This window comes from Oncorhynchus tshawytscha, linkage group LG13 (assembly GCF_018296145.1).
Source record: "Oncorhynchus tshawytscha isolate Ot180627B linkage group LG13, Otsh_v2.0, whole genome shotgun sequence".
NCBI lineage: Eukaryota > Metazoa > Chordata > Actinopteri > Salmoniformes > Salmonidae > Oncorhynchus > Oncorhynchus tshawytscha.
Window position 1 is genome coordinate 73,386,675 of NC_056441.1, and position 72,089 is coordinate 73,458,763.

The window sequence follows — 72,089 nt, forward strand, 5'->3', positions numbered from 1 at the left end:
AGAAGATGATTAAAGACGCTTCCTCAGTCCTGTCCCAAGCAACGCCTCTGACAACAACTCTGAGGAAGAAAGTTTCCTGGACCGTAAGCCAATCATTACGCACGCCCAAGAGCCGGTCTCCCTCCTCTAAACCAATCACAGTGCCTGGATCACTGATGGGAAAGAAGGGCAGCACAACTAATAACTGTTCCTCTGGGTTTTGACCATCTTCCCTCACTCTGAACGTCTGTCAACAACAGCGACAACAACATCACTTGCATGATTATTGATGACATCGCAGATTCCCTCACGTATCCAAGTGCCTCTCGACTGGTGAAAGATCAACGCATAGGCGCACTCTTCAGAAGTCTACCTCAAGTTTTCCTGGTTTGGTAACTTGGGCTCTTTTCTTCGGGAGGCGGGAGTGTTTTTTTTTATCTCCCTGGATGCTGGTTCCTGTCTAGTCCAGTGGCTACCCTATCAAGACTAACCTTCCACGAATTGGAATACAGGGCATTTTTACTCATAATTTTCCCCAGTGATCAAGCTCCATCGTCGGAAGCTCCCTGTTCTCCTCTCTGGCGGGAGGTTAGTTGAAGGCGTAGGGTTGTGGAGGTATGACTGCGTTGGCAGGGGCAATACCAAGGATGATGCGCCCCATGCTGGCTCAGAACTACCCACACAGTGGCTTCCCACTGGAAGGTAAAATCAAAAGACGAAACAACTTTTTGAGCACTGCTTGTGGGAAGATTTGGGCTTCGATGCGTAATAATTAAGGAGTGATTATTAATATAGGATATTCTGTAGCCTTAACCCCCTCCCCCCTAAACATAAACTTGGTCATATCCAATTGTAAAAACATTGTTTATAAAACTTTGGGATTGACGCGCAAAATTGAGAAGTAACACAATTACAATGTAAGGTTCTTTTCATGTTTCATTTTTCAAAGTTATTTTCATTTCGGTTATTGGAAGAAAAGTGGATTGAACGGTAATCGTCATCTTTATCATATGTTTTTTTGTAGTCATTATTGACACCTTTTTATATTTATCTATTTGTTTGCAGTGGACTATTAATTCAAGTATTCATTTAATAATCTCTTAATCTCTGAAAACAAGTAATTTGTTTATTTACAGAAGATTTACAGGGTCATGTAAATAGTCTATACGCCTCGCTATTTTAAATAATAAGATACAGTATCATTACCTAAAGCAACTTTTAAGGACTTTCATTGTTACCAAACCTTTCATTTTAAACTACTTTTATTTTTTATTAGGCTATTATGGAAAACAAATATTTGTTTTAACATTATTTGTAGTAGCCTTGTGGTGTTATTAGTAGCCTATGATGGAAAACAATGTTAGTTGTTGTAGGCCTATAGTTTATAATCATGAAGCCTTCTGGTGACCATTTTGTGTTTTCTTTTACTCAGTCTCAACCCCGTTAGGCCAAGGTAGAATGAACCAGCTCGGGGGAGTTTTCATAAATGGCAGACCTTTGCCCAACCATATCCGCCATAAGATCGTCGAAATGGCCCACCATGGCATCAGGCCATGCGTAATCTCCCGTCAGCTTCGCGTCTCTCACGGTTGCGTTTCCAAAATCCTCTGCCGGTACCAGGAGACCGGCTCCATCCGACCCGGGGCCATCGGGGGAAGCAAACCCAAGGTGAGGGAGCACGAGCAGTTCTATCGCTGGTGAAATTTTTGGGTTTTGTATTGTCATGCATTTTATTATTCTCTTAAAACTGTTTTCTCGAGGTATGACATGTTGGGTTAAAATATAACAAGCTACAGGTTGGGAAAGCATGTAAGAGGCCTATATTGTGTTGCTGAGTGTAAGTAGACAGTGTAAGTAGATATGAGCTGTTTATTATGCTTTAATTAATTAACGATTATATGATTTCTCGTTTCCTTAGCAGGGGACGACACCTGATGTTGAGAAGAGAATAGAGGAGTACAAGCGTGACAACCCGGGTATGTTTAGCTGGGAGATTCGGGATAAATTACTGATGGATGGGATATGTGACCGGAACACCGTTCCATCAGGTAAAAGGAAACATCTGCATTCTGTCATAATTGCTGCCCATTTAAATGGGCGCAATCTTCACCTGCAGCCATAGATTGTTCATCATCATCATGGTCATCATCATCACCGTGTTATTTATGATAATGGTACTAATGTATTTTCTTTCTCAATAACCACATTTTACCACAATAATAAACCGTTTACTCTCTGAAAACAAAAACGTTAACACCTGCTGAAAATTATGGCTGGGGGAAATAATAACTGCTATAATGTAACTGCCAAATTAATTTTAAATTAAGATAAAATCATGAAAAAATATTATAAAGTCAATCGATTTTTTTAATGGTGCATATGTTGATATCAAGTTAGATTTATTTGATGCTTTATCACGGTAGATTAGAAGAACAAATGAAAGCAAGTGAATGCAGATTGTTTAACTTTTATTTAGACATTTCTAGTTTATTATTAATCAGTGCTCTGTAATTTCTTATACCACAGTGAGCTCTATCAGTCGCATCATGAGGAGTAAATTCGGAGGGAAGGGAGATGACGATGATGATGAAGATGAAATCGAGAAAAAGGAATTAGAAGAACACGAACGGCGGGCCAAACACAGCATCGAGGGCATCTTAGGAGACCGATGTGAGTGCAATCATAAATAAATTATACATTTTCTCTCTTCTATAGGCAACTTGCGTTAGGCAGTTACTTGTTGCGTAAGGGGGAGGCCCTTCATACACAGAACTAAATGCTTCTGTGCACTTTCATGTCCTTTGAAACGGTGAGGAAACTTCTCGTTTATTCAAAACTAAACAAAGATGGACAGAAAAAGGTTTTCATCTTGTTTTGTGTATACTTCTTCTTATACTGACTCGGTGTTATAGGCTAGGCCTACATTTCCACAATGGGAGTCACCACTCCTTACGGTTTGCCATTCATTTTTAGACTGTGAGGTAGATAGGCCTAGTCTGTCTTTAACTCTAAAACTGTTGTTGTTTCCGATGAAGTGAAAGCACAAGGAGAGTGTCTTCCTTTGTCAACAGTCATAAAGTGCACTGGATTGTTTTGAATTCTTACAGACCATATCTCTCCTGCTAATGCTTGTCCCATGAGGCGTTACGATAATTCAAACAGCAGGTGATAACTTTTGTGGTAAAGGGAGGATTGCCCCTTTGTTTGTTTGTTTGTTGTGTGTGTGTGTGTGTGTGTGTGTGTGTGTGTGTGTGTGTGTGTGTGTGTGTGTGTGTGTGTGTGTGTGTGTGTGTGTGTGTGTGTGTGTGTGTGTGTGTGTGTGTGTGAGTGAGTGAGTGAGTGAGAGGGAAAGATCATTTAAATTTAAATTAATTGAACGAATGTGTAACCACGGGTGCTTGCACGAAGAGGGCAAACCACCCACACGATATTTGTCTGTGCATATTCTACTTCTGCTACATATTTGTATTTAATTGTTCATGGTAGGAAACTTCGCTTATATATAGGCTAGCCTTTACCTTGTAGGTTTATTGTAGGTATATGCCTACTGTTTTATAACGTCTTTATCAGACTAATAACATTGTTATTAGGCCTATACATGCATTTTAATCGAGATGCACATAGCCCCGTTGTAATGTTTGAGGAAATACCCCTTATCAAAAGTATATCAAAAATAAGCAACAATTTTTCAACCCCTAATTACCAAGATGTATTTTAAACAAAGAAATCTCATAATATCCCATTTTACGTTTCCTACAATTTATTATGAACGAATTCGCAGGCCTATTCCATCTCAACGCAGCTGCTCTTTCTCTACTGTAAATGCAGGCACAGTAAAATAAATTATAGAAAAAGACAGGGAGTTGGAGGAGACAAAACGTCCCAAATGAGTTGATCAAACATTTGTATAACAGTTCCATCCCTCACAAAGCCAGGCCTCGAGCACACAATCGGACATTTGAGGATGAACTTGGGAGACAAAGGCGCGAGAGTCCATTGAGATTTACGCTTCGGTTACGCGTGGACAAAGCCTGGCCTCGCAGCAGCTTGGTCGCCATAAAAGAAGGCAACCTGTTTATAATTCAGTCAGAAAGGGAGAAGGAGCTTTGCAACAAAAGGCAGAGAAAATACATTATGAGACCGCAATGAAGGATGAATTATTCAGGTCCGCCAATAGCCGCTGCTCGGGCTAGGTCTAGAGACTGTTCACCATGGAGAAATGGCCGTTTTCACCTACAAAATGTTTCTTTTGGAGTCTTTTTAGGTCGTCTAAAGAAGCCGACTGCCATTCAGAACCTCTCAAGCCCTCTTTCACACACACACACACACACACACACACACACACACACACACACACACACACACACACACACACACACACACACACACACACACACACACACACACACACACCTATAGTGTATAGGCCTAACTGGTATTTAAACAAAATACTTTGAAATCAGCTTAATACGCTTATTTAATGGCGAGGTGAATTAAACTTCTTGATAATGTGTTACTTTTAATTTTGGACATACAGAACATTGCGGACATAATGGTTTACGAAAATACTAACTTTTTGTGTATTATGTGCACACAGATTATACATTTTGTGCACACACATATTTTACACAATGTTTAAAAGTTATAGTTTTTTTTGTTGATGCTTCGGGTTCATGCTTTCAACACTTTTATATTAGCCTTTTAGTTAATGTCTCTTAATAATTATTTAGGCATGTTACAAATTCCAATGCCACAAGATAAGAAATTATAGTTTCTGTGTAGCAGGCTCATATCAACGGCTTTGACCAAATATTATATCTCATAAAATGACAAATATTTTCCTAAATATATGCATAGGCTACTTTATGGTTATTAATAATTTAATTCATAGGCCTAATATATAAATATTTTTTATTTATTTTACAAGTACAAATTGTGGCACAATATATTTTCTTACCAATATAGGCCTGATGATATACATGTACAATTGGCTAGTTACATGTCCCTCTGCATGGTCTATTATTAAGTCTTTGATGCCCTATTCTTTCCCTTTTAAACATTAATAATGTCTTCTAAATGAGTTGATATTGTGCTATGTCACATTTAATGATCGAGGGAGTGTATTAAGGACTCCTTTGGTGAATGGGGACCAATGTTCTCCCCCGAGAGGCGCTTGGCCTCGAGCGGCGGTCACAATGGAACTCGCCACTCGTCATGCGCACTGCTGCAATACTCACCCATCATGCTCTCACCCCCTTGCGTTCTCAAAATCTCTTCAAGCGGATTAAATTGAGCCTTTTATTTCATTTTACTTTCATCCAGAGAGCGAACCCGCCCCTCTCCCTCGGTTTCCTTCTCTTTCTCTCCATGCCTGCGGCGCACATTCGTTTAATATCTATGGTTCATCTTCAGGAGTGAAACCGCTAACAAAAGGAAGTCAGTTTGTTGTAGAAAGGTCCCTAAAATTAAATTATCCGTTAAATCATTGACCCATCTGATATTTGTCTTTATATGGTTGCCAATACATGTCACATTGTTTTATTAATTCCAAAATGAAGGGTATAAATTAATATTAATTAATTAGCCTAAAATAGTATCCGTTTCCTTAGAAAGGTTGTGCTGTGTCCAAATGCTCATTCGGGCTCGCTTTACCTCAGTCGGTTTACTATCCTATTTCCATTCGTATCGGTCAAGTGTACATTTTACCCTAAGGGCTAACTAAAAATGTAAATGACCTTTGCCACGACAATGCTTTGACTTGAAACGGGCACAGTTGATTTTTGCACTAATATCAGATAACTCAAACTAATGCATGGTTTACGCTATTATGCGTAGGTAATGAGAGTTGAAATGAGCGCACGCTTCAAATTGGTTGGTGTTTGGTCCTGAGGACTAAGCTATTGTGGCGCTCTAGAGATTGCCTTGTATGGGTAGAGTGACGCCAGTAACGTCAAATCTCGACTTTTTTTTAACGATGTGTAGTTTTTTCGAGACCTGTGGCGTCCACTATTTTCGTACGTTTTTTTCTGTCTGGTCTCATTTGCAATTACAATCTGAAAATTACTTTTTTACAGCTAAACGGGTCAAACATTGATGAAGTCGATGTTTGTTGAGACCATTGTTGTGCGAGGGCCGTTCAGAATTCATTGTCGTTTCTCTTAAGCGTCCACATCAACTGCGGCTTGTTTGGATTTATTTGTCTGTGGAAAAAGACAACTTAAATTATTTCGGAAATTTCAAGCTCGCTCAAGTGCAGCCTCGTGCACCACAGTGCCTAAAATGATGCGCAAGTATATCATCACGTGCCAACTGTGTTTGGAATAAGGGCTAGTGCAGTTGGTTAAGTGGACAGTAGGGCAGGCTATCTTTCTCAATTCACGTGTCAGAGAAAATACTTTCAACTTAGAATTACAATAGTTGAACACATTATGCCACTCTTTAGAAAATAGCTTTCCAAATGTCCAGTCAGTGCTCCAGTCTCACTAAATGCCCCCTGTGCATATTTGCTATTTTGGCACAGTTCCTACATAACCATTAGCAGGGGGTTCAATATAGTAGTTTCTCTGCCTTCCAGAATCTAAAAGGCTAACATTGAGTTAATTAACCCTAGAAATGGAGCTAATGATTGATAATGTACAAGAGGCCCTCCCCTCTCTCCTCCTCTCTCATATTTCCAGTGTATCTTCTTAACCTTACTTGGCTAATTAAAATGACCCTGAATAACACTGATGATACATACAGAGGAGCCTTGTTGGCCCAGCACATTTCCATTTCATCTCAGACACACACAAAAATCCCCATCTGAAAGACAAACAGTCAAAGGGGGATAACTTTATTTTGTGAAAGGGACTCCTGGAAAGGGCTAATTGAATAAGTCTGGGATCTTTGAAAACCTGCCATGGTGAGCGCAGTCATCGTGTCATAATTAGGTTTATTGAGGCACATTCCGCCAATCTGCTGCCATTCTCCCAGCCTCATTGTGCCCAGAGCCAGGCCAATAGCTGCAGGACAAAAGGGAATCAAGAGCTGACAATACATGAAAGGGCCAAAAGATTTAGCTGCTTTTGTAACAGAAACTGAGCAGGACTTTTGTTTGTGTAAATAAAGTTGACGAACTGCCCGCTACTCAGGCTGGAGCATCTATACAATTTGATATGTGGGCACACACTGGATTAGTGCCAGGAGGAGAGAGGAGGAGAGGAAGAGAGGAGGAGAGGGAGAGAGGAGGAGAGGGAGAGAGGAGGAGAGGGAGAGAGGATGAGAGGAGGAGAGGGAGAGAGGAAGAGAGGAGGAGAGGGAGAGAGGAGGAGAGGGAGAGAGGAGTAGAGGGAGCAGGGGGGGTGCTGGAAAGAGAGAGTGAATGGGGAAGAGAGAAGGGAGAGGGGGTAAAATAAAATTGTTTGAGAGAGTATTAGGGGCTAGGTTTGTGTATTTAGTGTGTGAGTGTTTGCAGATTTATGTTCTGCATGGCTTCTGATGTTGGATTTGTGATGTTTATCATTGTCTTACAGTGACACTGGAAGAGGATTTGCTAAGAGGCATTGAAGTTGGAAACACAATACACACTATACTGTAGCATAGATCCATGGTCAAGTTCCCATATCACATTCTCATATACATCATAATGTTGCAGGTCTTATGTTTTAAGGTGTTAAAGGTGCTGCCTACTGAAAATCAGTTATCTTCATGGATTCAGTTACACTCCGAAGGCACATTCCAAATAATGGCTGATGCATGCGTTTGTTCCCGAGTGGTGCAGCGGTCTAAGGGACTGCATCTCAGTGCAAGAGGCATCACTACAGTCCCTGGTTCGAATCCAGGCTGTATCACATCCAGCTGTGATTGTGAGTCCCATAGGGCGGTGCACAATTGGCCCAGCGTCATCTGGGTTTGGCCGGGGTAGGCCGTCATTGTAAATAAGAATTTATTCTTAACTGACTTGCATTGTTAAATAAAGGTTCAATGTTACTGCATCTTTCACACAAGTCATGCATTGATATTTTTGAGTGAAAGTTTGAGTTGTATGTGCAGTTAGGGAACAGAACAATTAGACTATAGGGAAACTCAGTAAGATGACTTGATGGATTCCACTCATGGCACATTCCATGTATACTCTTAAATAGACTTCACACTTTAGTTCTTCTCTGTGATTTTCACCTTGTAAACAAGATCTCACAATTAAACTATCCAGCAGCAGATGATTCATACCAAGGGTGCAACTTTGGTTTTAGAAGTGTGTGTGTGTGTGTGTGTGGGGGGGGACATAATATACAGTACCAGTCAAAAGTTTGGACACAACTACTCCTTCTGGGGGTTTTATTAATTTTTAAAAACTATTTTCTACATTGTAGAATAATAGTGAAGACATCAACACTATGAAATAACAAATATGGGATCATTTAGTAGCCGAAAAAGTGTTAAACAAATGTATTTCAATTAACAGGTGTGCCTTGTTAAAAGTTAAATTGTGGAATTTCTTTCCTTCTTAATGCGTTTGAGCCAATCAATTGTGTTGTGACAAGGTAGAGATGGTATACACAAGATAACCCTATTTTGTAAAAGACCAAGTCCATATCATGTCAAGAACAGCTCAAATAAACAAAGAGAAACGACAGTCCATCATTACTTTGATACATGAAGGTCAGTCAATCTGGAAAATTTCAAGAACTTTGAAAGTTTCTTCAAGTGCAGTCGCAAAATCCATCAAGCGCTATGATGAAACTGGCTCTCATGAGGACTGCCACAGGAAAGGAAGACCCAGAGTTTCCTCTGCTGCAGAGGATAAGTTCATTATAGAGTTAACTGCACCTCAGATTGCAGCCCAAATAAATGTTTCACAGAGTTCAAGTAACAGACACATCTCAACATCCACTGTTCAGAGGAGACTGCGTGAATCAGGCCTTCATGGTCAAATTGCTGCAGCAAAACCACTACTAAGGACAATAAGAAGAAGAGACTTGCGTGGGCCAAGAAACATGAGCATTGGACATTAGACCGGTGGAAATCTGACCTTTCTGTCTGATGACTCCAAATTTGAGATTTTTGGTTCCAACTGCAGTGTCTTTGTGAGACTCCAAATAAGTGAACGGATGATTGCGGCATGTATGGTTCACACTGTGAAGCATGGAGGAGGAGGTGTGATGGTGTGGGGATGGTTTGCTGGTGACACTGTCTGTGATTTATTTAGAATTCAAGGTACACTTAACCAGCATGGTTACCACAGCGATATGCCATCCCATCTGGTTTGTGCTTAGTGGGTCTATCATTTGTTTTTCAAGAGGACAATGATATAAAACACACCTCCAGCCTGTGTAAGGGCTATTTGACCAAGAAGGAGAGTGACAATCACCGACCTCAACCCAATTGAGATGGTATGAGATGAGTTGGACAACAAGCGCTCAGCAAGTGCTCAGCATATGTGGGAACTCCTTCAAGACTGCTGGAAAAGCATTCCTTACAAAGCTGGTTGAGAGAATGCCTAGAGTGTGCAAAGCTGTTGTCAAGGCAAAGGGTGGCTACTTTGAGGAATCTAAAATATATTTGATTTGTATAACACTTTTTTGGTTACTACATGATTCCATATGTGTTATTTCATAGTTTTGATGTCCTCACTATTATTCTACAATGTAGAAAATAGTAAAAATAAAGAAAAAACCTTGAATGAGTAGGTGTGTCCAAACTTTTGACTGGTACTGTATATATATATATTTTTTTTATCCAGTCAGATAAACACTCCAAACAGTCTACACGACCTCTCGGAGGCGTCCACATGGTCCTAAAGCACACCATTGCCTCATTTAGTATCACATTCCAATGATAAAACTGGGGGCAGAAAAATGCAATTTCGGAATGTGTGTGGGGTGGGGTGGGGGGGGGTATGTCCCCCCATCCCCAGTGAAAGTTGCACCCCTGATTCATACATTCATGAAGGTGGCTCATTAAAGACAGTTATAGAAAACATGACAACCTTGGCATCTTCGGTTCTTACATCTTGTGTTCTATACGAGAAGCTGTAAATAATAGTAATTTCTGGCACGTTAACGGTTGTTGCTATGCTCTCTAGCAACGATCAAAGTAGGGTGAAGAAACTATATGGAAATGGACAATATGTGAGTGTGTCTGGAACATTAAAATTATTTGAGTGTTGAGTGCTTGTTGATTGTTTGTTGTTATAAAGCTTAGAGCTTCAGAGAAACAGAGTTAGACTGGGTCTATATAGAGCTAGACTGGGTCTATATAGAGCTAGACTGAGGCGATATAGAGTTAGACTGAGGTTGTATAGAGTTAGACTCAGACTATACAAAGCTAGACTGAGGTTATGTAGAGTCACACTCAGACTATACAAAGTTAGACTGAGGCTATATAGAGCAAAATGGCAACTGCCCTAAATAACATGACCATCCGAAGACTGATATTCCCTGTCAGTCTGAGGAATGTGTCACTCAGTGTGTCCCTGGGCACGAGGGCACAGGGGGCAAGGGGGAGCACCAAATCACTCTCACTAACCCTCGCCTCGGGCTCTCTCTGTTCTTCTCCTCCTCTCCTCTCCTCTCCTCCCCTGCTCCTCCGCCTCGCATATTTTTTTTATAATGCCGTGCATGATGACAATCCAAGCATAAAAACATAGTTATCTGCAGATGAATGGGGGCTCTATGCTTCATTAAAGCCTCTTTCTCCTTTCACACCCCTATTGTGACCCTCTGATATCAATTCAAAGGGCAATTAATGAATGCAGGCCAACTTTGAAGTGGGGGTGATTGGAGAAGGGGTTCGGGGCTCGGGGCTTCCTCCTTCAGCCCCTTCAACCTCTCGCACACCCCCTTCACCCGTGATGGACTTGCCACATTCAGCCGAGTGCTCCAAAAGACGGTTTGAAGTGAGTGAAAGAGTGAAAGGCCTGCGAAGGTCAAGGAGAATGGCTGCCATAGAATATGGCCTCTCTTTATCTAATGGAAGTATCCACCAAACACAACAGCTAGAGAAAAAGAGAGAGAGAAGGAAGGGGGTGAGAGATTGTTTTTACAAGTGTGTGTGAGTGTGTGTGCATGTGCAGAGGAGCGATTGGGGGTGTCAAAGCTATGGAATGCAGGGCAAAGGCAACTGAATGCAGTGGTTGAATAAGGAAAGGCAGACAGGGAGTTGTTAATCACTTGACTGAGGTAAGGGTATAAGGCTCTGGACAGGGCAGGGGTAGGGGTATAAGGCTCTGGACAGGGCAGGGGAAGGGATATAAGGCTCTGGACAGGGCAGGGGAAGGGATATAAGGCTCTAGACAGGGCAGGAGAAGGGATATAAGGCTCTGGACAGGGCAGGAGAAGGGATATAAGGCTCTGGACAGGGCAGGAGAAGGGATATAAGGCTCTGGACAGGGCAGGGGAAGGGATATAAGGCTCTGGACAGGGCAGGGGAAGGGATATAAGGCTCTAGACAGGGCAGGGGAAGGGATATAAGGCTCTGGACAGGGCAGGGAAGGGATATAAGGCTCTGGACAGGGCAGGGGAAGGGATATAAGGCTCTGGACAGGGCAGGAGAAGGGATATAAGGCTCTGGACAGGGCAGGGGAAGGGGATATAAGGCTCTGGACAGGGCAGGGGAAGGGATATAAGGCTCTGGACAGGGCAGGAGAAGGGATATAAGGCTCTGGACAGGGCAGGGGAAGGGATATAAGGCTCTGGACAGGGCAGGAGAAGGGATATAAGGCTCTGGACAGGGCAGGGGAAGGGATATAAGGCTCTGGACAGGGCAGGAGAAGGGATATAAGGCTCTGGACAGGGCAGGGAAGGGATATAAGGCTCTGGACAGGGCAGGGGAAGGGATATAAGGCTCTAGACAGGGCAGGGGAAGGGATATAAGGCTCTGGACAGGGCAGGGGAAGGGATATAAGGCTCTGGACAGGGCAGGGGAAGGGATATAAGGCTCTGGACAGGGCAGGAGAAGGGATATAAGGCTCTAGACAGGGCAGGAGAAGGGATATAAGGCTCTGGACAGGGCAGGGGAAGGGATATAAGGCTCTGGACAGGGCAGGGGAAGGGATATAAGGCTCTGGACAGGGCAGGGGAAGGGATATAAGGCTCTGGACAGGGCAGGGGAAGGGATATAAGGCTCTGGACAGGGCAGGAGAAGGGATATAAGGCTCTGGACAGGGCAGGAGAAGGGATATAAGGCTCTGGACAGGGCAGGGGAAGGGATATAAGGCTCTGGACAGGGCAGGAGAAGGGATATAAGGCTCTGGACAGGGCAGGAGAATGGATATAAGGCTCTGGACAGGGCAGGGGTAGGGATATAAGGCTCTGGACAGGGCAGGGGTAGGGATAAACAGCTCTGGACAGGGCAGGGGAAGGGATATAAGGCTCTGGACAGGGCAGGGGTAGGGATATAAGGCTCTGGACAGGACAGGGGTAGGGATTCAGGAAACAGCAGAGGGAACACCCCCCTATCCACATCGATGGAACAGTAGTGGAGAGGGTAGCAAGTTTTAAGTTCCTCGGCATACACATCACAGACAAACTGAATTGGTCCACTCACACAGACAGCATCGTGAAGAAGGCGCAGCAGCGCCTCTTCAACCTCAGGAGGCTGAAGAAATTCGGCTTGTCACCAAAAGCACTCACAAACTTCTACAGATGCACAATCGAGAGCATCCTGGCGGGCTGTATCACCGCCTGGTACGGCAACTGCTCCACCCTCAACCGTAAGGCTCTCCAGAGGGTAGTGAGGTCTGCACAACACATCACCGGGGGCAAACTACCTGCCCTCCAGGACACCTACACCACCCGATGTTACAGGAAGGCCATAAAGATCATCAAGGACATCAACCACCCGAGCCACTGCCTGTTCACCCCGCTATCATCCAGAAGGCGAGGTCAGTACAGGTGCATCAAAGCTGGGACCGAGAGACTGAAAAACAGCTTCTATCTCAAGGCCATCAGACTGTTAAACAGCCACCACTAACATTGAGTGGCTGCTGCCAACACATTGACACTGACACTGACTCAACTCCAGCCACTTTAATAATGGGAATTGATGGGAAATGATGTAAATATATCACTAGCCACTTTAAACAATGCTACCTTATATAATGTTACTTACCCTACATTATTCATCTCATATGCATACGTATATACTGTACTCTATATCATCGACTGCATCCTTATGTAATACATGTATCATTAGCCACTTTAACTATGCCACTTTGTTTACATACTCATCTCATATGTATATACTGTACTCGATACCATCTACTGTATCTTGCCTATGCTGCTCTGTACCATCACTCATTCATATATCCTTATGTACATATTCTTTATCCCCTTACACTGTGTATAAGACAGTAGTTTTGGAATTGTTAGTTAGATTACTTGTTGGTTATTACTGCATTGTCGGAACTAGAAGCACAAGCATTTCGCTACACTCGCATTAACATCTGCTAACCATGTGTATGTGACAAATAAAATTTGATTTGATTTGATATAAGGCTCTGGACAGGGCAGGGCAAGCTGGGAGGGAGGGAGTTAATCTTGCTCTCAATAGTAGAAACTAGAAATGGCAATATAAGTTTTCTTTTATTGTAAGGAACTATAACTTGTTGTTACTATACGAGTACCATGTTATTAACATTTAATTACATGCCATAGTGTAAAATGCTACCGACAGTCAAAGATGACAAGAGCTTAGCTGTTTTTGACCTTTTAAAATTTAAGGGACTTCATAAAAGAGAGTCATATTGAGTTTACTCCCCAGTGGTCAGTCAGTGCCGAGCTCTCTTTTCCTGTCAGACCAGGCTAAGTGGGGTCAGATGTCAACGTAAGGTCATTCTCCATCATTCCTACAGGAAACAGGGTTACAATCATGCTTGTGTCAACATGACAGGTAATAGCTTCCTGTTGTCCCGCCACAGCACAGACTCTCATAACTCTCATTGCTGTCTAAAGGTTTTGTCCCTAGAGGTTTTCTGTCTAGAGGTTTTCTGTCTAGAGGTTTTCTCTCTAGAGGTTTTCTGTCTAGAGGTTTTCTCTCTAGAGGTTTTCTCTCTAGAGGTTTTCTGTCTAGAGGTTTTCTGTCTAGAGGTTTTCTCTCTGGAGGTTTTCTGTCTAGAGGTTTTCTCTCTAGAGGTTTTCTGTCTAGAGGTTTTCTCTCTAGAGGTTTTCTGTCTAGAGGTTTTCTCTCTGGAGGTTTTCTGTCTAGAGGTTTTCTGTCTAGAGGTTTTCTGTCTAGAGGTTTTCTCTCTGGGGGTTTTCTGTCTAGAGGTTTTCTGTCGAGGTTTTCTCTCTGGGGGTTTTCTGTCTAGAGGTTTTCTGTCGAGGTTTTCTCTCTAGAGGTTTTCTGTCTAGAGGTTTTCTCTCTGGAGGTTTTCTGTCTAGAGGTTTTCTCTCTAGAGGTTTTCTGTCTAGAGGTTTTCTCTCTAGAGGTTTTCTCTCTAGAGGTTTTCTCTCTAGAAGTTTTCTCTCTAGAGGTTTTCTGTCTAGAGGTTTTCTCTCTAGAGGTTTTCTGTCTAGAGGTTTTCTCTCTAGAGGTTTTCTCTCTAGAGGTTTTCTGTCTAGAGGTTTTCTCTCTAGAGGTTTTCTGTCTAGAGGTTTTCTCTCTGGAGGTTTTCTGTCTAGAGGTTTTATGTCTAGAGGTTTTCTGTCTAGAGGTTTTCTGTCTAGAGGTTTCCTTTAGAGGTTTTTATCATTTGAGGAGAGCTCGGTCGCTTTGTCTTATTCAGTCTTTCTTTTCCTGAAGCTTGATGAGGTTATGATTTATTAGTTATTCTTTCTCTCACCACATCATCTCTTTCTCAAGCAACACACACACACACACACACACACACACACACACACACACACACACACACACACACACACACACACACACACACACACACACACACACACACACACACACACACACACCCTCGTTGACAGTGCAGACAAACACACAGCGCTCTTCACACACTCTCAATTACAGGGCAGCTGTAGAGGTCGGGGCTCCTCCTTAGCAAGTCAAGTGAGCACCCCCCATCTCCTTTAACAACATGGTAGAGGCGCAGATGGGCCCATAAGCTGTCAGTTAACTATTATCCTTCAGTCCTTCAGGCATCTGCCCAGTCTTCTATGTACTGTTTAATGCAGTTGGGCAGTCACTTAGTCCCCCGGCCCTTGAAAAGGACCAGCGTCACTCCCCACCCAAATAAATGCTTCATTTGTCTCCTCTGCCTTTTGTTTTGTTTCGGAGGGGGGCACATGTCACTGGCTCAGTTACCCTCTTCATTTACCAACCACCCCAAGAGAACTTCCATGGCAGTACCCGCTGTCCGTCCAGTAACCCCCATGAGAAGGCTGTAAACAGAAACCCATATGGTCAGCCACACCACACACCCACCCACCATGCCCAAAATGTAGCTCCATACACTCCATCTCTCTGCGGACATTTTAAAGCCTTTTTGTCCCCACTCGCAGTCCCCACAAAACCATGCCGTACGATTTCCAGGAGCACAGTCTATTTCAGTTAAATCCTCTTTTCTTTACCCTCCTCTGGAATGAAGGGTGTCTCTCAGGTTGTTTTGGCTCTGGCTGCTATGTGCTGTGTGTCTCTCAGGTTGTTTTGGCTCTGGCTGCTATGTGCTGTGTGCCTCTCAGGTTGTTTTGGCTCTGGCTGCTATGTGCCTCTCAGGTTGTTTTGGCTCAGGCTGCTGTGTGCCTCTCAGGTTGTTTTGGCTCAGGCTGCTGTGTGCCTCTCAGGAATACAGTTTGGTTAAATTAAACAGTTTTCTTTTCTCTGCTACTCCCCTTCTCTCTGTGGCTTAAAGCAGCAATGCTCCGGCTCCCTGGCAGGCCCAGCCCAAGCCAGGCTTCTTCACTGGGTCTCCGACATTCAGATACTGTAGCTTTACCCTTTTAAGGATTGCACTGTGTCTTTTGGGGTTTTACAAACTGGCAAGCTTACAGGTCCAATCCCACACATACTGTAAACCCACTCCACCCACAGCTGAGGTGAAGTGAAAATACATGGAAAAGTAAGTTTGAATGTTTAGCTAGAGTATGAATAAAACATTTTAAAATACAGTTTATGTATACATAAAGAGAGATATGTGGGATTGGGTGGATAATTGGATTGCAAAGGCTATTCAGCAGTGCCAAATAAAAGCAATGAGATCCATGGATAGGAGGCAACGGGCGGCGCCTGGGACTAACGGGGCACTCAGAGACCACAGGTTTACAGAACAGCTGTAAAGGATCTGATTTTCTCTTCCTTCCCTCACTTCACTGCTGTGTGCCGAGTTTACTAGCTCGGAAAAATAAGCACATTCATCCTGTTATACAATTTTGTTTTGTTTTACATGGAACTATTCTTAACTCAGGAGTAATAATGACCAAAGTAGTATCAGGGGGAAATGGTCAACTCATTGCTGTGTGCTCAGGCTGTAAATATCTTGAATGGATCTTTTCATTGTACGCATTTGTTTGTGTGTCTAATGTGTGAAATAGAGAATATCTATGTCAAAATTAGAATGTGCTGAAAACGCAGCAAGTACATGAGTTTATGTGTGTGTGTATGAGTGAGTGTGTGTGTGTGTGTGTGTGTGTGTGTGTGTGTGTGTGTGTGTGTGTGTGTGTGTGTGTGTGTGTGTGTGTGTGTGTGAGTGAGTGAGTGAGTGTACGAGTGAGTGAGATATGAGTGAGTGTGTGAGTGTATGAGTGAGTGTGTGAGTATATGAGTGAGGGAGTGTGTGTGTATCTCCACTCCACCAGATTTGCCATAGGGCTGACAAGGCTCATTAACCTAGAAGCAGAAGGATGGTCTATGTAATGCTTTGTCAATCCCAATTTTCACAGTCTACAGAAGCCTAGGTGCCTGTGTGTGTGTGTTTGTGTGTGTGGGTTGCTCTGCGCCAGGGTACCGAGAGTAATGGGAGTTAGCGGGTGGCAGGGAAGGTGTGCTTTCTGCCCTATCACCAGGTAGACTTTTGTCACTTCAACCCCCTACTGTGTGTGACACGCCACTTGGTGACACAACTCTCTCTCTCTCTCTCTCGCTCGCTCTCTTTCTTTCTCTTTCTTTCCCTCTACTCTCGCTACTCTCTCTCCCTATCTCTCTCTGTAAGACCCACACTATCTCTCTCTCACAAACACACTGACACACACAACAACATCAACAACACAAATGCACAGTCATAGAAAGCTGGTGGTGGTAGCCTACATTTGAATAGGAGAACAACAAAGGCCTCCTTCCTCTACCCCTCAGGTGCTCCCATGGTCCCCCCCAGGCTGGAGTGGACGGTTTTGGGGAGCCCCCAGCTGTACCCCCCTCGCCACTCTCTGGCCCTCTTTGTGCCCCCCGTTCCCCCGTGGGGCAGGTGACAGGCCCCTCTGTGCGGGCCGAGGCAGCCATGACGGATTCCACAGATGGAGCGTGCAAATCGCCAGCAAAGACCTCAGACTTAGAGCAACAAAGAGAGAGAAAGAGAGAAATATGGGGAAGAGAAAGAGAGAGACAGAGTAGGCAGAGAGAGAGAGAGATGGGGACGAGGAGAGGGAGACAAAGAGTATGTGAGAGAAAGAGATGGGTGAGAAAGGGAGAGAGGGAGCGAGGTCTAGGTGGTGTTTAGTTAAAGAGAGTCTCTCTGAATGGAGTGTTCTAAGTTGGTCGGTGACCAACTTCATTCATATAGTTCAACTAGATTAATGTCCCTGAATAGTTTTGTCACATGAGAGTATATCAAGACGTGACTGCAGACCTCCAAGAGGCCATAATGACACTCTGGTTGAAAGACAATGTTCCCTAGGATCCCCAAAGCAGACTGATCATAACCGATAGGTAATTCCAAAGTAATTAAGGATTTTTCCAACGACTCGGCATTCCCAGAATCTAAATCCCTGTGAAATTCTTTGGAACGCTGTTGCATTCTGGTAACTGTGGGGAAACTAAGCATTCCCTATGGGCCTCCAGGAGCTGGAGCTACAAAGGCTCCTCTCTGTTTTTCACCAGCAATCCTGTTTTGAATAATGCCCCCCACTCCAACTCCTCCACACCTCAAATTCCTACCCCACCAGCCACTATCACCACCACCTAAAAATTCTCCACCCACCCCTTGGTCTCTCTATATAATAAGTCTTTGCATTTGTTGTTTGGTTAGTGATGTGGCTTGAAGATGTTTAGAAGTCAGGAAGTAAAATAATTGTTCTACTGGAAGCTCACAGTGAATGACTCATTAGGCACTTGGAGGTAGTAAAGTTGCAGTTTTCCTTCTTGATTCATTGTAATGGTCTTAACCACGACCGGCAGCCATTTTACATATTGGTTCTGTTTAGTGTGGATGGGAGCAGCTGAGAGGCCTGTGTGAGTGTGAGTCGCTGTAAACAGAAATAGAACATTCTGATAAAATGAAAAATAGAACAATCTTCCCAAATACCCAAAGGAAACATCTCTCCCTACCCTTTCTCTTTCTCTCTCTCCCTTCCTCACATTGTTTAATGTTTCTTTACCAATTTGCTCTTAATGCATCCTAAGTTGGCTCCCACTGTCATTGGTGTTGAGAAGGGAAAGTGTTGAGGGGGGAGTGGATCAGTTTCACATGAGGAACCTCAAGCTATTTGGATTTTCTTGTATTTTCTTGTTGCTTCTGATGGGGACTAATACAGTGTTGCACAAAAACTCCCCCTCCGCTCCAGGGAATTCATTAAGCGTAACACAAAGTCGGTGCGCCAGCCTCAATGAACTTCTGTTCTGAAGTAGCTAAAGGCCTACTAGAACTGCCTGGTAGGAAACCAGCCCATACGCTTCAGAACAGAGTATAGAGTAGTATTAAAACTGATCTTACTTTAACTTGAATAGTAGACATACAAAAGCTGTCAAGTCTCATATTATCACACTAACTCAATCAAGCTGCTGAAACTGTGTGTGTGTGTGTGTGTGTGTGTGTGTGTGTGTGTGTGTGTGTGTGTGTGTGTGTGTGTGTGTGTGTGTGTGTGTGTGTGTGTGTGTGTGTGTGTGTGTGTGTGTGTGTGTGTGTGTGTGTGTGTGTGTGTGTGTGCATGTGCGTGTCTGTACAAAGTAGAGCTGGGATGATAAACCGAAAATGATCGACACCAACTATATCAATCACTTATCGCAGGCATTTTGCTGATATCGTTCATCATGATAAGTAGCCTATACTGGAGAAATGTGACATTTGAAATTAAACAAGTTTGAAAATATGGGTGATTGTTAATGGGACAATTGATGGTACAACCATCAAACTAGTAGTTTAAAGGCAGAGGGCAGTCAAAAACTAGATTTGTCTGTGCTTTAAATACACTACATGACCAAAAGATCAGAGCACTTCCAGTCGACCGGAGCAGCCCTAGCAAGGAAGACATTTGATGAACTGACTAGTTGGAAAGGTAGCATCATATGACGGTTCCATGTTGAAAGTCACTGAGCTCTTCAGTAAGGCCATTCTACTGCCAATGTTTGTCTATGGAGATTGCATGGCGGTGTGCTCGATTTTATACACATGTGTAAAATATAAATGTAAAATCAGCCTGTTTTGAAATGACCACCTGATATTTCAGCCTGTTTTGATGGGATGAAGTTTTGGCCTGCCCGGTGACATCACCAGGAGGTAAAGTAGTTAATAGACCAATAAAAAAGAGAGTTCCTAACCTCTCTGCCAATAACAGATATTTTCCCCCTCCCCACTCAGACCCCCCCCCAGATAGTCCTAAGAAGATATTTTTGTTTATTTTTGATCATTTTAATTGAAAACAATCACGGTAAGGTACTTAATTGTTACCAAGAAGTTATTTGATTTTGAGGGGAAACGGCTGCAATGGAAATATAAAGGATCATTTTTAAAAACAATGGTGCACATTCATGTTATGAACGTATCATTCTATTTATCAATATTGCATAAATTCAGGCAATTCATTGCAATAAGTGTTTTTGTCCATATTCCACAGCTCTAGTACAAATGTGTGCTATGTGTGTGCTCATGTGCACATAGACAGGGACACTGAGGTGCAGAGTAAAAGCTGGGCGTTGGACACACAATGGCCTGTGGTCACCCTGGCCTGAGGAGAGTCTCTGATCTCTGGGTCTCCTTGGCCTTGGGTCTGTCTGTCTGGCTGGCTTGGCCCTGCCCTAGGTTACCACTGTGTTACTACTGGGCCGCAGCTTTAGAGAGCCTCTCCAATTCCCTGCCTCTTCTGCTGAATTGGCTCTTAAAGGGCCGGCGTTTCTCTCTGAGCAAACAAGACCATCGTGCACCTGCAGAGGGGGTATATGGGGGGGGCTGCTGCCCTGTCCCTCGCTCAATCCCCAACTGCTACTGGGGCTCCAGAAAGACTGCAACTGTAGACAATGCTGGTTCCCCCTACACTCTCTCTTTCCATCACTGACCTCCCCCTTTCCCCCCTTAAAAAACGAATGATCCCTGGATCCAAATTAGGCCTTTGTGTGGCGCTTAGTCCTCTCAATCCCACTGTCACTGCGCCTTGGGAACCTTGTCCTGTGGGATTATTTATAAAATCACACAGAATTCCCCTCTGAATGGAAGTCTTTTGGTGCACAAGACAAGAGGGAACATTGGGAGGAATGGAGTGTATTGGGAGGGTGTTGGTGGCCCCTCCTCTGAAAAGATTTATGTAAACAGATTGCAGGGGAAAGGGAAAGTAAACAAGTTCACACTTCAAGTGGATGGATGGATTTATACTTCTGTTCTTCACTCTCACTATGTTACTACTCCTCTTTTTCTTGAGGACTTCCCTTTTGGTCTCCATGAATTCTATTTGATCACTGTAGTCAGGAGAATGAGAAACTGAAGATATGTTTTGTAAGACTTTAAGTATTTTTAAAACTTTTATGTAACCAGTCGAGTCAATTAAGAAGAAAAACCGTCAGTAACTGTTACCTGTGATAATGATATAGTACTAACTAACACCATGCAAGCCCTAACTGAGCACCTCTTGTCTGTTGGAGCAGCGAGCCACTCAGATGAGGGGTCGGACGTGGAGTCAGAACCGGACCTGCCTCTGAAGAGGAAGCAGCGCCGCAGTAGAACCACCTTCACGGCTGAACAGTTGGATGAGCTGGAGAGAGCCTTCGAACGAACACACTACCCTGACATCTACACGAGGGAAGAGCTTGCTCAGAGGGCCAAACTCACGGAGGCCAGAGTACAGGTAGACTACACACACATCACACACATTCTTTGTCTCACATCACACACAGGGATGCACAAGTATACACACACACATTCCTGGCCTTCCCCTTCATCCTGTGTTCCCAGGGGTCCAATCTGCAGGGCCAGCTCTGATCTACGGCCCAGAAAATTCCCCACAACAGCTCCCATATGGAGGCTGTACCGGGCCCAGCATGGGGCTATTACATATGGAATCAGCATGAGTCCTGCCAGTCACACACACTGACTCTCAGCAGCAGCAGAAGGAGGCCTGTTCAGTTAAATGTTAATTTAGAAATTTGGATGGGTTCATTTATCCGCTATGTCCCTGTGAATGAATCAGCCAGGTCACTCGTGATACAAGTCAATATTTGACATACATCCATGTCTGAGGAGGTCAGGAGATGATGTGGAAACCGGCCACTAGGAGCAACAGTGAGCGCTGTAAATTTCGGTTATGCTAGGGCGTTGAGGACGGGGAGACGGATAAGTGTAAGCATCTGCCTCTGATTCCAAAGGTTGGAAGTTTGAATCCAGCGATAGAAAGTTATTTTTGAGATGTGTGTTTTAAGCCTATCCCAAACCTTAACCCTAACCTTAACCATTCTGAGTTAATGCCTAAACCCTTACCTCAAACATGATTCCCTTGTTCTCATTAGCTACAGTATTTGGGATTTTGGGTGACTCTATGGCTTTGGAACAGAAATTAAATAAAACCATCAGAGATAGTTTATAGTTAGCGGAATATATACTGGAGGAAACCATGTAAAATAGTGTTGTGTTGCTATGGCCAAGTCCATGTTTAATGATGTTCTGGTGGTGGGCCATGAGATGGGGAGATAGCGAAGGCCTTGTTGGCTGCAGCCAGGAGTCACATGGGCTGGTCTGGAGAGGAACACATGACCCCCCCCCCACACACACACACACACAAAGAGATGATGTCACAGTGTGGTCCACAAAAATGGGAGATCACTATGTGACTTCTAACTATAGCTAAGGGCAGTACACACACACACACACTAATGCAAATGCACAAGCACACACACACACACACACATGATACATAGAAAGCAGATTATTTAAAAAATGCAGTCAGACAAAAACAGAGATTGACTCATAGAGAGAGGTATACACATATGCACAAATAACAGTCATTAACCATTCATATACAGTACCAGTCAAAAGTGTGGACACACCTACTCATTCATCCCAGATGGGATGGTGTAGCACTGCAGAATGCTGTGGTAGCCATGCTGGTTAAGTGTGCCTTGAATTCTAAATAAATCACAGACAGTGTCACCAGCTAAGCACCCCCACACCATCACACCTCCTCCTCCATGCTTCATGGTGGGAACCACACATTTGGAGATCATCCGTTCCCCTACTCTGTGTCTCACAAAGACACAGGGGTTGGAACCAAAAATCTCAAATTTGGATTCATCAGACCAAAGGACAGATTTCCACCGGTCTAATGTCCAATGCTCATGTTTCTTGGCCCAAGCAAGTCCGTTCTTCTTATTGGTGTCCTTTAGTAGTGGTTTTGCTGCAGCAATTCAACCATGAAGGCCTGATTCATGCAGTCTCCTCTGAACAGTTGGTGTTGAGATGTGTCTGTTACTTGAACTCTGTGAAGCATTTATTTGGGCTGCAATCTGAGGTGCAATTAATTGCCTATTTCTGAGGCTGGTAACTCTTATCCTCTGTAGCAGAGGTAACTCTGGGTCTTCCATTTCTGTGGCGGTCCTCATGAGAGCCAGTTTCATCATAGCGCTTGATGGTTTTTGCAACTGCACTTGAAGAAACTTTCACAGTTCTTGAAATGTTCCCGGATTGACTGACCTTCATGTCCTAAAGTAATGATGGACTGTCGTTTCTCTTTGCTTATTTGAGCTGTTCTTGCCATAATATGGACTTGGTCCTAAATACAGAAGGGTATCTTCTGTATTTCACCCCTACCTTGTCACAACACAACTGATTGTCTCAAACGCATTAAGAAGGAAAGAAATTCCACAAATTAACTTTTAACAAGGCACACACTTTTTTTGTTACTACAAATAACATGTGTTATTTCATAGTTTTGATGTCTTCACTATTTTTCTACAATGTAGAAAATAGTAAAAATAAAGAAAAACCCTTGAATGAGTAGGTTTGTCCAAACCTTTGACTGGTTCTGTATGTGGGAATGAATGTTTAAGACAATGTAAGATCTCATGTCTTATATCCTCTTTCCCCAGGTGTGGTTCAGTAACAGACGAGCCCGGTGGAGGAAGCAGGCTGGAGCTAGTCAGCTCATGGCCTTCAATCACCTGATCCCTGGGGGTTTCCCGCCCTCTGCCATGTCCAGTCTCTCACCTTATCAGCTGTCTGACAGCCCGTATCCCCCTACATCCATATCACAAGGTTTGTACACTATAAACAAGGCCACAGGCTGAACATCCTGTTTGTTTCAGATATACAACTATTGCTCTCAGGGTTCAGATCCTAGAGTTTGATTAAGAAAGTCATGTGTTATTAAATATTGCCTGCTTCAAGTTGGCTACAATGTAACAATCTGTCAATTGATTGACAATATATCTAAATTGAACTTTCTTCCTTTCTATTTGTCCTTCCCTTAGCGGTGTCGGAGCAGCCCAGCACCCTGCATCGGCCCCAACCCCTGCCACCCTCCTCAGGCCACCACCAGAGCTCAGGTGGGGGAGGGCAGGATGTGGGGTCGGCCTACTGCCTGGCCACTGGACGCCATGGCTTCTCAGGCTACTCGGACAACTTTGTCACGTCAGGAGGCCCTCCCAACTCCCAGAACCCATCCAACGGCAATGGCCTCTCTTCCCAGGTGAGTCCAGCGGAGTTACCTATCTACACATAGACACACACACAGACACACACAGAAACAGAGTTCACACTCTTATCTATGTCAGGAGGTGGGTGTGAGGTGGAGGAGGGTGTGAGGTCAAATCAAATTTAATTTGTTATATGCGCCGAATACAACAGGTGTAGACCTTACCATGAAATGCTTACTTTCAAGCCCTTAACCAACAATGCAGTTTTAAGAAAAATAAGAGTGAAGAAAAATATTTACTAAATAAACTTAAGTAAAAAATAAAAGAGTAACAATACAATAATGTGGCTATGTACAGGGGGTACCGGTTCCTGAGTCAATGTGCAAGCGTACAAGTTAGTCCAGGTAATTGAGGTAATATGTACATGTAGATAGTGGTAAAGTGACTATGCATAGATAATAAACAACGAGTAGCAGCATAGTAAAAAAAGGGGGGGTGGGGTCAATGCAGGTAGTCTGGGTAGCCATTTGTTCAGCAGTGTTATGGCTTTGGGGTAGAAGCTGTTAAGAAGCCTTTTGGACCTAGAGTTGCGCTCTGGTACCGCTTGCAATGCCGTAGTAGAGAGAACAGGGCTTTTAGGGCCTTCCTCTGACACTGCCTGATATAGAACTCTTTGATGTCAGGAAGCTTGCAGTCAGAGGCCGAGCAGTTGTCATACCAGGAGGTGATGCAACCAGTTCTCAATGGTGCAGCTGTAGAACTTTTTGAGGATCTGAGGACCCATGCCAAATCTTTTCAGTCTCCTGAGGAGGAATAGGCATTGTTGTACCCTCTTCACGACTGTCTTGGTGTGTTTGAACCATGATAGTTTGTTGGTGACACCAAGGCTCCACTACAGCCCCGTCAATGAGAATGGGGGCGTGCTTGGCTCTACTTTTCCTGTAGTCCACAATAATCTCCTTGTTCTTGATCACATTGAGGGAGAGGTTGTTGTCCTGGCACCACACTGCCAGATCTCTGACCTCCTCCCTAAGGCTGTCTCATTGTTGTCGGTGATCAGGCCTACCACCGTTGTGTCGTCGGCAAACTTGATGATGGTGTTGGAGTCATGCTTGGCCACGCAGTCATGAGTGAACAGGGAGTGTAGGAGGGGACTAGGCACGCACCCCTGAGGGGCCCCCGTGTTGAGGATCAGCGTGGCAGATGTGTTATTGCCTACCCTTACCACCTGGGAGCGGCCCATAAGGAAGTCCAGGATCCAGTTGCAGAGGGTCCTTAGCTCAATGATGAGCTTTGAGGGCAATATGGTGTTGAATGCTGAGCTGTAGCCAATGAACAGCATTCTCACGTAGGTGTTCCTTTTGTCCAGGTGGGAAAGGGCAGTGTTGAGTGCAATAGAGATTGTGTTCTTCTGTTGGGGCGGTATGCAATTTGGAATGGGTCTTGGTTTTCTGGGATGATGGTGTTGATGTGAGCCATGACCAGCCTTTCAAAGCACTTCATGGCTACAGACGTGAGTGCAACGGGTCGGTAGTCATTTAGGCAGGTTGCCTTGGTGTTCTTGGCCACAGGGACTATGGTGGTCTACTTGAAACATGTAGGTATTACAGACTCGGCCAGGGAGAGGCTGAAAATGTCAGTGAAGACACTTGCCAGTTGGTCAGCGCATGCTCAGAGTACACATCCTGGTAATCCATCTGGCCCTGTGGCCTTGTGAATGTCGACCTGTTTAAAGGTCTTATTCACATCGGCTATGGTGAGCGTGATCACACAGTCGTCCGGAACAGCTGCTTCAGTGTTGCTTGCCTTGAATCACACATAGAAGTTGTTTAGCTCGTCTGGTAGGCTTGTGTCACTGAGTAGTCTCTGAGTGTGCGGCTCTCCTTTATTTTCAGGCTTGTGTCACTGGGCAGCTTGCGGCTGGGCTTCCCTTTATGGTCAGTAATAGTTTGCAAGCCCTGCCACATCCGACGAGTGTCGGAGCTGGTGTAGTAGGATTCAATCTTAGTCCTGTATTGACGTTTTGCCTGTTTGATGGTTCATCTGAGGGCATAGCAGGATTTTTTATAAGCGTCCGGATTATAGTCCCGCTCCTTGAAAATGGTTAGAGCGTTGGGCCAGTAACCGAAAGGTTGCTGGATCGAATCCCCGAGCTGACAAGGTAAAAATCTGTCATTCTGCCCCTGAACAAGGCAGCTAACCCACTGTTCCCCGGTAGGCCGTCATTGTAAATAAGAATTTGTTCTTAACTGACTTGCTTAGTTAAATAAAGGTTCATAAAAATAACAAAAAACTCTACCATTTCGCCCAGCTCAGATGTGAGGTGGTGGTGGGTGTGAGGTGGTGAAAGGACTTGAAAAGGACAGAGGAAGGACACGGAGGAGGACAAATGAGGAGAAGATGAGACAAATGAAAACTGAAAAGACAATTATGGCCAATTATACAGGGATGAGGCTTATCGTCCCTTTACCTAAACATTAAAGGCTGTCCTAACAGGCAGAAAATGAGATTTCAGCTGCTCAAAGTCAGACCGCTCAGACAATAGAGCACAGGGTTTACACACGCGCACTTGCACACACACACACACACTCGCACGCACACACACACACACACACACACACGCATATGCACACATGCACACGCACGCACACACACACACACGCGCAAGCACACACACACACGCACTCACACACACGCACTCACACACATGCACTCACACACACACACACACTCGCACACACACACACACGCACTCACACGCACACGCACGCACTCACACACACACGCACGCACACACACGCACACAGTGCTTCAGGATCACTTTAGAGAGTGTGACTGACAATATGGACATGAAGGATGACTGACTGGAGAGGCTGACATGGAAAAATGATATTTACACAGGTCACATGTTGGGAAAGAAAACATTTTGAAATGTTTCATATTATTGATGAATGTTTAAAATAGTTATTGGTCATTTGTAAGACATTTATTTGGTTCAGTTTAATATACTGAACTGTGTTCAATTTATCTAAATGACAATGAATAGGCTAAGTCATAAGGAGGGGAGATATCGTCTATCAAAGAACATGTATGGTAGTGTAATATTTTCAGACATTATTCAGTGTTTTCTGTAGCAGTAGGGCAAATATACTTTTGCTTCCAGTCTCACCGTCATCACCTCTAACTCGTCCCACAGTTTAGCCCATCAACACATCCATAATATCCTTGCACTTTGGAAGAGTAATCAATCAAGCTTCCAGTGTCCAAATTGATTGCTACCGAATATTTAATGAATTGAATTATGTGTGTAATTTATGTAGATTACTTCCTATGTTTTGTTACATATATCATTGGTGCAGGCTATCTACATTTTTTTGGTACGAGTGTGGAATGTTGTTTAAATTATGAATGGACTTAAATTGGATGGGTATTTCATTTATATAAATGGTTCTGAAGACTGTATATTGAAGATCAACTAGGCCTACTCTATTTAGAAACTACAAATAAGGTGGATTGATCATTATTATTTGCATGCAAGAGAACTTTTGCTGCATGTTGGCGCAACACACAATTCTACAAATCAAACACCTCTTACCCCCCTCTCTCTCTCTGATAAATGGGGTGCCTGACCCCCAGATGTTTTCCATTTGTAAGGAACACACCTCGACTTCTGCAAGGGTGTTTGTCAAGATTACACTGACAGGGCTTCTGTATGACAACCATAATGTATGTGTGAGAGTCTGTATTTTAAGGTGCATGGGAAACTACCCCTCCCTGAGTCTCTGTTGAGACTTTGTTTATCTACACTTTGTCTCTTACGCAGTCCATATGCAGCTACCTTGGGCAATCAGAGAAACACACACACACACACACACACATACACACACACACACACACACACACACACACACACACACACACACACACACACACACACACACACACACACACACACACACACACACACATATACTGCACATAAACCGTTAAGCCTCCAGGGAGGCTTCTCATGATTGCATTCTTACAATGTTTGTCTCCACATTCCTCAGTATGAAAGTCAAGTCCTCATTTATTTGAATATACAGTATATTGTATGAGAGAGCAGGAATGTCCTGTATGTCTCAGACTTCCCCCATTCCGACATTCTTCCCTGGCTCTCCTCTGCTGTCCTGCTCTTCCTGGACACGCTGATTTGGGGCCGCTGGACACAGCAATGTTCCAACACAGAAAATGTTGATGAAGCCCAGCCAGGAGCCACGTCACGCTAAAGAGACAAGGAGAGACGAATGAGAAAGAGGGAGAGAGAGAGAGAGAGGTATAACGTTTTTAGAAAGCTGTAGTTTCTTGTAGAGGTCGACCGCACCAATCGTCCATATACTTCTTCTGTTTAAACAGGGTGTTCCAAAACGCAGGTCATTTTTTGGGAAAATGTTATTTGGGTCGAGAAACACAACTCCCCTCTCAAAATCAACATGGGCTCCTCTGTCCCCTGCCTGGGAAATGACTTAAGCGGGACCATCTGTGTGTGTGGATGTAGAATAATATGTCACTTATAGGGCCAGAAGAGCCCAAAGTGCAGCGTACCTGCTTTTCATTAGGACATGGACAGAGGCTAGAGGTCTTTGTTTAGAGGGATTTGATGCATTTAGAGGTAGGGAGGTTTAAAGTGGTCACGTTGGGATATATCTTTTCAGTGAGATGATCTTGAGTCACAGCAATTATCTGTTTATTAGACACTTTTGTTGAACTTGTTCTCATCCATCCAGTTAAAGTTAGTGAGGGTTTGTTATCAGCTCGTTCTGTCTGAACCTCCTTTACAACAACACCCTACGGCTCTTTTCCGTCCTTCGCTCGCCAAGAAATATTCCCCCAAATTCAATTATCGGGTGGCTAATCAACAACAGGTCAAAGCCTAGCCTGTTTCTCTGTCTGCAGCTTGTCTGCTGTAGTCCAAAGGTTTTTCTCTCTGCTTCTAAAGGTCTACTAGCTTATCTGTGTCAGGACATCTTTGGTGATAAGTCTTTATCTCATCCTATGCTTTTTGGAGCGGCGGCAGGCGGGAATTTCCAAATAAGTGGAGTAGAGTTTCTGAGACAAATTGGTTGATTATTCCTCTGTGGTGCTATCGCTGCCTGTCTGGGAAGTCCTGGTGGAAGTGTTTTGATGTCAGTGGAGAGGAACTTCCTGTCTGATTTAGGCTGTGCTACTATATGTTATGGATGGGGGTTGGGCGTAGTGTTTGGAATGTTACATAACACAATGCTGTGCCAAAGCCTCTGATAGGACTACACCACCTGTTCTCACAAGTTCCAAAATCACTTAACCTATCTGAATGGAATGTCAATAACGTCACTGTAACGGCAATAACACTCTTTCTCCCTGTCTCCAGGTGATGGGTCTGTTGAACCCAGGCGGAGTGCCCCACCAGCCCCAGAGTGACTACGCCCTCTCCCCCCTGACAGGAGGCCTGGAACCCCCCGGGGGCATGGGGGCCAGCTGCTCCCAGCGTCTGGAGCACCTCAAGGGTCTGGAGGGCCTGTCCAGTGTCCCCAACATCCCCAGTCTCCCCTCGCTGCCCAACTCCCAGTCCTACTGCCCGTCCTCCTACAGCGCTCCTGCCTACAGTGTGGACCCTGTGGCCTCCTACCAGTATGGGCAGTACCACGGACAAAGTAAGGTCAATATCTCTCACTTTTATTACCACTTAAACACTTAGGAAGATCTCTCTCCAATCATATCAACTGTAGCCGCCTTGAGTTTTCACTGCTCTTAAGTCTACCACGCCAAAATATTTACAAAGGACAAATGTGTTGATAGTACTCTATCAGTGTTCATATGACGTGTTTCCATCCAACAAAAACAGCAGGGTTTCAGACAGGAAGAGTTGTTTGATCTTATCTCTGAAGTAATGCTGACTATATTGGATCATATCTGTCCTTTGGTATACTGTAGCTCACATCATGTCAACACGCCTCACCTCGCTTCGCCTGTCAGCAATTGTTACTTCCTGTCAAACAGCACTAATAGTGTAAGATAGTGTCTCCTGGAACGTTTTCTTATGGGAGGCTTGTTTAACTGTGAGGAGTCCCTTCAGTTCACATTAACATTACACTAAGGTTAACTCTGACATCAAACAAACGTTCATGTAACTCTCAAAAACCCACGTCATCCACATGCGTTCAACCGTGATTAGAGCACCCTGTAGTTTTCAATTTCCCTCTGTGGGGGGTGACCTGCACGGGTCACCCAATCAGGCCAGTCCCTCGACCTCGCAGCAACCTCGCCCTTCAAAGCAAAGGCACCAGTCCATGTAGCTGACTGCTACGGCTTTATAAAGCACTGCAGGTATCGAGTGAATATTTAACCTAATATCCGAGAGAAAGAAATGCCTAATGAAATATCTTGAAGAGATTTCTAAGTGGACAGAAAAGACACGTACACACACACACACACACACACACACACACACACACACACACACACACACACACACACACACACACACACACACACACACACACACACACACACACACACACACACACACACACACACACACACATCAGAGGGACTACATCTTGATGTCATTAATCACAGAGACTGGATACCCGTGTGCAGTTAGGTCTGTAGAATGGGAAAAGGGATTTTCTGGGGGGTGGAAGGATCCTAATATCCTCTGGCAGGGAGCAATTAGAAACAGGTGTGTGGTGTGGGCCTGCTGAGGTCAGCTGGGGAAACCGTATTGATCCCTGTCCCAGATTCACTGGTACTGGGCCTCTAGTGTCAAGCCTAACCTAGCCCTTACCCAATCTTAATGGGACTGATATCAAGTCTGCCCACTTCACCTTTCTATACACACACACACACACACACACACACACACACACACACACACACACACACACACACACACACACACACACACACACACACACACACACACACACACACACACACACACACACACACACACACAGCTGCACTGTGAGACTGATCACCATGGTTCAAACCCTCTTTATCTCTGTCAGTGATCATCAGTCTTTATTTTTAATTGAGGTTAACTTGTAACTTAGTCTCATTCATTTCTGTTTTTCTGTTTAGGTGCCCTTCATTATCTGAGACCTGAGATCACCTGAGGATCTGCCCATCTAAGAACCCCCCTCCACCTCCGGCCCAGCCCAGTCTCCACCTCCGGCCCATCCCAGTCTCCACCTCCACCTCCGGCCCAACCCAGTCTCCACCTCCACCTCTGGCCCAGCCCAGTCTCCACCTCCGGCCCAGCCCAGTCTCCACCTCCACCTCCGGCCCAACCCAGTCTCCACCTCCACCTCCGGCCCAGCCCAGTCTCCACCACCACCACCACCACCTCTAGCTTAGCCCAGTCTCCACCTCCACCTCTGACCCATCCCAGTCTCCACCTCCAGCCCAGCTCAGTCTCCTCCTCTGGCCAAGCCCAGTCTCCTCCTCCGGCCAAGCCCAGTCTCCAACTCCGGCCCAGCCCAGTCTCCACCTCCAGCCTAGTCTCAGTTGAGGGATGTGTGTACTGTACTGTATATGTTGAGACTGAGGGGACTCTTCAAGTAATCAGGACCAAAAACTTCCTCCACTATCCCTGGCTACCTATTTCCTCACCCAGGCACTTCCACTCAACAATGATCTGTTCCTTCAGGCATGATGAAAGTAATGGAAGAGAGACTAAAGTTAAAGGACATTGATAGAGAGGAATTTAAGGCCCAAACAATGAAACACATGAACTTAGATTAAGGTCTGTTGATGACTAACAGAGATGCCACTGGGTACATTCCCTTGGCTGTGATGTGGTCTACCCCACATTGGGCGCCAACTATGACCAGGAAAACCGTGGAAAACTAATCCACACAGACCCACAGCACAGCCCAGGAGTGGAGGCCCGGTTGGGGTAAAACATCCTTAAGTCAGGCCTGTGGAAGAGCACAACCAGACTGTATAGTAACAGACTCACTAGTGGCTTTAGAGCTGTGAACCTGTTTACATGTTTGTCGTAGGGCCAAAGGAATACAGATTCATTATATTTATCTCTGAATGAAAGCTACTTGAGGGAAAAAATAACAGGCTTTTATTTGACGTTGCATTTATTTGATATGTTTTGTTCCAGAAGATTCCTTCCCACATAAAGAGTGAAAAGAACACAACATTCCAGCCATAGACTGAGGAACAAGCAAACAAACAAACAAGGAAATGTGTAGAAAATAAACATGTCAATCAAAGAAAGAGGAAGCTTTGAGACATCATCATAAACAGACCTGCAATGTATACTACAGCTGTTCCGTTCCCTTCATTATGTTAAATGCTCAGTGTTCTAAAACATTCCATTGAACTCTCACTGTGTTCTGTTGATAACTCTGATCTCTTGTAGCTTTAGAAGTATTCCTAGGGGTCAGGGGTGACTTCGGGGAAAGTCCCAGGTGAAGGAGGAGGATGAAGGAGGGGGGATTCAGGGGTTCTGATGGGTGACAGGGCTGATCCATCAAGTGGTGCAGTTCCCCCTCATAGAGGCCTATTAGGGCACGAGACTCACGACCAAGAGACACATGAGAAACCAGGACCACCTCACCACAGACCAACCCAGCTGACCAGAAGTGCAATATCATGTACCTCAGAGTCAACGATGCCATCAAACAGATGAAACAAAAAGATCTTGTGTCTTAAGAACATTCTGTAAAACATTTGAATCATGTTTGAGTCATTGGTTATTACATGTGCCTACGTAGGCTTCGAGGTCCAAAACAAAGAAACAACAACATTGTCAGTATGGCTATGACAGCAAAGCCACAGGGAAAGGTGGGATGCACATTGTGAACCATTGAAGTCATTCCAAGCCCATGTGGAGCAGATTGATTCAAGGGGAAAAAAGAAGTCAACAAAAGAAACTTATGAAGAATTACAAAGCCAAATTATTTCATGCATTTTTTTGCTTGTGTCTTTTTGTTTCTCTTGTTGCAAAAACCGAAAGATCAATAGTGTGTTGTTTTACATCATTTCCTTATTTATTCTCTCTAAAGTATCTTAACAATTCTGCAACATTATTCTTAAACTTTCTGCAACGTTTTCGTCAAATTACTACATCACATACCTTATAGGAACACTGTGTCCGTCTGTTCACTAAATGGTAGCTGGATGTCTCAACAGATCAAAGGTTGCTACAAGCACTCAGTGGTCAATTGTACATTTGTCTGTAACAGAAAGAAAAGTGTTTTTTCTTTACAATGGTTTCTTTCATTTTTATATATTTTTTGTATTATTTGACAGAATGATATGGTGCAATGTCTTGTGTACAAGCTCAGTATTATTACTATTTATAATAAAAAATGAAAATACAATGACTAAAAATAGTTTTAATTTTATTGAAAGTTACACTGTAATTTCAAGGTAATTTTGGTCTCAATGCAATCTTTGTGTATGAAATGTTTGTCATCAATGTGCAGTAAATAATTGACAGTGATTCATCACAATATAAAATACAAAAGAATAGAGAGACAAGCATGTAGTTTTCAAATAAACGTATTTAAACCCCTAAGCCCTGTGTAAAAATAGAACCGTAAAGAGAGGTTCCTGACATGGAGTTGGACTTGAACACAACAGCCTTTCTTAGAAACAGTACTCAAGACATTCAAACATCTGCACCATCTATTAATGCCCACGGGCACTCTACTGTAACAAACACACGTCTGTTTCACAAATTCTAAATGAGAACAACCCTCAGAGCGTTTGGACAAACAGAACACCCTCCTCCCCCTCACTCTTCACCCTCGCTGCCCCTTACCGCTCTCAGGCCTTGGTCATACATACAGGGTCTGTGTGTGTGTGTGTGTGTGCGTGCGTGCGTGTGTGCGTGTGTGTGTCCGTGTCCGTGTGTGTGTGTGTGTGTGTGTGTGTGTGTGCGTGCCACCCTGAGGATATTAGCCCTAATTAAACACTGGTCTGATTAATCGAGTCTCGTCTCAGCCCTTGGAGGGACTACACACTTTATAAATAGAGATGTCAACAGAAATGTTTACCCACTTTGGATCAATCATACAGCTGACATTTTTATTGTTGAATACGAAATAATTGGGCCAATATGAGGAACCAAACGTAAACTTCCACACACACACACACACTCCCATAAACACACAATCCAATATACAATCCTGTACAGTATCGCCAGAAAGACTGTTTGCTTTCCTAATCAGGCAGTACCATTTAAGATGAAGACAAATCGCTGTCGCTGTACAAGTCCCAAGCAAAGCTGCGACCACAGAAATTAGTTTTACTAATGTACCCTCCTCGTGAACTGAATACACCCCAGAGTCTACTTAAAACCCAAACTAGTTGAATGAATTTTACAACATGTAATGAAAGGAAAGAGATAAAGAGAAACAGAGGTATATAACATTCTTATTTAGCCATTTCGTTGCACTATGAGTTGTGAGCAGTGCGTATGGCCATGTTAGTGGTTACCAGGGGCCCTCTGTATCCCTCTGTCTGTTCCATAGGGTTACACTTCGAACCTACATTAACCCCCATCAGCATGTGATCTGGTAACTCACTTCACAGACATTCACCCCCCCTGGGTCATGTGAGCTAACATGACCCAGAGATCACACTGGCAGCTGCCTCTGTCACTCCGAATCGATGTGTGTGTGTGTGTGTGTTTGTGCTTTTGCTTCTGAGTTTGTGTGTATGTACAACTACAGTATTAGTGTGTTTCCGGGAGTGTATTCCTGCGTTATACTATATTATACTATAACTATGTGTATAAATTAGTTCTGTATAAAATCTCTGTTGTCATGTTCTTGTCTATGAGGTAAAGCAGCGGATGTGTTTTGGTGTTGTTTTTAATCCTCAGCAGCAACCCCCCTGTCCAGGCACTTAACCTCTGACCCTTCCACTGGTGCAGACCTGGGCTTTCGTCATTCCTCTCACACGCTAAGGACAACTTAACCCCACAACCCCCAGGATATTACTGCATTGAAAAACAGGGTTGTGAGAGAGAGGGAAGGATACAGAGAAGAGAGGAACAGCCAGCTGAAACTGAAGCCTTGTTTATACCTGGGGATAACATGCGCAACAAGCTCTCACAGTCTCACGTTAGAATTAGACGTTCATCCATGTTTCTTAAGCGTCAAAATTCAAAGTTGTTCCCAACATCAAATTTTGAAATCTTAAGGTTAGGCATTATTAACTCCGAATGGTTAAAGTAAAGGTTAAGGTTTGGGTTAGGCTTAAAAATATATCTATAAAAAACGATTTTCTATCGCTGGATGCGAACATGCAACCTTTGGCCACGTCCTCAGACATTGATGGACGATGAATACTGACTTGTACCACGGGTGACCTGGCTGGACAGGCTTCTTTTGTTCTGATCTTATCCACATTCTGATTCTGCCCATATTGGAGCTGTTGCATCTACACATGGTAGTAAAATGTGTCTCTTATCCATCCACTGTGTGCACATTGTGACCAGATATCCTCAGGGTATGCAAATAATTTGACAGATATTGTAAGATACATCGTGATGCCATAAGTCAATGGCGTAATTTAAATGGTTACACTGTCCAGATCCTTCTACATTCGTAAGATATCCAGACACAATGAGTGTCTGACCACCTCTGGAGGTGGTCCAGGAAGATCTGATTACAGTCAGATCACAATGTGTCTTTTAATCGTCTACACCTGTCTAAAAATTAGAATGTGGACAAGATCAGTACAAAGAATCCTTTGTACTGATCTTGTCCATGTTCTAATTTTTAGACAGGTGTAGACGATTAAAAGACACATTGTGATCTGACTGTAATCAGATGTTAGAACCAGGTATAAGTGACGCTTGAGAGACCAAGACAGAGGAGAGAGAGAGAAGGGGAGAAAGAAGGAAAGAGAGACAGAGTGAGAAGGGGGGAGGACCAGCCAGTAAAAAAAAATAAGAGGCGGAGAGACACCCTATCCTCTGTTTTATGATAGACTATTACTACCATGACAGAGCTCTGAAAGAGAAAGAGATTCTGGATGAGGTATCCCAGCAGTACATCAGAGACTGCATGTGAGTTATTTGATCCAGGCTGTTACAGCTGGGCTCGCTGGCTGGCTCTCTGATGGGATGGACGGCAGGCTGCTTTGATGAGGCAGTACGTTGGCTTAGGGTAGGCAGGCAGGCAGAGATGTTTTGACAGTTGTGGAGCCAGGCAAAATATCAATCTGCTGGAGTGGGGTTTGCCTTGGTTCATTCCTTGCTTCATACATTGTACCAGAACCCCCCTCTCACGACCATAACAGTGTGTGTGCATGCATGTGCGTGCGTTTGCGTGTTTTTGCTGTGACGTATGTTTGGAAAAAAGACAGTGGATTGGAGCAAACCTGGACAGAAAATTGTTATACTTTGTATTTATTTTGAAAAAAATAATTTTTAAATACTTGAGGATGTTGAATATAGTTTAAATAGAGTTTAAACTAAAAGGCAACTATTTCCTTTGATATTCAAATACAGGTCTCAGAAAACCAAATCATATTTGAAGGTATTTGAATATATGTGAGTTATTTGAAAATCCCCAAATATGTATTTGATGGCTGCAAAATATTTGATGAAGAGCAAAAAACTACAATAGTTTGTTGAATTAATCTAGATACAGTATATGATCATTAGCACATGGTTTGGAGGGCTCTTATATATTAATCTTAATTATAGCCTATAGCCTAGAATGAAATACATGAGGGACATGGAATCACCACAACATTAGACTAAACCACTTTTGAAGCTTCAAAATGACTAATACATATATTTTAATAAATAAGTGTCATAAGGTAATGCAGTAACACTTGAAATCAAGTTATTCTACATGTGTAGTAACTTAGTGATTATTAAAATAACATTGTTGTTCCATAGGACTTGGGAAATGTCTTTATAATTACCTAATAACAGAATTGTTACATAAGTGGAATAAGGAAGTCACTATTCCTCTTGTGTACAGTAGTTAATTGCTATGCAATTAAAATGCAATTGCCAAAGTATAATGTCACAACATGCTAATAAAATTATGCTCCAAAAGTTATTACACTTTTATTACACTGGCTGTGACAGCCAGTGTATGACCAACAAAAGTTGGTCATAACGAGGAGACCAAGGTGCAGCGTGAGATGAATACATTCTTTTTTTATTAAAACGAAGAACACTAAACAAACAAAATAACAAAACGAACGTGAAGCTATAAACACGAGTGTTGACATGCAACTACACAGACAATAACCCACAAAACCTAAATGGAAAATCGCAACCTAAATAGGATCCCCAATCAGAGACAACGATAAACAGCAATTCAGGCCACCATAAACCTACATTTACCTAGACAAACCAAAACCCCATAGATGTACAAAAAACCCTAGACAAGTCAAAACACACATACCACCCTCGTCACACCCTGACCTAACCAAAATAATAAAGAAAACAAAGATAACTAAGGTCAGGGCGTGACACTGGCACAAGAACAGTTTAATGTTCAGCGTTACTGAGAATGCTAACAGTAACAAAATATGGTTATTAAATGTAGAAAGGAAACTACACTGGGAAAAAACATAAATGCAACACGAGTTACTGAGTTACAGTTCATATAAGGAAATTAGTCAATTTAAATAAATTAATGAGGCTCTATTGGAATAGTATAGGAGATTGTGTGTGCTCTAATCATTCAATTTCTATCTTCAACATGCAGTTCTAGATACAGCCCTGTCATTAGTTGAAGGCAGCCAATCCAATAGTTTCTCAAAAGTAGTCACTTCCTGGGGTCTGTATTCAACTAATGGCAGGGCATAATGTTTTTTTGGGGGGCTCTGTATTTAAATTGTCTTAGTCACCTTAAAATGTACTATTTGTTCCCCTGAAAAATGTGTTACTTTCCACAAAGCAGAGTTAAAACTATAGTTATCCCAGGCTGGAATGTAGTGACACACATGAAGGGGAGGGAGGGACTTGTGAAGCAGAGGTGGGGGTAGGGTGTGGGTAGGAAGCAAATAGATACCAAAACAAGAGTAACATGACTAGAAGAAAACAAAGAATCCCCCTCACGTCATGCACGCTGGTCATGTTTTCTCTGAAAACTCACTCCAGGATGATCACATGTCCCCAATGCTCTCATTCTGTGGGCATCAATATTTTTGTCCGTAGAGTGGGTGGCAACTGTGGTCTGGAAAGCTTCAGTCTTTGTTTAATGCAATGAAATCAGTGTAATGATGAGACCACATGACCAAAACAAAGCTGGAGAACATGTGTTATCTAGGGAGAGCTGACCGAACACAACAAGTAATCATTTACACTTCCACCCACAAATACTGTAAAAAAAAAAGTAGAAATAGACATTATTTTTCTTACTCCATGGCCTTAAATCAAATCAAGTTGTATTTGTCACATGTCACCTTACAGTGAAAGGATTACTTACAAGCCCTTAACCAACAATGCTTTATTAAGTAAAAATGTAATTTAAAAAAATAAAAGTAACTTATTAATTAAACAGCAGCAGGGTGTTAACTGCGAGGCTATATACAGGGGGTACCGGCACAGAGTCAATGTGCGGGGGCACCGGTTAGTCAAGGTAATTGAGGTAATATGTACATGTAGGTAGAGTTAAAGTGACTATGCATAGATTATAAACAGAGAGTAGCAGCAGCGTAAAAGAGGAGTCTGGGTAGCCCTTTGATTAGCTGTTCAGGAGTCTTATGGCTCGGGGGTAAAAGCTGTTAAGAAGCACTTTGGACCTTGACTTTAGCAGAGAGAACAGTCTTTGACTAGGGTGGCTGGAGTCTTTGACAATTTTTAGGTCCTTCCTCTGACACCGCCTGGTGTAGAGGTCTTGGATGGCAGGAAGGTTGGCCCCAGTTATGTACTGGGCCATACGCACTACCCTCTGTAGTGCCTTGCGGTCGGAGACCGAGCAGTTGCTATACCAGGCATTGATGCAACCAGTCAGGATGCTCTCGATGGTGCAGCTGTAGAACCTTTTGAGGATCTGAGGACCCATGCCAAATCACTTCAGTCTCCGAATGAGGGAATTAGGCTTTGTCGTGCCACTCTTCACTACCGTCTTAGTGTGTTTGGACCATGATAGTTTGTTGGTGATGTGGACACCAGGGAACTTGAAGCTCTCAACCTGCTCCACTACAGCCCCGGCGATGAGAATGGTGGCATGTACGGGCCTCCTTTTCCTGTTGTCCACAATCATCTTCTTTGTCTTGATCACATTGAGGGAGAGGTTGTTGTCCTGGCACCACATGACCAGGTCTCTGACCTCCTCCCTATAGGCTGTCTCGTTGTTGTCGGTGATCAGGCCTACCACTGTAGTGTCACTGGCAAACTTGATGAGGGTGTTGGCGTCGTGCCTGGCCATGCAGTCATGAGTGAACAGGGAGTACAGGAGTGGACTGAGCATGCACCCCTGAGGGGCCTCCGTGTTGAGGATCAGTGTGGCGGATGTGTTCTTCCCTACCCTTACCACCTGGGGGCGGCCCATAAGGAAGTCCAGGATCCAGTTGCAGAGGGAGGTGTTTAGTCCCAGGATCCTTAGCTTAGGGATGAGCTTTGAGGGCACTACGATGTTGACCGCTGAGCTGTAGTCAATGAACAGCATTCTCACATAGGTGTTCCTTTTGTCCAGGTGGGAAAGGGCAGTGTGGAGTGCAATAGAGATTGCATCATCTGTGGATCTGTTGGGGCGGTATGTAAATTGCAGTGGGTCTAGGGTTTCTGGGATAATGGTGTTTATGTGAGCCATGACCAGCCTTTCAAAGCACTTCATGGCTACAGACATGAGTGCTATGGGTCGGTAGTCATTTAAGCAAGTTACCTGAGTGTCATTGGGAACAGGGACTATGGTGGTCTGCTTGAAACATGTTGGTATTACAGACTCAGACAGGGAGAGGTTGAAAATGTCAGTGAAGACACTTGCCAGTTGGTCAGCGCATGCTCGGAATGCACGTCCTGGTAATCTGTCTGGCCCTGCGGCCTTGTGAATGTTGACCTATACTGTGTGATATTTCATTGTATGTATTTGTTGAAGGCCTGGCTTGTATAGAAATATGAAGACATAGTCACCATATCCTGGTGACATTACAATTCGAGAATTGGCATCATTGCAATGTCAGCAGAGCATTGAAGATATGAATCCTATCCATACTCAATTTGACATAGTCAATATTAATTCATAATTGATATGATTCATTGCTGTAAGTTCTAATGAGTTTCCTCCTCTCCTCAAGATCAGTGGTTACCAACCAGGGATACTAGGACCCTGGGGGTACATGGCCTATCCACAGGGGGTACTAGGACCCTGGGGGTACATGGCCTATCCACAGGGGGTACTAGGACCCTGGGGGTACATGGCCTATCCACAGGGGGTACTATGACCCTGGGGGTACATGGCCTATCCACAGGGCGTACTAGGACCCTGGGGGTACATGGCCTATCCACAGGGGATACTAGGACCCTGGGGGTACATGGCCTATCCACAGGGGTACTATGACCCTGGGGGTACATGGCCTATCCACAGGGGTACTATGACCCTGGGGGTACATGGCCTATCCACAGGGGTACTATGACCCTGGGGGTACATGGCCTATCCACAGGGGGTACTAGGACCCTGGGGGTACATGGCCTATCCACAGGGGGTACTAGGACCCTGGGGGTACATGGCATATCCACAGGGGGTACTAGGACCCTGGGGGTACATGGCCTATCCACAGGGGTACTAGGACCCTGGGGGTACTTGGCCTATCCACAGGGGTACTAGGACCCTGGGGGTATTTGGCCTATCCACAGGGGGTACTAGGACCCTGGGGGTATTTGGCCTATCCACAGGGGGTACTAGGACCCTGGAGGTATTTGGCCTATCCACAGGGTGTACTAGGACCCTGGGGGTATTTGGCCTATCCACAGGGGTACTAGGACCCTGGGGGGTATTTGGCCTATCCACAGGGGGTACTAGGACCCTGGGGGTATTTGGCCTATCCACAGGGGGTACTAGGACCCTGGGGGTATTTGGCCTATCCACAGGGGGTACTAGGACCCTGGGGGTATTTGGCCTGTCCACAGGGGGTACTAGGACCCTGGGGGTATTTGGCCTATCCACAGGGGGTACTAGGACCCTGGGGGTATTTGGCCTATCCACAGGGGGTACTAGGACCCTGGGGGTATTTGGCCTATCCACAGGGGGTACTAGAGAAGACTCATGAGACCATAGGCTAACTGGTAGAATACACATGAGTGGGTACTTCAGGGGTACTCTGGGCAGAGCTAATTTCAGTTGGTGGTACAGCAAGCAAAAAAGGTTGAGAATCACTGGTCTAGATGACTGAGAGGTGAAGTTGTGTGAGTGTTTTATGGTGTAGCCATAACACATTCAAGGCATGGGGCAACATCCGTCAGTATTCCTCTAGCCTTGAGGTTATGCTGAAAACCTCAAACTATTTTCCATGATAGAAAAGTGGAGATGAGAGGAGCGAGAGGAAGTGAAGGATGTGAATGATTGAGACTCAAGAGACAAACAGAGATAAAGAGAAACATACTGAACAAGGAAGAGAGGTTGGATATGAAACATTTCTGGAAATAAATGTAGATCAATGAGAGACAGACAGAGGGACTGGATACACAGTAGGTCTAGGACATGACATAGTGGTATGAGTGAGAGAGACAGACAGAGGGACTGGATACACAGTAGGTCTAGGACATGACATAGTGGTATGAGTGAGAGAGACAGACAGACAGAGGGACTGGATACACAGTAGGTCTGGGACGACATAGTGGTATGAGTGAGAGAGACAGACAGAGGGACTGGATACACAGTAGGTCTAGGACGACATAGTGGTATGAGTGAGAGAGACAGACAGAGGGACTGGATACACAGTAGGTCTGGGACGACATAGTGGTATGAGTGAGAGAGACAGACAGAGGGACTGGATACACAGTAGGTCTAGGACATGACATAGTGGTATGAGTGAGAGAGACAGACCGAGGGACTGGATACACAGTAGGTCTGGGACATGACATAGTGGTATGAGTGAGAGAGACAGACCGAGGGACTGGATACACAGTAGGTCTGGGACGACATAGTGGTATGAGTGAGAGAGACAGACCGAGGGACTGGATACACAGTAGGTCTGGGACATGACATAGTGGTATGAGTGAGAGAGACAGACCGAGGGACTGGATACACAGTAGGTCTGGGACGACATAGTGGTATGAGTGAGAGAGACAGACCGAGGGACTGGATACACAGTAGGTCTGGGAAATGACATAGTGGTATGAGTGAGAGAGACCGACAGAGGGACTGGATACACAGTAGGTCTGGGACGACATAGTGGTATGAGTGAGAGAGATAGGTCTCTTTGGAAGGCAGGGGGAGACAGCCAGATGAATAGGGACTTTGAGAGATGTGGGGAGAGACAGAGGGAGAGTCTGGGAAGGTATGTGGGTAAAAGGAGAGAGGTTTTGGGAGGTATGTAATGCAAAATGGTTGAAGTGGAATACCAGCTGAGGCCGAGCAGGCCCATGAATCAGGCTGAAGCACCATGAAGTAACAGACATCACAGGAGCCAGATGTGCCTGCTGTGAGACCCCAGTAATGGAACACACACACACTTCAAAATGTATAAAATTAGTCTACAATATGGATCATAATGATTTAGAACTAGTTATTATTTAGGCTTATAGGAAGCAGTAATGCCATCTAATATTACAATTTAATTTATACTAATGAGTTTTGAAGAGAGGAATAGATCATAAGAGTATCTATGTAAAATCGTATAATTTGGCAGTAAATAGACCAATCAAAGACGAAATGTTCTCTAAATAAGCATCAAGCAATATGGTAATTGCCCGCATTTTATCTTCACATCAATTTGGCCTCGTTACTGTTTAATTGGGCCTTAAAGTGAGAGCTGTGTGGCGCAATAAATCGTTTGCCTAAGCACAGCATCCCTGTCGACTTGAGAGAGATACGTCATTTTAGACTGTGACTGATTTCAACCCGTGACTGAACCCATATGATCCTAGTTTACGACCCACAAAAAATTAAGCGAAAAAAAGTATTTCACTTTATGGAGTTGGATAATTATCGAATTGAACTTGATGGCTTGTCGACCAGAAAGTCGTTGACTGAAAACACAACACGTTTTTTTCTTTGCCCTGGACAGCGATCTGCAGTTTCAGTGTCTCGGCAAAAAGTAAGAAAGACTACTGGCAGGAAGCCTGCACATTAGGAACGTTACCTCTATACGATCTGTGTTGTTTAATCGGTAATTTCGTAGTTAAATGAAAATAGAAAAGAAAACTAGTCATATATTCCATAGTATTTTGTGGGCCTACCTTAGAAAAAAAGTTATTTGGTGTGGGCAACAAACTGGTATCCCAGTAGATGTCAGAACCCTATTGGTTTAATGTGGTATGCATTATTACATAAAGCTACCTAGAATAAATTAAAACCACATTTAGTTTTATTCAATATTTGTTGGTAGTTGTTGATATTTAGATATCCAGCTTTCACGAGGACATATAGGGGGAAATTATTTTGACCAGACTCGCATTGAAAAAATACCAATGGAATAATTTCCGTCAGTCTGCGCAGCTATTCACTTCAGTTATGTTCAGAATCATTTTCAAATAGCTTATTGAATTAATGATACAAAACGAAATTCCACTGCTTCATTTGATTTTTCCCGTTCATAAATAAAAACATGAGAATGTTTGATCACATCATGAGAAACAGGCTTATATGCATACAGCTATTTGAAATACATTTCCAAAACAGCTGCACCTTATTGATTTTTTTTGGGACAAAATATGGCCTAATATTTCCATGTATGTCCATTATTTCCCCCACGCCACATTGGGCATCTAACACAGTCAAGAGAGGCTAACCCTCTTCCTTCACTGAAACAAAAACTCTGTGGTCTCTGACCCTAAAATCTTACCAAATGTAGCCAACATAGGTGTATGTTGGCTACATCCCTTCACGGTTAATTATATCAGGTTTCCTTGGAACGTCCCTACCCTAACCCCTCACCTTAACTCTTACCTTAACTATAACCCTTATTAACCTTTACCTTAACCGTTTTACTTTTACATTTCAATGGGGTGACGTACGGGTTGGGATGTCCCAAGGATCCGTTTAGACTTAAGCATCTCTTAAATCATTGAGGACATGTATTTCCATTGTTAGAGTGGTCATCTCGGCTATCTTTTCAATATAATAGATCATCTTAGTCAAAGGCGATGAGACAATTCACGACTAAATACTGACCTCTACTGACATGCTTGAGTTACTACACAACTACCTTTCATTTCCAGTCAGTGGCTATGCCCGAAATATGGCTTGACTACTCCTTAAACTTATCGTAGTCAATGGCGATTTTAGCATGTAAATCTTTGTGGGGCAAAACAATAAAAAGTGTCATGCATACCAGCAAAGCCACAACACATGAATTGCACTATAACGGTGACAAACAGTGCCCACAAAATGTTAGGGCCTGCTTAAAGCTGTCCCAACAGCAGAGTCCCAAAACCTGTCCCAACACCTTACCACTGCTCCCTCTGGCTATCACTGGAGCCTTGTCTGGCAGCGAAACAGTTCATTCAGCCTCATTTACTGCCTTTAAAAAAAAACATAGCTGATATGGCTGACTTGCTTAAACAAATGTGGTTTCTACTGACAATTGAGATGTACAAACTATTGCATAAGGGACGACAAGCAAGCAGATAAGAGGCAATCCGTAATTTTGATTAAGACATTCATGAGCGAGCTAGGACGAGCTAGGACACACTTTTGAAATGTACAGCGACAGAATTCAGAACATTCTGACAGTGTTCTCCCTGTACACCAAGTCAGAACCATAGGATAAATAAAGGGGAATATAATAAATGTTTTAAATTAATTTTATTTAGCTTTATTTATCCAGGTAGACAAATTGAGAACAAGTTCTCATTTGCAACTGCGACCTGGCCAAGATAAAGCAAAGCAGTTCAACACATTCAACAACACAGAGTTACACATGGAATAAACAAAACATACAGTCAATAATACAGTAGAAAAAGTCTATATACAGTACGTGCAAATGAGGTAGGAGAAGGGAGGTAAAGGCAATAAATAGGCCATGGTGGCGAAGTAATTACAATATAGCAGTTAAACACTGGAATGGTAGATGTGTAGAAGATGAATGTGCGAGTAGAGATACTGGGGTGCAAAGAAGCAAGATAAATAAATAAATACAGTATGGGGACGAGGTAGTTGGTGGGCTATTTACAGGTGCAGTGATCTGTGAGCTGCTCTGACAGCTGGTGCTTAAAGCCAGTGAGGGAGATATGAGTCTCCAGCCTCAGTGTTTTTTGCAGTTCGTTCCAGTCATTGGCAGCAGAGAACTGGAAGGAAAGGCGGCCAAAGGAAGAATTGGCTTTGGGGGTGACCAGTGAGATATACCTGCTGGAGCGCGTGCTACAAGTAGGTGCTGCTATGGTGACCAATGAGCTGAGATAAGGTGGGGCTTTACCTAGCAGAGACTTGTCGATGACCTGGAGCCAGTGGGTTTGGCGATGAGTATGAAGCGAGGGCCAGCCAACGAGAGCATACAGGTCGCAGTGGTGGGTAGTATATGGAGCTTTGGTGACAAAATGGATGGCACTGTGATAGACTGCATCCAATTTGTTGAGTAGAGTGTTGGAGGCTATTTTGTAAATGACATTCCCGAAGTCAAGGATCTGTAGGATGGTCAGTTTAATGAGGGTATGTTTGGCAGCATGAGTGAAGGATGCTTTGTTGCGAAACAGGAAGCTGATTCTAGATTTAATTTTGGATTGGAGATGCTTAATGTGAGTCTGGAAGGAGAGTTTACAGTCTAATCAGACACCTAGGTATTTGTAGTCGTCCACATATTCTAAGTCAGAACCGTCCAGAGGAGTCAGGATGGACTGGTGGGCAGGTGCGGGCAGTGATCGGTTGAAGTGCATGCATTAACACAGTGTCCAAAGAGGGGTCAGATGTATACAGAATGGTGTTGTCTGTCTAGAGGTGGATCAGATAATCACCAGCAGCAAGAGCGACATCATTGATGTATACAGAGAAAAGAGTGTGCCTGAGAATTGAACCCTGTGGCACCCCCATAGAGACTGCCAGAGGTCCGGACAACAGGCCGTCCGATTTGACACACTGAACTCTATCAGAGAAGTAGTTGGTGAACCATGCGAGGCAGTCATTTGAGAAACCAAGGCTGTTGAGTCTGCAGATAAGAATGTGGTGATTGACAGAGTCGAAAGCCTTGGCCAGGTCGATGAATACGGCTGCACAGTATTGTCTCTTATCGATGGTGGTTATGATATCGTTTAGGACCTTGAGCAGACAATGAAAACTTTTACAATATTCAATGATTATATTTCTCAAAAACAGGTTATAGGCTACATGTGCACCACCAAATCAGAACAGTAGGTGAGATTAAGAGTTGAAAATAGACCAAATTATTAAGGTGAGGCACATGGGTTACTAACAGCTTACTACACAACATACACTTACTATTACTTTCTTAACTACAGTATACATATCTCCCTGCCATATTACATACTTCATGCAGCAGCACACAAGTTGGTGCGGCGGTCCTTCGTGGGTACATTTTCTCATCAAACTTTGTCATCAAAGTCTGGCATTCAATGGATTTATGGTGCTTTCGAGACAACTGGGAACTCTGGAAAAAAAGGTTGAATCATTAAATGTAACCTTTATTTAACTAAGCAAGTCTGTTAAGAACAAATGCTTATTTACAAATACGGCCTACACCGGTCAAACCCGGATGACGCTGGGCCAACTGTGCGCCGCCCTATGGGAATCCCAATCACGGGTGGTTGTTATACAGCCTGGAATCGAACCAAGGTGTCTGTAGTGATGCCTCAAACACTGAGATGCAGCGCCTTAGACTGCTGCACCACTCGGGAGCTGAGATCTTCAGTTCGTAGCTCTGGAAAGAGGCTAGAGTTCCTGATTTACAATTCCGAGTTGGATGAAAGTTCAAAGTGTATTTTCCCAGTCGCAGCTCGTTTTTCCCGAGTTCCCAGTTGTTTTGAACTCACTAAAATCTGATTTTGCAGATCCGAGTTAACAGTTGTTTTGAGCTTGGCACAAATCCTGCTTCATTGACAGCATGGCCAATGTTGAATGTTTATCATTTTAAACTAGGAAAAGAGGCCCTTAATCTTAGACTTGGGACCACACAGCCACTCCACTGAATAGCAGGTTAATGATAGCTTTGCAATGCTTGCAGTTAGCCACTGATTCCTTCCAAACCACTCATTGTTGAATTTGCGATTTCCATCTTGTTGTGTAATGTTTATGTCTAATGGCAGATGAGCACCGATACGTTTTATCTATAATTTCTCTTCATATTATAATGATTATAAATGATTAGCCAGTAGATTGTCGACTTAACTCTGTGTTGTGTGTGTGATTGATTGAGACTATAGACGTGTACTTCGGAGATCAGGTTGTTTTAATGAATCAGAATTCTCTCTCTGCATCTGCATCCAACAGAACATACAAAACCTTTGTTGAGCACAAATATGTTCTGCTAATTGTCACCTCTTTCCACAACATAGACACACAATTCAAAGGACTGGGATCAGTCAAGGAGCTAGCCATCTCACATACAATACCGTAGCTAGCTAAGCATGTTGAATTCAGAATGTTAATATCATCCTAAAAAGTACAATTACAATTGCATCTGGACAAGACCATCCACTTATGAGTAACCTCTAAGTATACCACATTATTCATGAACAAAACACTGTGTGTCATGACTTTGTGCTTAAAGGAATGTAACTTTTCTGAAGACCACAGAAAAAGCGTGCCTACCTCTCAAAGAGCACGAGCACACAGGGTAAAACACAAGTACACACTCTCCTACTCATAACATGCTATATTAATACATGAACCTGGTGAAATTCACTAAGTATTTTAACAACTGGTACACTAGCTAAGATTTTGAAAGTATGATGTTGACATGATCAGTCCAATCAAAGCTACTGTAGATATAACGTGATTTGACGTAATTTTATCTGTGACCAATGACCTTGAGCCTTCTTGGATGGGCACTTCAAATGTAACTCTATGGCAGCACCCAAGGGGCTTGAATTTTCGAACTGGACCCTTAGACTTGGCAGTGACTTAGTGTCCCAATGAGTGACAGAACACTGAGCCAATCACGGCACAACGTATTTTCTGTTGGCTTGCCCCACCACCACAGAAAGTACTGAGCTGGGCTGAAACACCTGCATTTTGGAGCTGCCTTACTCAAGAAAACAAAAAAGAGACCATGTTTGTATGTGGCTTTCTCAATTATATATATATTTTTTTACATTGTTTGCAAACTGATATGTGACACGTATCAATGCCAAAATAACATGCAAAACAGGCAAGCCCAAAATTTTATTTTTATTTTGCAAAATATGTAGGGCTCAAAACTTGTACTACATACTATTTAGAATGTACTGTTTGGTAAAACCGAATGTAGAAAGCAACAAATAACAGCATCTTACTGAGACTGCTTCATCTAACGCGTAATTGCGTTAGATGATTCCTGCCATTCGTTCATTTTGGAACGAGTCCCCTCAGTTGATTATCAGCTGTTGTCAGACATGTAGGTTTCGAAATACGATTCTTTTCCTCAGTAGTGTGCAGCGAATTCTACTAGATGAAATGCTGAAATGAGAATGACATCCTGGCATTTAAACCATATTACATGTAGGAAATTTCACATAGGCCTACTATAAAGCATAATTTTTTGGCATACTATTATCAACAAGTAGCCGACGCGTATTCAGACACTGCCAATTTCTATGCATATCTAATGTATAACCACTAGGTGGGAGTAAGAGACAGCATATCATCCAGAGGCCAACTACTTCACGCTCAACCTCCCAATGTGAGAATAACCTCAGATTCTCCTCAAAGGCAGATAGATGGCAGTTATGAGTTTAGTTTATGCTGTTTTATCTCCCATAAGGTATGAATACTGCAGTGAATGGTATATAGTGTTATGGTCTGTGTTGTATGATATGGAGTTGTCAAAGAAATTTGAAAAAGCCAGTCCCTCCCAGCTGCCGTTCTCTCTCCTCTCCTCTCCTCCCCCACCTCACCCCCAATCATCTCAGCCTGAACCTGTGTTGTTCTCTCTTCTCTCTTTCTCTCCTCTCCTCCCCCACCTCACCCCCAATCATCTCAGCCTGAACCTGTGTGTTGTTCTCTCTTCTCTCTTTCTCTCCTCTCCTCCCCCACCTCACCCCCAATTATCTCAGCCTGAACCTGTGTTGTTCTCTCTTCTCTCTTTCTCTCCTCTCCTCCCCCACCTCACCCCCAATCATCTCAGCCTGAACCTGTGTTGTTCTCTCTTCTCTCTTTCTCTCCTCTCCTCCCCCACCTCACCCCCAATCATCTCAGCCTGAACCTGTGTGTTGTTCTCTCTTCTCCTTTCTCTCCTCTCCTCCCCCACCTCACCCCCAATTATCTCAGCCTGAACCTGTGTTGTTCTCTCTTCTCTCTTTCTCTCCCTCTCCTCCCCACCTCACCCCCAATCATCTCCCCCCACCCAGAACCTGTGTGTTGTTCTCTCTCTCTCTCTCCTCTCTCCCCCACCTCACCCCCAATCATCTCAGCCTGAACCTGTGTTGTTCTCTCTTCTCTCTCTCTTCTCTCCCCTCCTCACCCCCAATCATCTCCCCACCTCCCCCACCTCACCCCCAATCATCTCAGCCTGAACCTGTGTTGTTCTCTCTTCTCTCTTTCTCTCCTCTCCTCCCCCACCTCACCCCCAGTCATCTCAGCCTGAACCTGTGTGTTGTTCTCTCTTCTCTCTTTCTCTCCTCTCCTCCCCTACCTCACCCCCAATCATCTCAGCCTGAACCTGTGTGTTGTTCTCTCTTCTCTCTTTCTCTCCTCTCCAGCCTGAACCCCCACCTCACCCCCAATCATCTCAGCCTGAACCTGTGTGTTGTTCTCTCTTCTCTCTTTCTCTCCTCTCCTCCCCCACCTCACCCCCAATCATCTCAGCCTGAACCTGTGTGTTGTTCTCTCTCTCTCTCTTTCTCTCCTCTCCTCCCCCACCTCACCCCCAATCATCTCAGCCTGAACCTGTGTGTTGTTCTCTCTTCTCTCTTTCTCTCCTCTCCTCCCCCACCTCACCCCCAATCATCTCAGCCTGAACCTGTGTGTTGTTCTCTCTTCTCTCTTTCTCTCCTCTCCTCCCCCACCTCACCCCCAATCATCTCAGCCTGAACCTGTGTTGTTCTCTCTTCTCTCTTTCTCTCCTCTCCTCCCCCACCTCACCCCCAATCATCTCAGCCTGAACCTGTGTTGTTCTCTCTTCTCTCTTTCTCTCCTCTCCTCCCCCACCTCACCCCCAATCATCTCAGCCTGAACCTGTGTGTTGTTCTTCTTCTCTCTTTCTCTCCTCTCCTCCCCCACCTCACCCCCAATCATCTCAGCCTGAACCTGTGTGTTGTTCTCTCTTCTCTCTTTCTCTCCTCTCCTCCCCCACCTCACCCCCAATCATCTCAGCCTGAACCTGTGTTGTTCTCTCTTCTCTCTTTCTCTCCTCTCCTCCCCTACCTCACCCCCAATCATCTCAGCCTGAACCTGTGTTGTTCTCTCTTCTCTCTTTCTCCTCTCTCTCCCCCACCTCACCTCACCCCCAATCATCTCAGCCTGAACCTGTGTTGTTCTCTCTTCTCTCTTCTCTCCTCTCCCCCCACCTCACCCCCAATCATCTCAGCCTGAACCTGTGTGTTGTTCTCTCTTCTCTCTTTCTCTCCTCTCCTCCCCTACCTCACCCCCAATCATCTCAGCCTGAACCTGTGTTGTTCTCTCTCTCTCTTCTCTTTCTCTCCTCTCCTCCCCCACCTCACCCCCAATCATCTCAGCCTGAACCTGTGTGTTGTTCTCTCTTCTCTCTTTCTCTCCTCTCCTCATCTCCCCCACCTCACCCCCAATCATCTCAGCCTGAACCTGTGTGTTGTTCTCTCTTCTCTCTTTCTCTCCTCTCCTCCCCTACCTCACCCCCAATCATCTCAGCCTGAACCTGTGTTGTTCTCTCTTCTCTCTCTCCTCTCCTCCCCCACCTCACCCCCAATCATCTCAGCCTGAACCTGTGTGTTGTTCTCTCTCTCTCTCTTTCTCTCCTCTCCTCCCCTACCTCACCTCCCCCAATCATCTCAGCCTGAACCTGTGTTGTTCTCTCTTCTCTCTTTCTCTCCTCTCCTCCCCCACCTCACCCCCAATCATCTCAGCCTGAACCTGTGTGTTGTTCTCTCTTCTCTCTTTCTCTCCTCTCCTCCCCCACCTCACCCCCAATCATCTCAGCCTGAACCTGTGTGTTGTTCTCTCTTCTCTCTTTCTCTCCTCTCCTCCCCCTACCTCACCCCCAATCATCTCAGCCTGAACCTGTGTGTTGTTCTCTCTTCTCTCTTTCTCTCCTCTCCTCCCCACCTCACCCCCAATCATCTCAGCCTGAACCTGTGTGTTGTTCTCTCTTCTCTCTTTCTCTCCTCTCCTCCCCCACCTCACCCCCAATCATCTCAGCCTGAACCTGTGTTGTTCTCTCTTCTCTCTTTCTCTCCTCTCCTCCCCCACCTCACCCCCAATCATCTCAGCCTGAACCTGTGTGTTGTTCTCTCTTCTCTCTCTTCTCTCCTCCCCCACCTCACCCCAATCATCTCAGCCTGAACCTGTGTGTTGTTCTCTCTTCTCTCTTTCTCTCCTCTCCTCCCCCACCTCACCCCCAATCATCTCAGCCTGAACCTGTGTGTTGTTCTCTCTTCTCTCTTTCTCTCCTCTCTGAACCTGTGTGTTGTTCTCTCTTCTCTCCCCCACCTCCCCCACCCCACCCCCAATCATCTCAGCCTGAACCTGTGTGTTGTTCTCTCTCTCTCTCTTTCTCTCCTCTCCTCCTCCCCACCTCACCCCCAATCATCTCAGCCTGAACCTGTGTGTTGTTCTCTCTTCTCTCTTTCTCTCCTCTCCTCCCCCACCTCACCCCCAATCATCTCAGCCTGAACCTGTGTGTTGTTCTCTCTTCTCTCTTTCTCTCCTCTCCTCCCCCACCTCACCCCCAATCATCTCAGCCTGAACCTGTGTGTTGTCCTCTCTCTTCTCTCTTTCTCTCCTCTCCTCTCCCCCCACCTCACCCCCAATCATCTCAGCCTGAACCTGTGTGTTGTTCTCTCTTCTCTCTTCTCTCCTCTCCTCCCCCACCTCACCCCCAATCATCTCAGCCTGAACCTGTGTGTTGTTCTCTCTTCTCTCTTTCTCTCCTCTCCTCCCCCACCTCACCCCCAATCATCTCAGCCTGAACCTGTGTGTTGTTCTCTCTTCTCTCTTTCTCTCCTCTCCTCACCCCCCCACCTCACCCCCAATCATCTCAGCCTGAACCTGTGTTGTTCTCTCTTCTCTCTTTCTCTCCTCTCCTCCCCCACCTCACCCCCAATCATCTCAGCCTGAACCTGTGTTGTTGTTCTCTCTCTCTTCTCTCTTTCTCTCTCTCCCCACCTCACCCCCAATCATCTCAGCCTGAACCTGTGTGTTGTTCTCTCTTCTCTCTTTCTCTCCTCTCCTCCCCCCACCTCACCCCCAATCATCTCAGCCTGAACCTGTGTTGTTCTCTCTTCTCTCTTTCTCTCCTCTCCTCCCCCACCTCACCCCCAATCATCTCAGCCTGAACCTGTGTGTTGTTCTCTCTCTCTCTCTCCTCTCCTCCCCCACCTCACCCCCAATCATCTCAGCCTGAACCTGTGTGTTGTTCTCTCTCTCTTTCTCTCCTCTCCTCCCCCACCTCCCCCACCTCACCCCCAATCATCTCAGCCTGAACCTGTGTGTTGTTCTCTCTTCTCTCTTTCTCTCCTCTCCTCCCCCACCTCACCCCCAATAATCTCAGCCTGAACCTGTGTGTTGTTCTCTCTTCTCTCTTTCTCCTCTTCTCTTCCATCGTTCCCTGCCTAGACTACTAATACCTGGTTGTTCCTCATTAAAATGTCCCGTTTGACTTGGGCCATCTGTGCCAACCGGTGCTCTCCCTGCCAGCTGTTTGATGTTGATGAGCTCTCAGACAGACGGCTGGCCACTGGTTGGTTGATCTTCACCCACCGCCCGACAGACATAAAAGGGCTTTTTGCTTTGTAGTTTTGGGGGGGGAAAGATGTGTTCTGTTAGTCTGTAAAGCTTACATGGTGTTCCAAGTCCCTACCCTGTTTCGTGCTGTCGGGTAAGTTGGAGACATGTCTGTGATTCAGACGTCTTGCTTACCTTGTGAGATGTGATACGTACACACCTGTGTTGAGAAGTAAACAAAGACATGATCACAAACCAGGGGTGTAAACTCATTCCATGGAGGGCCGAGTGTCTGCGGGTTTTAGTTTTTTCCTTTCTATTAAGACCTAGACAACCAGGTGAGGGGAGTTCCTTACTAATTAGTACCCTTAATTCATCATTACAAGGGTGGAGCAAAAACCCGCAGACACTTGTCCCTCCGTGGAATGTGATATAAACCATGGAGGTATGGGTCATGTGAGAGCTAAGGATACTGTAATACAGGGAGTGGGGGGCAGCACTTTAAACACTGTAATGGTTGGAACTCCATCATGAATAGCCTCTTAAGGCCTAAAGCTTTAAGCCACACTGCTGGTGCCCCACAGAAACATAGAACTGAATAAATGATTTACTTTCTCCCTCTTCACTCTCACTCTTCTCCTCCCTCAATCTCCCCTTTTTACTCCCCTGAACTTTCCTACCCATTCTATCTCTCTCCATTTTTATCCTGTAGTCCTCCTCTTTGTTAACCTCTTTTGCCTCCATATCTCTTCCACTCCATTTGTCTCCCTTACCCCCATTTTATCCCCCTTTGTCTCCCTTACCCCCATTTTATCCCCCTTTACTCTCCTACCCTTTCTTTTCTCCCTCCCATTATCTCCTGTTAAATCTTCCTCTGTCTGTGTGTTGTGGCCAGTGGTGACCCAGTTTAGTTGAGGTGGTGTACAGGCATCTTTCTGCGTGTTTAAAATTGTGTCTGGGCTGGGGCTCCTCTCCTCTCTCATCTGCTCTCATGTCCCACAGTGCTATGTTTAAGGTAAATATTGTTATCGCCCTGCTGATCACAAGACTGCTGGGACAGCACCACCCCCTGCAGGATGAAATATTAATATGCCTTCCTCCTATTTCTGTCTCTCTCTCTCTCTCCTTTATGCAACCTCCCTATATTTTACTAAAACTATCTATGTATCCTTCACTCCTCTCCTCTCTCTCCATAGTTCAATTCAATTCAATTCAATTCAAGGGCTTTATTGGCATGGGAAACACGTGTTAACATTGCCTCTCCTTCACCCCTCTGTCCCTCCTTCTCTCCCTCTCACCTGTCTCCTTCATTGTCCTCTGTCTCCTCCACCCCTTTCTCTCTCTCCTTCACTCCCCCTACTCTCTCTCCTTCATAGTCCTCTGTCTCACCTTTACCCATTTCTCCCTCCTTTTCTCACTCTCCTCTCCTTCATAGTCCTCTGTCTCACTGTCACCCCTCTCTCTACTGCCCCTCTGTTCCCCTGCTACAGTTAATGTTGGTCTACTCTGTTCTCCTGTTACAGTTAATGTTGGTCTACTCTGTTCTCCTGTTACAGTTAATGTTGGTCTACTCTGTTCTCCTGTTACAGTTAATGTTGGTCTACTCTGTTCTCCTGTTACAGTTAATGTTGGTCTACTCTGTTCTCCTGCTACAGTTAATGTTGGTCTACTCTGTTCTCCTGTTACAGTTAATGTTGGTCTACTCTGTTCTCCTGTTACAGTTAATGTTGGTCTACTCTGTTCTCCTGTTACAGTTAATGTTGGACTACTCTGTTCTCCTGTTACAGTTAATGTTGGTCTACTCTGTTCTCCTGTTACAGTTAATATTGGTCTACTCTGTTCTCCTGTTACAGTTAATGTTGGTCTACTCTGTTCTCCTGTTACAGTTAATGTTGGACTACTCTGTTCTCCTGCTACAGTTAATGTTGGTCTACTCTGTTCTCCTGTTACAGTTAATGTTGGTCTACTCTGTTCTCCTGTTACAGTTAATGTTGGACTACTACTCTGTTCTCTGTTCTCCTTACAGTTAATGTTGGTCTACTCTGTTCTCCTGTTACAGTCTAATAATTGGACTACTCTGTTCTCCTGTTACAGTTAATGTTGGTCTACTCTGTTCTCCTGTTACAGTTAATATTGGACTACTCTGTTCTCCTGTTACAGTTAATGTTGGTCTACTCTGTTCTCCTGTTACAGTTAATATTGGACTACTCTGTTCTCCTGCTACAGTTAATGTTGGTCTACTCTGTTCTCCTGCTACAGTTAATGTTGGTCTACTCTGTTCTCCTGCTACAGTTAATGTTGGTGTCACGTTCTGACCTTTATTTCCTTTGTTTTGTCATGATTTAGTATGGTCAGGGCATGAGTTGGGGTGGGCAGTCTATGTTTGTTTTTCTATGATTTGGGTATTTCTATGTTTCGGCCTAGTATGGTTCTCAATCAGAGGCAGGTGTCATTAGTTGTCTCTGATTGAGAATCATACTTAGGTAGCCTGGGTTTCACTGTGTGTTTGTGGGTGATTGTTCCTGTCTCTGTGTTTTGCACCAGATAGGGCTGTTTTGGGTTTTCACTTTTCTTGTTTTTGTTAGTTTGTTCATGTGAAGTGATTTATTATTATTTATCTTTGGTCCGCCTCTCCTTCAAGTCAAGAATACCATTAATGTTGGTCTACTCTGTTCTCCTGCTACAGTTAATGTTGGTCTACTCTGTTCTCCTGTTACAGTTAATGTTGGTCTACTCTGTTCTCCTGTTACAGTTAATGTTGGTCTACTCTGTTCTCCTGCTACAGTTAATGTTGGTCTACTCTGTTCTCCTGCTACAGTTAATGTTGGTCTACTCTGTTCTCCTGCTACAGTTAATGTTGGTCTACTCTGTTCTCCTGCTACAGTTAATGTTGGTCTACTCTGTTCTCCTGCTACAGTTAATGTTGGTCTACTCTGTTCTCCTGCTACAGTTAATGTTGGTCTACTCTGTTCTCCTGCTACAGTTAATGTTGGTCTACTCTGTTCTCCTTCTCCTGTTACAGTTAATGTTGGTCTACTCTGTTCTCCTGCTACAGTTAATGTTGGTCTACTCTGTTCTCCTGCTACAGTTAATGTTGGTCTACTCTGTTCTCCTGCTACAGTTAATGTTGGTCTACTCTGTTCTCCTGTTACAGTTAATGTTGGTCTACTCTGTTCTCCTGCTACAGTTAATGTTGGTCTACTCTGTTCTCCTGCTACAGTTAATGTTGGTCTACTCTGTTCTCCAGTTAATGTTGGTCTACTCAGTGTTCTCCTGTTCTACAGTTACTCTGTGGTCTCCTGTTCTCCTACAGTTAATGTTGGTCTACTCTGTTCTCCTGCTACAGTTAATGTTGGTCTACTCTGTTCTCCTGCTACAGTTAATGTTGGTCTACTCTGTTCTCCTGCTACAGTTAATGTTGGTCTACTCTGTTCTCCTGCTACAGTTAATGTTGGTCTACTCTGTTCTCCTGCTACAGTTAATGTTGGTCTACTCTGTTCTCCTGCTACAGTTAATGTTGGTCTACTATGCTCTGTGTGTATATGTGCATGTACTTCACAATATGACTTTGTTGATGGTGTGTGTGTGTGTGTGTGTGTTTTCCTAGTGATCCCTTGAGGTCTTTTTCAGTTATATCCAGCCATCCTGGAATGAGTTCCAGTTGTATTAGTCCTATGTACAGGATACACATGGTATACACTGACCAACTAAATGCATGGTATACACGTGAAGGTTCCTTCTCTACAATGCATGGTATACACTGGCCAACTAAATGCCCCTATCTCCACCAGGGTTCTCCATCCTTTCAACAACAATAAGAAATACATTATAAGAATATGAACATAAAGTAAATGGCTCAGTAGAATAAAATACACATTTTAGCATCAGTATAATACAGGAATACACTTTATTGTCCAATATCTACACATGTATCAGAGAAACGGGGGATTGGGCTCAGATTGTTTAATTGTGCAGTATTTGCAACAGTAAATAAGAGTCTGGTAGCAGTAAGTGTGTGTGTGTGCGCGCATGTGTAATAAGGTGCAGAGAATCAGAGCAGGTGGTCAGTCCAGTTCAAGTGTTCAGCAGGCTAATGGCTTGTAGATACCAACAGGCTCAGAGACAGTTTCTATCAGACCTTATGCTCCTATACCATCTTCCCGATTGTAAGAGAGTGAACAGCTCGTGGCTGGGGTGTGTGGGGTCCTAGACGATGCTGTGGGTCGTCCTCAGGCACTGTTTTCAGTAGATGTCCTGGATGGGTGGGAGCACGTTCCCAGTGATGTACTGGGACGTCTTCACCACACGCTGCAGGGCCTTGCGGTCGTGGACGGAGTAATTCCCGTACCAGGCCTTGATGCAACCGGTCAGGACTCTCTCGATTGTGCAGCATTATTATTCGGAGAGGTCCCCGGGTGGCATGCCAAATTTCTTCAGCCGCCTTGACAAGAGTGGTGGTGGTGTTGTTGCTTAATATCAAGTCATCGGTGATGTGGAACCCAAGGAACTCAAAACTGCTTACTCTCTCTAGTGCAGTCCTGTTGATGTGGACCGGGGCGTGTTCCCTCCTATGCTTCCTGAAGTCAACAATCAACACCAAGAGAGAGAGAGACTGGGAGAGAGAGAAGTCAACAATCAAGAGAGAGAGACTGGGAGAGAGGACAGAGGGAGGAGAAGAGAGAGAGACTCGGAGAGAGGACAGAGGGAGGAGAGAGACTGGGAGAGAGGGGAGAGACTGGGAGATAGGACAGAGGGAGAACAGAGAGAGAGACTGGGAGAGAGGGGAGAGACTGGGAGATAGGACAGAGGGAGAACAGAGAGAGAGACTGGGAGAGAGGGGAGAGACTGGGAGATAGGACAGAGGGAGAACAGAGAGAGAGACTGGGAAAGAGGAGAGAGAGAGGAGAGAATGGGAGAGGACAGAGGGAGGAGAGGAGAGAGACTGGGAGAGAGGAGAGAGAGCGAGACTGGGAGAGAGGACAGAGGAGGAGAGAGACTGGGAGAGAGAGGAGAGAGTGAGACTGGGTGAGAGGACAGAGGGAGGAGAGGAGAGAGACTGGGATAGAGGAGAGAGGGAGGAGAAAGAGAGACTGGGAGAGAGGAGAGAGGGATGAGAGAGAGAGGACAGTGGGAGGAGAGGAGAGAGGCTGGGAGAGAGGGAGGAGAAAGAGAGACTGGGAGAGAGGAGAGAGGGATGAGAGAGAGAGGACAGTGGGAGGAGAGAGAGAACCAGCCGACCCTTCCAAAATGGCTACGTTTTCTCTTTGTTTTGGTGGTGGTCTAACATAAATATATGCTGTGTTTTCGCCGTAAAACATTTAAAAAATCTGACACGCTGGGTAGATGAACAAGGTGTTTATCTTTCATTTGAGGTATTGGACTTGTTAAAATGTGTGGAGGTTAAATATTTCTAAGAATATTTTTGCATTCCCTGCGCCACCGTTTCAGCTGAACGGGGGGGTGTAGTTCCTGTAGGGGAACCCATAGGCTTAACATATAACAGTAGAGGCCCAAGCCCGCTCCCTGAGGGAGTGGCCTCTCTCTCTCCCAGCCTCTCTTTCTCCTCCCAGCCTCTCTTTCTCCTCCCTCTTTCCTCTCTCCCAGTGGAGAAAGAGAGACGAGGAGAGAGGGAGGAAAAAGAGAGACTGGGAGAGAGGAGAGAGGGAGGAGAAAGAGAGACTGGGAGAGAGGAGAGAGGGAGGAGAAATAGAGACTGGGAGAGAGGAGAGAGGGAGGAGAAAGAGAGACTGGGAGAGAGGGAGGAGAACGAGAGACTGGGAGAGAGGGAGGAGAAAGAGAGACTGGGAGAGAGGAGAGAGGGGGAGAAAGAGAGACTGGGAGAGAGGAGAGAGGGAGGAGAAAGAGAGACTGGGAGAGAGGAGAGAGGGAGGAGAAAGAGAGGCTGGGGAGAGAGGGAGGAGAAAGAGAGACTGGGAGAGAGGGAGGAGAAAGAGAGGCTGGGAGAGAGGAGAGAGGGAGGAGAAAGAGAGGCTGGGAGAGAGAGAGGGAGGAGAAAGAGAGGCTGGGAGAGAGGAGAGAGGGAGGAGAAAGAGAGACTGGGAGAGAGGGAGGAGAAAGAGAGACTGGGAGAGAGGACAGAGGGAGGAGAAAGAGAGACTGGGAGAGAGGAGAGAGGGAGGAGAAAGAGAGACAAGGAGAGAGGGAGGAGAAAGAGACTGGGAGAGAGGAGAGAGGGAGGAGAAAGAGAGACTGGGAGAGAGGAGAGAGGGAGGAGAAAGAGAGACTGGGAGAGAGGAGAGAGGGAGGAGAAATAGAGACTGGGAGAGAGGAGAGAGGGAGGAGAAAGAGAGACGAGGAGAGAGGAAGGAGAAAGAGAGGCTGGGAGAGAGGAGAGAGGGAGGAGAAAGAGAGACTGGGAGAGAGGAGAGAGGGATGAGAGAGAGAGGACAGTGGAAGGAGAGAGAGAACCAGCCGACCCTTCCTTCTCTCCTCTATGAATATTTGATGGGGGATGACTAAAGCCAGCACGGTGAACTCTGAACGAGTGTGACAGCTGCAACTGCTCAGAGAAGAGAGGGTTACTGCGGAGACCAGCAACAGGAAGAGCAGGGGGATTTGGGGAATAACAGAACATACAGTACACAGACCTGCAGACTAAACACTGTTTTCATCCTGGCTGAACACATAGAGAGAGAGTAATGATAATCTGTGATAGTATGTTGGGGTTGGCGGAAGACAGGGAAACAGCAGCCTATGGTTCTATGTTACTACAGCCTTAAACAAACAAACATACGCTCACACAGACAAGCTGACACACAAGCTTTCATACACACATGCAAACACACACACGCACGCCTCAAATGGGCACATTGAAATATTGATGGAGGCTCTTTCCTTGGCTTGATGAAAAATCACCCTGTGATAAATGTTTCATCGGTCATGATGCATCACCTCCCATTTCTAAAGGATATAGCAATAGCTGAGTATACACAAACACAGAATGTCTGAGAGAAGAGAAAGAGAGGAAAGATGCATTTATGTCTCTGACAGAGCTTTATCTCTGTCTCTCCCTTGCTCTCTCTGTCCCTCTCTCTCCTCTGCTAGTTATAAACATATTACATGTGATTGTTGTTTAGGTACAGTGGTTCTTCCTTTAAAAGTTGTGTCGTACTGCAGCTCACCTTGCGTGGTGCCGCAGAATTCTATGGCACGTTATTTAAGTGTCAGGCATTGTTGCCATTAATGCTAGTTAGTGCTAGTTTGACCACCAGAGGGCGTCTTTGAGAAGCGTTTGACTGTTTTTAATATTGACTGTACTAGATCATTTAAAACCTTTTTTGTGAGAACAATGTTGCTTCATTACTTTGATTAAATATTATGGTGTTTCTATTCCAAGAAAAAAAAATGCCCTCAGGGGTTCCTTTAGGGAAGTATGTCACTGTACAACGTGACCATTCGGGAGTAGATTTATTTGGTGTATTGTCCTGCTGATAGCCCAGGTTGGATAGAATGATAGAATTGTTCAACGAGCGTTTTGTACTCATAAATTCATATTTCATGAATCTTGGCTTAACAAGTCTGTATAATTCACCATATTACAATACATTCACTCCATTACGATAAGCTGACATATCTTTAACATGAAACAATAACGCAGTGCACCATCATTTGCTCATTTCCTCATTATTCAGTTGAGGAATGAATCTTTAATAGATGTCGGAGATGCACCTCACCACACGCTGCATAAATATGTTTTACATATGACTGTGACTATCAACGTGTAACTGTTTTAATCATTGCAGACTGTCGTCTACATTTGACATAGCTCATGAAATCCCATGGTAAAACAGAGCGGCGTTCTTCTAGATTCTCCTGGGACAAACGCATGTACAGTATTTGTACAGTATGCAGGGCTGATCATTCATGAAGCGCATCGGAATGAGAGACTTTGGGCTACTGACGAAGTGTCAGCCAGCGCAGAGAGTAAGGGAGAGCGGGAGAAACAGAGAGTAAGGGAGAGCGGGAGAAACAGAATGTAAGGGAGAGCGGGAGAAACAGAGAGTAAGGGAGAGCGGGAGAAACAGAGAGTAAGGGAGAGCGGGAGAAACAGAGTGTAAGGGAGAGCGGGAGAAACAGAGAGTAAGGGAGAGCGGGAGAAACAGAGAGTAAGGGAGAGCGGGAGAAACAGAATGTAAGGGAGAGCGGGAGAAACAGAGAGTAAGGGAGAGCGGGAGAAACAGAGAGTAAGGGAGAGCGGGAGAAACAGAGTGTAAGGGAGAGCGGGAGAAACAGAGAGTAAGGGAGAGCGGGAGAAACAGAGAGTAAGGGAGAGCGGGAGAAACAGAGAGTAAGGGAGAGCGGGAGAAACAGAGAGTAAGGGAGAGCGGGAGAAACAGAGAGTAAGGGAGAGCGGGAGAAACAGAGAGTAAGGGAGAGCGGGAGAAACAGAGTGTAAGGGAGAGCGGGAGAAACAGAGAGTAAGGGAGAGCGGGAGAAACCGAGAGTAAGGGAGAGCGGGAGAAACAGAGAGTCAGTGAGAGCGGGAGAAACAGAGAGTAAGGGAGAGCGGGAGAAACAGAGAGTAAGGGAGAGCGGGAGAAACAGAGAGTCAGGGAGAGCGGGAGAAACAGAGAGTAAGGGAGAGCGGGAGAAACAGAGAGTCAGGGAGAGCGGGAGAAACCGAGAGTAAGAGAGCGGGAGAAACCTAGAGTAAGGGAGAGCGGGAGAAACAGAGAGTCAGGGAGAGCGGGAGAAACCGAGAGTAAGGGAGAGCGGGAGAAACCGAGAGTAAGGGAGAGCGGGAGAAACAGAGAGTAAGGGAGAGCAGGAGAAACCAATACCCAAACGAAGATTAAGTGAAGATAAAAATCTCATTGATTTATCAAGACCAATCCCCATGCTTGTCTCAGAGCAGTGCGAAACGGTGCTGAAATAGTTGACCACACGTGGGTAGGCTATTGCTTCAAATCCTATTATAACAATTAGATGACTTTGGGAGTTTCAGTAAGCAACAATTCGTTGCCTTCGCTAGCCTACTTTATTCTAATGTTTCTGTTATTCTGTGATATTTATTCCCATAGTGATTTGTTATTGATCCATCCAGATGTGGTTAGAAAACAGTGCATTTGGTGTATTGTCCTGCTGATAGCCCATCAAGGTTGGACGACTTCTTTTGTAAAATACTATTAGACTTGGGGATTATGGTCATGGACAGTGCTATTCGCAAACACTATCATCAGATGCCTATGTTACGAGTGAAAGCCCAGGAAAATGACCAGGTACAGTAGGCTACAATACTGTACTGTAGGCCTGATAATGCCAAAAATAATGCTTAAATAAATCTACTGCTGGTCTTTACTGTCTGCTGCACATTTTTACATTGTATTCCATTTCCAGCAAGACTATTCAAGCCATCGACCCACTGATGGATGAAGATGATGAGCGATCGGCAAAGGCCTTCTGGAGTCCCAAGCATCCCCTCAAACTCCATGTGTGGGGGGCAATGTTTCGCCAGGGACCAGGCCCATATTAGATTTTTGATGATAAGTTTAGCTATTTACAAAGCAAAAGGTACATAAAATATTGTAGCCTACACCTCATGGACTGCTACAGTGCCTTGCGAAAGTATTCGGCCCCCTTGAACTTTGCGACCTTTTGCCACATTTCAGGCTTCAAACATAAAGATATAAAACTGTATTTTTTTGTGAAGAATCAACAACAAGTGGGATACAATCATGAAGTGGAACGACATTTATTGGATATTTCAAACTTTTTTAACAAATCAAAAACTGAAAAATTGGGCGTGCAAAATTATTCAGCCCCCTTAAGTTAATACTTTGTAGTGCCACCTTTTGCTGCGATTACAGCTGTAAGACGCTTGGGGTATGTCTCTATCAGTTTTGCACATCGAGAGACTGAATTTTTTTCCCATTCTTCCTTGCAAAACAGCTCGAGCTCAGTGAGGTTGGATGGAGAGCATTTGTGAACAGCAGTTTTCAGTTCTTTCCACAGATTCTCGATTGGATTCAGGTCTGGACTTTGACTTGGCCATTCGAACACCTGGATATGTTTATTTTTGAACCATTCCATTGTAGATTTTGCTTTATGTTTTGGATCATTGTCTTGTTGGACGACAAATCTCCGTCCCAGTCTCAGGTCTTTTGCAGACTCCATCAGGTTTTCTTCCAGAATGGTCCTGTATTTGGCTCCATCCATCTTCCCATCAATTTTAACCATCTTCCCTGTCCCTGCTGAAGAAAAGCAGGCTCAAACCATGATGCTGCCACCACCATGTTTGACAGTGGGGATGGTGTGTTCAGGGTGATGAGCTGTGTTGCTTTTACGCCAAACATAACGTTTTGCATTGTTGCCAAAAAGTTCAATTTTGGTTTCATCTGACCAGGCCACCTTCTTCCACATGTTTGGTGTGTCTCCCAGGTGGCTTGTGGCAGACTTTAAACAACACTTTTTATGGATATCTTTAAGAAATGGCTTTCTTCTTGCCACTCTTCCATAAAGGCCAGATTTGTGCAATATACGACTGATTGTTGTCCTATGGACAGAGACTCCCACCTTAGCTGTAGATCTCTGCAGTTCATCCAGAGTGATCATGGGCCTCTTGGCTGCATCTCTGATCAGTCTTCTCCTTGTATGAGCTGAAAGTTTAGAGGGACGGCCAGGTCTTGGTAGATTTGCAGTGGTCTGATACTCCTTCCATTTCAATATTATCGCTTGCACAGTGCTCCTTGGGATGTTTAAAGCTTGGGAAATCTTTTTGTATCCGGCTTTAAACTTCTTCACAACAGTATCTCGGACCTGCCTGGTGTGTTCCTTGTTCTTCATGATGCTCTCTGCGCTTTTAACGGACCTCTGAGACTATCACAGTACAGGTGCATTTATACGGAGACTTGATTACACACAGGTGGATTGTATTTATCATCATTCGTCATTTAGGTCAACATTGGATCATTCAGAAATCTTCACTGAACTTCTGGAGAGAGTTTGCTGCACTGAAAGTAAAGGGGCTGAATAATTTTGCACGCCCAATTTTTCAGTTTTTGATTTGTTAAAAAAGTTTGAAATATCCAATAAATGTCGTTCCACTTCATGATTGTGTCCCACTTGTTGTTGATTCTTCACAAAAAAATACAGTTTTATATCTTTATGTTTGAAGCCTGAAATGTGGCAAAAGGTCGCAAAGTTCAAGGGGGCCGAATACTTTCGCAAGGCACTGTATGTTCCACAATAATTCACCACATATTTTCTTTCAAGGTAGGATTATAGCAGTATTTTGTTATGTTTAGGCCTACAGTATTTACATGTATATTTCTAGTATTGTAATGTAGCTAATGTTTGCTATTATGCTAAATGTATTTTTTTCTTCTCCAAATGCAGACAATGACCCAAAACACACTGTGTTTGCATTGCAAATGGGGGCATAAACTGGGTCAAGAAGCCAGCAGAGTAAGTAAACCTTTATGTAGTAAAACAAAGGTTAAATAAAAAATACATAATAAACTAAATAATAAATAATTATAAACTATCAATTCCAAGATGGTGTAGCAGTCAGACATCTTTGTCTTTGTCCTGTCGTGTCCCTTGTATATACCCTTTTACATATTTTTCTTTGCATAACTTTTAAAAATATTTTCCTACACCTCAACTTCTAAATACTCTCCTGCAACCCACCTCACCCAATGTGGCGTAGACCTGTTTTTTTCTAAAGTATATTTTCTTTGGATCTGGAATCCATCAACTGAAGCTAGCCAGCTAACTAGCTACCACCCAGTTCGTACAACGTGACTCAAACCAGAGCATAACGTATCTATTTTTCTCTCCATATCCCCGGATTCCTACCTCAAACTCTGAACATTTTCATCTGGATCTTCACAACTAGCTAGCTGCAATCCCGGGTGACCACTCCTGGCTAGCGTTTCCATCCCGGAGCAAGCACCAATTAGCCTGAAGCTAGCTTGACTAGGGCTCCTGGGCTACCACCGAAGCCCACTCCTTGGCTACAATATCTGGACCCCTTCTACTGCCGGTACGGCCCATCCTCTACGACTGGAATACCGACATAATCTGCCCGAGGATTCCAACAGGCCCCTCAGGCACGACGTCCGCTGAAGGCCCATTCTGCTAACCGCGGCCTGCTAGCTATCTAGAGCTACTTGGAACCCTACTAATCCACGACTGGTCTATCGACGTCACCGCACGAGGAGGTAAGAACAGATTTACCTCCATCGCAACGTCCCCCAAAGGCCCTTCTGCTAGCTTGCTAGCCCCGGTCTGCTAACTGCTAGCTTGCTAGCCATGGTCTGCTAACTGCTAGCTTGCTAGCCATGGTCTGCTAACTGCTAGCTTGCTAACCCCGGTCTGCTAACTGCTAGCTTGTTATCCCCGGCCTACTAACTGCTAGCTTGTTAGCCCCGGCCTGCTAACTGTCTGAATCACCGTTTCCCCAGCCAGCCCAACCACTCACCCATATGATCACTTGGCTACGCATGCCTCTCTCTAATATCAATATGCCTCATCCATTACTGTCCTGGTTAGTGATTACTGTGTTGAGGAACAAATAAGAATTTGAACCCTAACCCGGACGACACTGGGCCAATTGTGCGCCGCCCTATGGGACTCCCAATCACGGTCGGTTGTGATACAGCCTGGAATCAAACCAGGGTCTGTAGTGATGCCTCTAGCACTGAGATGCAGTGCCTTAGACCACAGCGCCACTCAGGAGACCCATTTACTTAAGTGAATAGGGTATTTCAGTTTTTTTAATGCATTTGCAGACATTTCTAAAAACCTGTTTTCACTCTGTCATTATGGGGTATTGTGTGTATATTGAGAATTTTTTAAATATATCAAATAAAATCTAAGTTTATTTGTCACATGCACCGGATACATAAGGTGTAAATGTTACAGTGAAGTTGATACTTGAAATCCCTGAGCGGTTTCCTTCCTCTCCGGCAACGTAGGAATAACGCCTGTGTCTTTGTAGGGACTGGGTGTATTGATACAACATCCAAAGGGTAATGAATATCTTCACCATGCTCAAAGGGATATGGAAAATGGAAAATGAAGAGATGCCGTAATGCATTTCAATGGGGTCTACTCTGCATGTTATGGCCTGCTATGTTAAACACTTTGCCTCTCTTTCCATCAGATCCTCTGATTGCCTCTCTGTGCTTGCTATGGTCACACTCACACAACTCATGAATGTAGAGTATTAAAGCGTGGGTGTGAGAGTGGGTGTGGCTTGTCCGCACGCACACACGCACACACACACTCTACCCTCTCTCATCATAGTCAGATAACTGAGAAAATACACACCTTTTTCGTCCCTCTTTTACTAATCTGTAAATGACTGCAACTTGATTAATTGGCAGCTTTATGTGTGTCTCCTGTGAGCATTGGCGGGCATGTTTCTGTACAGAATCATTCATATCTGTTGAATTGTTCTCCATCAGCCACCAGGGATTTTATCGGTCTCATTTATAGCCTTTCTTCATTCTCATTGAGCTAGAAACCCATTAGAGCCTGGGTGAGACTTGGCTGCACGATTCAGAAAACAACTTTATTGACATTGTCTACTCTATACCTTTTGGTAGATACCCCAAGTCTCATTTAGAATTAAAACGTTTCAAATTAAAGTAATTTCCCCTGACACCAGCAAAGATGCTCTCTCCTAGCCCCAGCTGTGGGTGAGCACAATAACAAAGGCCACACAGAAGACTGGAGCTAACAAATGCTATCCGGGATCCTTGGGACGTCCCTACCCCCATTTGAAGTTTACATTTAAAATAGTTAAAGTAATGGTTTAGGTAAGGGTTATGATTAAGGTTTGAGTTCGGATTTATGCCAGGGATGTCCCAAGGATCCCAGCCAGTACTAACCATCCAGAGAATGGCTTAGTGCACCAACAAGGAAGGGTGCTGACAATGACGGTTCCCTGAATATCTGCTGTAAGTGCCACAACTTAACAACCTTCACTTTAGCACAAAACCCAGTTAATATTATGCTTATACCAGGTGTTGGATAAGGAGGAGGCTTGAAATGGTAAGAAGCAAATCATCCTTTCAGGAAATAAGGGACCAACACTGAGACCCTGTGACTAAGATATGTAATTTCAGCTAACTATTTGTATGTCCAACTTAAGTTGTATGCTTGTGTACACTGCCCCAGTGCTTGTATCAGAAATGGCCTCTGGCTTGTGACAAGCTCCAATAGGAGCTGGAATCAGAGCCCACTGGGCAAAAACTGGTTGAATCAATGTTGTTTCCACGTCATTTCAACCAAAATGATCTATGTGATGATGTTGAATCAACAAGAAAAACTGATTGGATTTTCTAAAAGTCATCAACGTAAGGGCATTTAGTCTTTTTTTCATCCAACTTTGTACCTAAATCCAACGACATGGTGACAAGTTTTGTTGAGTTCACGTTAGTTGAAATCTCATGTAAATAAAAAAAAGACTTTGAACTGACATCTGTGCGCAGTGGGAGGTTATCACTAGGCAGAGTCGGTGTCAGTGTGAGGTAGAGACTGTGGGAGGTTATCACTAGGCAGAGTCGGTGTCAGTGTGAGGTAGAGACTGTGGGAGGTTATCACTAGGCAGAGTCGGTGTCAGTGTGAGGTAGAGACTGTGGGAGGTTATCACTAGGCAGAGTCGGTGTCAGTGTGAGGTAGAGACTGTGGGAGGTTATCACTAGGCAGAGTCGGTGTCAGTGTGAGGTAGAGACTTTGGGAGGTTATCACTAGGCAGAGTCGGTGTCAGTGTGAGGTAGAGACTGTGGGAGGTTATCACTAGGCAGAGTCGGTGTCAGTGTGAGGTAGAGACTGTGGGAGGTAAAGGTATAGACACAAATGGACCCATCACCTCCCTGACTTCACCTCCCCTTTCTCCCACCCCATCACCTCTCTCCCAGAACCCCTCTCTGCCCAAACCTAACAAGAGGGTGCGGTGATAGCAAGGGAAGGTTATTAAGTGTGTATGATGCTATGGCATAGCACAGCAGACAGTTGTTGGGACCATCTGTTCCTCCATCCTAAACAACCCTCAGTGTCTTCCACAGTTTGTTACAAACAGCTGAAGAAGAGAGGACATCGTGACCACACTGAGTCGTGTGCCTAGCAACACCTTGCCTCCAGGGTGGCCCACGTGAAGCACACCACACAGTGGAGAACAAATCCATATGAATGAGTTGTCACTCGTTTGTCATGTTGTTGGAGTGATTTCAGCTGTTAAATATTCTGTGCAGAGGGTTGTCTTAGCAACCATCACTGGTGTATATTAAACATATTGGAATAAGACTAGGTTGTGTTGCTATAAATCCACACAGGAGATTATATTCATGTCAGACAATAATCTTGACATTGTGAGCCTATTTCGTCTATCAGCTAAGGATGAGTAATTGCTGGATCATTTGTCACTCAGACACTCACGTCCCCAGGGGACATTTAAGGAGCATCATGGGAGACATTGTAAAACTCTGGTCTTCACCAAAACCAGAAACCAGCAGACAATTATTATGCATCATCATAATACATAATACTGCTGACAACACTGGAACCATATTGACACTGTATCACAGCAGTAGGAAGGCTAGTTGGCATGCCATGTCCACACAGTCACTGAGCTGGTAAATGTTGGCATGGCATGGGCTATGATAGGAGCTTGGGGTATTGAGCTCTCTCTGTCTGTCTGTATGTGTGTGTGTGTGTGTGTGTGTGTGTGTGTATCGAGACCTGCATGGCTTGGCATTTATAGTGTTGGTGTAATGACTGCGTGATTGACTGGCTCCACAATAGGGACTCATGTTCTGAACACATACATCTCATCCAGGAGTCAGGACACCCCCCAGGACACCTCCCGGGACACCCCCCAGGACACCCCCCGGGACACCCCCCGGCGGGACGGCTAGCTGCTAGCTGCTACTGGATTACTGTTCCCCTGGGCACAGACCCAGATTAAAGGGTTACATTAAACAGCAATTATTCTCTTTGGGACATGCCCAGTGGACATGGGTTTTAGTGGGGTTTGCTTTGCATGGCATGGCGCCTGCTGCTGCTGGGGTGATGTGGTGGTGATGTTCCTATTTGATGTTTCTTTTTGAAAAAGAGGCTACTTGTGTGCATATAAGGTTTTTAAAGCGTTCAAGGGCAATAGGAATAGAAACGTTGATTAATGACAGTGGTTCCAAATAGGACACGCAGTCTGGACTCACCATTATGCAGACAATCGAGCCACAGAGTTCAGCTAATTACTGTATATTACTAAACCCCGAGGCCTCGTTCTCATTGAAGAGACAAATCCAAAAAAAAGTTAAAGTCAGCACCTGTACCAGGTTATTAAGGAAGAGGCGAAGTGCTTAATGTTATCATCATTTAATGGGAACATTTGGGCCTTGGTCAACATAATTTTGCTTAAACCTTAAGAGGGACGGCCGGGGGCCACTTTTATTATTTTAATCTTTCTAATTGGCTGTTAGGTTCATGCACTTATGTAATGAAAGAGGATGTTCCTTCTTAATCAACTCAAGGGAATGTACGGTGGTGAGGCGGTTGGGTGTGTCCCCGGCGGTTCAACTCTCCCACTATTTCATTCCCAACTCTCCGCTCACTTAACCAAATTAATAGTCCCCTCGCATCTCGTCACAATAATATTTCACTTTTTTTTTTACCAGACCCATAAATATGAGTAATTTCTTTATTTTCCCTTAATTATTTATTTATAAACATTTGCAGCTTAAGCAATGTTTTACCATTTTTTTAGGTCGCTTCGTACCCGCTGTTGCCAAGGCCGAGAAATATCCACCACAGGACACATAAACGTAATTTAACTTGAGAGCTGTGGCTCGTAAAATAATTTGATTCATTGCAAACACCGGAGTGTCGGGAGATAAAATCCTCATCCTCGCCATCTCGATCAGGGATTTATTGAACTGTGTTCTATTGATCTGTGATTTATTATTCAGAAAGAAGCAATTTGGGCCAACGCAAGCAGAACAAGCCCAGGCTCAGATACAGATAATGAGACCTACATTCATTCCCAGATAATCCTTATTCCTAAGTATTAACAGCTGGCACATTCTCTGCCTCCTCCTCCCATCCTTTCTGGTGGCTCAAATTAACAGCGGCCATGCAGTTGGCCAGGAATGAACTCATACTGGACCGTTCAAGCTCTTCATTCAAAGACTCAATCATGGACACTTACTGACAGTTGTGACTGCTTTCTGTGATGTATGTCTACCTTCTTGCCCTTTGTGCCCAGTAATGTTTCTACCATGTTCTGTACTGCTACCGTGTTGTTGCTAACATGCTGTGTTGTCATGTATTGCTGCCTTGCTATGTTGTCTTAGGTCTCTCTTTATGTAGTGTTGTGATGTGTGTTTTGTCCTATATTTAATATATATTTTTTAATCCAAGGCCCCCGTGGGCGGCTTTTTGGTAGGCCGTCAATGTAAATAAGAATTTGTTCTTAACCGACTTGCTTGGTTAAAGGTTAAACAAAAAAGCTCTACTGTGGTCCCATGGGACAGTGACATGAGTGGGTTAGAGACCTGGGTTTAGGGCCTGATAGCAGTGCTGGTATGAACAGATACCTAGGGAAATGGTAGATATTCCAAGTGCATTTTAGTTTATTTTTTAACAAAGAAAATACAGGTGTTTCATTAATAATCAAATGAAGCTAAGCACCATTTACAATCTGCTGTGGTTTGTAGTTAGAAAAACACACAAAAAAGAAACACGTTGTTGTATTAGGGCACAGGGCAAGACCCAGATGCAGACGGTTTGAGTCTCTGATATTTATTTTAAGTCCAGGAGGTACAGAGTGGCAGGCAGTATGGTCAGGCAGCCAGGTTCAGAGTCAAGGCAGTGTCGTGTCTTTGGCTATGCTGGATTAAGTGATATGACATCCTATTCTATAAAATTTCTCTGTAATTAATATCACCTGATTGAGCTAATCATGTAAATGTAATTAACTAGAGAGTCGGGCACCACAAAATAATATTTATAGAGCTGTTATCTTCTGAATAAACTCTTAAAGACCTGGTAATATTTGACATCAATAGCCGTCAATGTCAATTATGGTCTTAATTCAAACTCATCTGAAAGTTGTAAATTCTTTTATCTGCAAGAACCCTGGCTAACAATTTGAATCAGCAATACAAAATTGGGTTTAATTATTTATTTACTAAATACCTAACCAATCAAATCAAATCAAATCAAATCAAATTTTATTTGTCACATACACATGGTTAGCAGATGTTAATGCGAGTGTAGCGAAATGCTTGTGCTTCTAGTTCCGACAATGCAGTAATAACGAACAAGTAATCTAACTAACAATTCAAAAAAAAAAAAAAAAAAACTACTGTCTTATACACAGTGTAAGGGGATAAAGAATATGTACATAAGGATATATGAATGAGTGACGGTACAGAGCAGCATAGGTAAGATACAGTAGATGATATCGAGTACAGTATATACATATGAGATGAGTATGTAAACCAAGTGGCATAGCATAGTTAAAGTGGCTAGTGATACATGTATTACATAAGGATGCAGTCGATGATAGAGTACAGTATCTACGTATGCATATGAGATGAATAATGTAGGGTAAGTAACATTATATAAGGTAGCATTGTTTAAAGAGGCTAGTGATATATTTACATAATTTCCCATCAATTCCCATGATTAAAGTGGCTGGAGTAGAGTCAGTGTCATTGACAGTGTGTTGGCAGTAGCCACTCAATGTTAGTGGTGGCTGTTTAACAGTCTGATGGCCTTGAGATAGAAGCTGTTTTTCAGTCTCTCGGTCCCAGCTTTGATGCACCTGTACTGACCTCGCCTTCTGGATGACAGCGGGGTGAACAGGCAGTGGCTCGGGTGGTTGATGTCCTTGATGATCTTTATGGCCTTCCTGTAGCATCGGGTGGTGTAGGTGTCCTGGAGGGCAGGTAGTTTGCCCCCGGTGATGCGTTGTGCAGACCTCACTACCCTCTGGAGAGCCTTACGGTTGAGGGCGGTGCAGTTGCCATACCAGGCGGTGATACAGCCCGCCAGGATGCTCTCGATTGTGCATCTGTAGAAGTTTGTGAGTGC

The 72,089-nt window shown here is 44.4% G+C and overlaps 1 protein-coding gene across 4 annotated transcripts; it reads left to right on the forward strand.

The window, feature by feature from the left end:
• Positions 1-208: 208 nt before the first annotated feature.
• LOC112265663 (paired box protein Pax-3-like) lies at positions 209-31,163 on the forward strand. Of its 4 annotated transcripts, none has more exons than XM_024443196.2 (9): positions 209-681; positions 1,412-1,647; positions 1,898-2,027; positions 2,506-2,649; positions 20,920-21,119; positions 23,353-23,518; positions 23,734-23,951; positions 29,288-29,575; positions 31,000-31,163. In XM_024443196.2, exons 1-9 carry the CDS (start codon positions 597-599, stop codon positions 31,015-31,017), a joined length of 1,485 nt encoding a protein of 494 aa, XP_024298964.1. In that variant the 5' UTR covers positions 209-596; the 3' UTR covers positions 31,018-31,163. The 4 variants fall into 4 exon arrangements, with proteins under 4 accessions (XP_024298964.1, XP_024298963.2, XP_042152269.1 ...); XM_024443195.2 differs by having other exon boundaries at positions 29,288-29,570; XM_042296335.1 differs by having other exon boundaries at positions 1,898-1,955.
• The last annotated feature ends 40,926 nt before the right edge of the window (positions 31,164-72,089 follow it).

Excerpts from the sequence above, each read along its gene's own strand:
- LOC112265663 (XM_024443195.2), top strand. The coding sequence starts at position 597 with ATGACTGCGTTGGCAGGGGCAATACCAAGGATGATGCGCCCCATGCTG. Across the intron at positions 2,028-2,505 it reads CCGGAACACCGTTCCATCAG|TGAGCTCTATCAGTCGCATC; the intron begins GTAAAAGGAAAC and ends CTTATACCACAG. Across the intron at positions 29,571-30,999 it reads TGGGCAGTACCACGGACAAA|GTGCCCTTCATTATCTGAGA; the intron begins GTAAGGTCAATA and ends TTTTCTGTTTAG.